Here is a 70,816-nt window from a genome sequence, read left to right as displayed (position 1 = left end):
CCAATCCTTATACATCTTATTTATTTTTCTCCCATTATAGTATTGACCAAGGCTTCCAGTTCTATGTTGAACAGTAATTGGTGAGAGTATCTAGTCTTATCCTCAATCTTCAAGGAAATGTATCTTAAGTTTCTCCATTTAGTATAAAATATGTTGTAAGGCTTTGGTATGTAACCTTCACCAAGTTAAATTTGCCTTCTGGCGTGCCTGGCTGGCTTAGTCAGTAGAGCATGCAACTCTTAATCTCAGGGTCATGAGTTCAAGCCCCATGTTGGGCATATTGCTTATTTATGAAAAAAAAATTTCCTTCTATTCCTAGTTTGCTAAGAGTTTCATCATAAGTGGGAATGTAACATACTTATTCTACATTAATTGAGATAATCCTGTAAGTATTCTCAGTGTGGTAAATTACATCCATAGATTTTTCTGAGGTTGAACGAATTCTCTTTGCATTCTTGGAATAAACTCCATTTGATTGTGATGTACTTTTTGACATACTACTGTTGGATGCAGTTAGCTAATATTTTATTTGGGATCTGTGCATTCATAATTGAAATGAGCCTATAATTTTCTTTTCTTTTTTTGTCCTTACCTAGTTTTAGAATCAAGGTTTGAAGATTGTCCTAGACTAATAAAATGAGCTAGGCAGCTTTCTCTCCTTTTCTATTTTCTGGAATAACTTGTATAAAAAGGGAAGTAAGTATTCCTTGTGAGTCTGGCACAATATACCTGTAAACTTATCTGGTCCTGGATTTGGGGGGGGGCGGGGGGGGGGGAGAAGGGATGTCCTTGCATACCATTTCAATTTCATTAATACTTAATGGTCTATTCAAGTTCTTTACTTCTTGCTATTCCATTTTTGTCATTTTATATTTTTCTAGGAATAAAGTTTTACCTAGATTTTCCAATTATTTCTATCTAGTTCCTAATAGGTTTCAGGCTTGACTACCTAGTACCTTCATGGACAGGGGAGCACTAAAGGAGCATCATGTCTGTCATTTGGGACCAGAGGGAGATTGGCTACCTTTGCACTTCCAGCAAAGCAATGGCTATGTGTAATTCTTTGTTGCTTTGGATATTTGTGATTGTATATGAATGTGCGCACTTTTATAAATGTGTGTGTTTATACATGATGTTCTAATGTGTTTCTATTTATACGAAAATAAACTAAAAGAGAACAATTTTTCAAAGGGAAATTAGCTGGATGATCCTCTGTGTAGTTATTTTTCTGTCTATATGTGTCCCTGAGCTGTAAGAGGGTAATTCCCTGGGTCTCTCAGTGTCTCTGTGTATGTCTGCCTCTCCACCAGTGTTGATTCATTCTGTGTGTTTTTCCATGTCTCAGAGTCTCTGCAACTATAAGGGTTCATGATTCTGTGTGTATCTTTATGTCTCTGCACCCATCTGTGTTTCTAAGAGTGGGGAGAATTCTGTATGCATCTCTGTGTTTCACTGTAGAAATATATGCATGGAGTGCACATGCTACGTGGCAAGTTCAGACTCTCCAAGTCTGGAAGAAACATTACAACAGGAAATGCTCTGGATTCCAGCTTCCGGATGGAATTTCACTCAGAAAAATACCCCTTCCTGGTCCTCCCAATAACTGCAACATTCTTTGTCTTTTTTCAAGAGGCTGAGTTGAAGGGGTTTATGCTAACCTTGACCTCAGAGGCCTTGTCTTTCAGGAGGACTTGGCAGAGCCATGAAATTCCACACCCTGCCACTTGCCTCCTGCCAGGCCTACTTCTTCCTCCTAAACCCTTTTATAGGTCCACATTATCTACCAGACCAATTCTGATCCAAATTGTCCAGAGAGGCCAGGGGAAGACACAGAGAGATGAGGACAAAGAAACAGAATAAGATTTTTAAAAGTAAATAGATAAATAAAGATTAGATTTTGGAAGAGATGAACAGATACAGAAATGATAACAGGAGATAAAGACAAAGAGACAGAGACAAAGAAACAGGGGCTGAAAGCTGGGAGCAAATACTCAGAAATGGGGATAAATAAATAAGGATGGGGACAGACAGATATACAGAGAGATGGAGTGGGAAGGGTGAAGAAAGAGGGACTGACAGGAATGAGGCATGAATGTAGGGAGTGAGAGAGAGACATGAGGTTAGAGAGGCAGCTATATAAAAGATGAGGACAGATGGGGTGCCTGGGTGGCTCAGTTGGTTGAGCATCTGACTTCAGCTCAGGTCATGATCTCACAGCTCGTGAGTTCGAGTCCCCCGTCGGGCTCTGTGCTGACCGCTCAGAGCCTGGAGCCTGCTTCGGATTCTGTGTCTCCCTCTCTCTCTGCCCCTAAGCCACTCGCATTCTGTCTCTGTCTCTCTCAAAAATAAATAAACATTAAAAAAATTGTTTTAAGATGAGGACAGAGAGGGACACAGAGATGATAACAGCCAGGTATATAGGAAGGGGGTGACTGGATGAGATAAACAAAGATAGAAACAGATAGTGTTAAAGATGAGGAGACAGGCTGATGATGTAGAAGCTGAAATTTTTGAGCATTTGTTATGTCTGAAGCATGGCCCTTTGAACTGTACATGTGTTAGTTCATTTAATGCTCACAGTAATGCTGTGCATGTACTGTTATCAACCCTATTTTGCAGATGAGGACACTGAGGCACAGCAAGTCAGCAGTACAACTAAGATTTGAATTCAAACAATCTAGCACCAGTGACTGTACTCTTGGCTACTCTATCAGTGACAAAGAGAGACAGAGGAACGGGGAGCTGGGGACAAGATAGCAAACAGATGAAACCCATGTAGGGACAGAGAGATGAAGACGAGAGACAGGCACATGAGGAGAGTAACCCAATAAAAGAGATGCTAAGAGACAGAAAAGGAAAAGATTAGGAGAGAATAAAATAGGGAAACAAGGGCAAAAAGACCAACAAAGAGAGATAGAAACAAAGAGTATAAATGTTGCAGGGAAAAAATGGAACAGAAAAGTGAGAATAGAGAAAGATAGGTTGGGAAGAGAGACAGATGAATGCAGCAATATAAACAGAAAGATGACGACTGGGAAACATCCAGAGAGAAGTAGGGACAGAGCAGTGGAGACAGAAAGGCAGAGAGTAAAGAGGCCAAGGAGCCAAAGGAAACTGAAAGAGAAATAGAAAAGACAGAAATTCTGGAACACACAGAAATTCAGAAACAGATGAGGTATGGCAATGTGGTAGTATATGTATGAGGACAGAGACTCAGACCAAGATGAATTAGATAGGAACAGGATGGAAACAAGGCAACCCCCAACATACACAATATAGAGAGAGTAGAGCAAGGAGAGGAGAGAGATGGAGCGAGACTAGGTGAGACAGGAAAAAGAAACCACCAGAGAGATGTAACCAGAAAAACAAGAGAAAGCAAAATGTAGACAGAGATGGGGGGGTGGTGTCTGAGAGGTGGTTAACAGTGATGGTGAACTTGAGGAGGGGGAGACAGTAAAAAATAAGAAAGACAAAGACAAAATAAACTCATCTTGATCCAACAACTTGCAAGTCTCTTGGATATATCAAGGCTGGCACTGGGCTGTATGGTGCAAACTAGACTATGAGCTTAAGAAGGCAAGGCCTTGGCCTTCATTATTCACTACTGTATCCTCTATCTACAATATATTCCCAATCATGTGGAGGACTACTGTTTGTTAAATATTAGGTCCTGGGAACTGTGTATGCATTGCATGGATTTTGCCATTGAATCTTTACAACTCTGATGTGGTAGGTATTATTATCATCATTCCCAGTTTACAGATGGAGAAACTGAGACTCAGAGTGATGAGTAACTTGCCCAAGGTCACACAGAGGAACTAGGATGAAGCCCCAGCCTGTACCAATGGCAAAAGTATTTCTTGAACCAAGGATTAAGGTGAATCTTTTCCTGACCATGAACTTGAGGTGCAAACAAATTCTAGTCTGTCTGGCTCCAAGGTCTACACATTTGACCATTATACCACACTGCTTCAGTGAAGCCTTACTGACACTGATGGAAGCCTGTTGAGCCAAGGTTAGCATGTCTGACTCCTTACCCTCTCGAGCTCCCTCCATCCAGTGAAAAAGGTTGGCCTGGCTAGCTCAGAGAGACTGGAAAAAAAGTCCTATGAGTGTCACTAATAAACTGTGGCAGACCCCAGCCTGAGATAATCAGAGAATGCTTCCTGGAGGAGGGGATAGTTCAAAGAGGCCAGAGGCAGATATATACAGAAGTCAGTAAAGGTTCAGGATCCCTTATTTGCACAGGTCCCTTCTAAGGCTCTGTTTAACCATCAGTGAAAAATCAAAGAGTAATGAGGATTTGTTACTTTGCAAGAAAATTGAAATGCCCTAACATCTTACAGCTTATATATGAAAGAAACTAAACAGAAGTTTTCCCAAGCTTGACAAGTCCTAAAAATGTACATTATTGTGAAGCTGAAACTTTTCTAAAACACAAATTTCTATCAACCACACTATGAAGAAAGCCTAATATTTTTTATTATTTCTGTAAGAAATGACCCTACCTCATGCTTCAGTGACAAAATAGAAGCCATCAGACATCAGGAATGGTTACTGGGCCCTCATCTTCTCACCATCGAATCTCTAAACCTCCCATTAACTGTGTTCAGCTCTGTCTCATTCCTACCAGTTACAATGAGGGGCCTGAAGACCCTCCTCTTCTTGGAGGCTCAGTGCCCCAGATCCCAATCCCTCCTTTCTCTTTCTCTTCTGCATCTTTGTCCTCTCCCCCTCTACTGGATCATTCCCAGCAACAAACGAGCATAGTCTAGTATCTCCCATCTTTAAGAAATCATGCTTTCAGGGCGTCGGGGGGGCTCAGTTGTTTAAGCATCCAACTCTGGATTAAGCTCAGGCCATGATCTCATGGCTCATGGGTTCAAGCCCCACATCAGGCTCTGCTTGGGTTTCTCTCTCTCCCTCTCTCTCTGCCCTTCCCCTGCTTGTGCTCTCTCTCTCTCTCTCCCTCTCTCTCTCTCTCTGTCTTTCTCTCTCTCTCTTTCAAAATAAACTGATAAACTTAAAAAAATAATTCTTTAATCCTCCTTCTACCATCATCTTATCTCTCTGGTCTCTATTCCCCTTCACAGCCAAGCTTCTCAGTGGAATTGCCTACACACCCAGGTCCACTTCAATAGGGGTGAGAAAGGTGTTCTGTTCCCTCAGATTTCATGGAGGGTCCTGTAATAATTTACACTCTCAACAGCACTCTACACAATTATTCCTGTTTGTTAAATGAATTTTATTTATTTTTCATGATATACTTTATATACTTTAGAATATACATATATGAACTGTTTGAATAAATAATAAATATCTGTGTACCCATCACCTAGCTTCAAAACCAGATCATTTACAAATGACAAAACCCCTTAAATGAATTTTATTTATTTTTCATGATATACTTTATATACTTTAGAATATACATATATGAACTGTTTGAATAAATAATAAATATCTGTGTACCCATCACCTAGCTTCAAAACCAGATCATTTACAAATGACAAAACCCCCTGGGTAACACTCCCCAGTCACATCTCTTTCCCCTCCCTGAGGTAACCACTGTGCTGAATTTTCATTTTTCATTCTTTGCTTTTTTTGTGTAGTTTTATAACATATGACTGTATCCAAATACTGTGTAATTTTTCATGTTTTTCCACTTTATATAAACATATTCTCCTATAACTTTTTTTGAATCAGCATTAGGTTTTCTGAGTTTCATCATGTTGATACATGTAGCTAGAGTTCATTCATTTTTTCTTTATACTATTACATCGTATAAATATGTCTGAATTTATTCACCCATACTCTTGTTTCCATTTCTTGCTGTTAGAAACAGTCTTCAGTGGGGCACCTGGGTGGCTCAGTCGGTTGACCGTCCGACTTCGGCTCAGGTCATGATCTCCTGATCTGTGAGTTCGAACACTGCGTCGGGCCCTGTGCAGACAGCTTGGAGCCTGGAGCCTGCTTTGGATTCTGTGTCTCCCTCTCTCTCTGCCCCTCCCTTGCTCATGCTCTGTCTCTCTCACTCTCAAAAATGAATAAATGTTAAAAAAAATTTTTAAAAAGAAACAGTCTTCGGTGAATATTCTTGTAGTGTCTCCCAGTGCACATGTACAAGGATTTCTCTAGGGGAGCAATCCTCAAACTATTTTTTTCAACTCAGAACTTCCTTTATATTCTTAAAAATCACTGTAAGACCCCCAAAGAGTTTTCATAAATGTGGGTTATATCAATTGATACTTGTTGCATTAGAAATTAAAACTGCAAAAGCTTAAGTATTTACTTTTAAAGTAACAATAATTACATCATATTTAAATAAATATTTTATGAAAAATAAGTATTTTCCAAAACAAAGAATAATTCAGTGAGAAGAGAGGCATTTTTTTAAATTTTTGCAAATCTCTTTACTGTATTGCTTAATAGAAGGCAGCTGGATTCTCATATCTGCTTCTGTGTTCAATCTGTTTGATATCTAGAAAACTCCATTTTACATTCTTGAGAGAATGGGGGTAAAAGAAGCAAATAACACCTTACTAGTATTATTGTTTTGGCTCCCTGCCCCCCGCTTCTGCCCCCAGTTTAATCCAGACCACACTGTGAGAACCACTGCTCTAGGATATGTACCTTAAAAGGCTGGATCATAGAGTATGTGCATCATTCAGCTTTACTAGAAAATGTCCAACTTTTTCTAGAGTAGTTGTATCAATTTACACTCCTACCAATGGTGTATCCATTCCCTCTTCATTCATTCTGGTGTTCACCCCTACCACTGCACCAAAACTACTATCAAGGTCACTACCAGTATCCATGTTGCCATATCCAATGGGCCCTTTTCAATCCTTATCTCAGTTGACTTCTCAGTACTCTTTTTAAAAATCTCCAACACAACCCTAGTTATGTCCCTATCTCTTTTACCTCTTTCTCAGTATCTTTGCCACCTCCTGCTCCTTCACCCAATTTCTATCATTGGAGTTCCTTGGAGCTCAGTCAAGGATCCTCTTTCTTTCTCTTTGCTCTGTTTCAGACTGACCTCTTCTTTCATGACTTTTAATGCCATCTCTATACTCACAACCCTCATTTATATCTGAAATCCAGACCTCTTCCCTGGGATGTATATACCATTACCTCCTTTAGCTTCTCCACTTGATTATCTTAAGGAAGTATAGAATTGAACCCTTGATCTTCCCTCTGAAAACCTGTTCTTTCTGTCTTCTTCATCACAGTGAATGACCTAGCCCATGTCAGATCCCTAGGATGCATTTTTGATGCCTCCCTCTCCCTCCCACCCCAAGCCACCACACCAACCCCTTTCAGTTCTAAATATCTCTCAAATCTGTCTACATCTCTCCATCTCCACAGCCACCACTTTAGTCTACTTACCATTATCTCTGACTGCAGTACACTTCTAATCTTGCCCACTTCCAATCCAATCCACAGAAGCCAAAGCACTTTTTTTTTTAATTATACCATGTCAATCCCAAATTAAAAACCTTTCAATGTAGTGTATTTCAGCATTTGGGAGATGTGAATTATCTACAAAAGAGATACTATTTTATCATGATCCATTTAATATGACACAAACTGAAACAAAATTTCATGAAACACACTTACCCTCCTACACAATTCTATCATACATTGATATTTTCTATTCTTTTCTCAAATTGATTTCAGTACCTTCTGCAATTTGACATACATTTAAAAGTACTGCTTCAATACCTTTCCACTGCTCATAGAAATAAGATCCTTTCTCCTTCCCATGTCCTATAAAGCCCTACATAATTTGGCTCCTGCCTACTTCTTTGAGTACATATCCCACTCCTCTTACTCTCAGCTCACTATGCTCCAGCCACACTGGCCTTCCTGCAGTTCCTAAGTATACCCATTTCCCCTTCTGCCTAGGGCCTTCCCACTTGCTCTGTCCTCTGTATGAAACACTTTTGCCTCCACTCATCATCTGCTAACTCCCACCCCTTCACATCTCAGCTTAAATATCAGGTCTTGCCTGACCCCCTCAGACTAAATTGTCCCCACCCATTTTTCTCCTTCCTATCACCCTGTTCTATTTCTTTATATAAGCTTATCACAATTTGTAATTATGTGTGTGTTTATGTGTTATAATTATGTGTTTGTTTACCTCCTGTCCTTTCCAGCACCAGACCATAAACTCATGGCCTTGTTCATGTTTGTCTCATTCACTACTGCATAGCTAGTGCCTCACAAGGTGCCTGGCCCATGGTGTATGCTCCAAAAGATATTCATCAAATAAGCAGCGATCTGAAGAACAAATGAAGTGGAATTGGGGAAATGTGGAGAGTTTCACACAGAGGCAACAGCATATGCAAAGACTCAGAGGCTAGAGACACTAAGGAATGGTCTAAGCCTTTTAAACTTAGACCCAAGAATGAAGTCTGAGAGGCTGGCAGTGGCCAAACAAATCATCAAGGGCCCAGCTTAATCTTCCCTGTTGAAGAAGGTAGGTTTCCTTTTGAGCCAGTGGGGACTCATCAAAGGGTTCTAAGCATGAGAGTGATATGAGTTGATTTACTTTTTCAAGAGATCATACTGCCTACAGTGTAGAGAAGGGATTCCAGGGAACAAAACTGAAACAGGGAGACTGTGAGAGTATTTCAGGTTAGATGTGGTGCTGGCTGACACTAGGGTCGTATCAGGAGAAGTGAAGAGACTACATAAATAAATTTGGGAGATATTCGGGAGGTAAAAATGACAAGATCTGGTGATTGCATGGGGGTGGAGGAGAGAGAAGAGTCAGGGGTGTAACTCAGTCTTCTGCTTTGACTGGGGTCATTCACAAAAGTGATGTACAAAGAAGGACAAACAGGTTGGGAGGAGGATGACTTGAGGTGATGAAAAGGTTTTAGGTATTTCTGGAGTAGTCAGGTAGAGCTGTCTAATAACCAGTTGAATGCATGGGTCAGGAGAACTTTCTGGACCTCAAGAGGTGTCACTTTGGGAGTCATCAGCAAAGAGATGATAATTGAAGCCATGAGAGTGAATGTAATAATTGAAGAAAATAACACAGATAGAGAAGACGAGAGCTCAGGCCAAATCCCTAAGGAACACCAACATTTAAGGGTTGGACAAAGAGGAGCCTGGAAAGTAAAGGAATTTAACCAAGGCAGCAGGAGAAAAATGAGAGTGTGGTATCATGGAAGTGGCTTAAGGAGGAGGGAGTGGTCACAAGTGCCAAATACTAAGAAGAAGTCAAGTAGGATAGCCTTTGAAAAAATTCTATTAGATTTTGTGACATAGGCAGACTTTGATGAGAGCAGTATTAGGCAAGTAGTGGAGGCAGATTGGAGTGGGTTGAAAGATAAGTGGGAAGTGGGAAAACTGAGACAGTTAAGTGTAGGCAACTCTTCTGAGGAGTTTATAGAGAGGAGAAGAGAGGGTGATGGTTGGAGAGGGAGACCTTTCAGTAATTGTTTACTTGTTTTCAGATGGAAGAGACCTGAGTATGGTTAGATGATGAAGGGAAGGAGCACGGACTCTGTAGGTTTGGTAGCAAGAAGTCAAGAACTTCCTTTCAGTGACCTCTGTTTATTCTGTAAAGTAGGAGGTGGAGGTCATCTGCTAAGGCTTAAGAGCAGATAGAGAAGTTGGTGGTTTGAGGAGAAGAGAGGTTTGAAAGGGCTGCTGTGGAGGTGGGAGAGAGAGCAGCCTCGGAACACAGTAGGGTTGTGGGTCAGTACTGAGGGCGTGGTAGAAGCTGAAGACCATGAGTTTATAGTGGCACAAATCTGTGAGCCTGAATACTTTTCTCCAGCAGTGTTTAGCGGCCTTTGCACAGGCATGGAAAAGGCGGACAGTTGGGCTGATCCAAGGTTGGGATGTTGCCAAGCGGATGCAATAATCCTGAGAACTGAAGCTATCGGCGGGAGAGTGGCGAAGTAAAGGACCATAAGGTCTAGTTTGAGCGGAGAGAAGTGTATCAAAGACAAGTCCTCTATGAGCCAAGCACTAGGGAGACTCTGGAACCTGTGGAAAGGTTTCTGGAAAAGAGATTGAAGGATGAGCAGAGAGAAGATGACCTGAGAGAGGGACAGAAAGGCAGATTTGGGGCTTGAGCTCAGAGACTTGCCTATGTGGGACTGAAGGTTGGGGTATAGGGAATGAAGGCTGAGGGAAATTTTTAAGGGGGAGAAGGAGGGCCTTTGAGGGCGGTCACCGAGAGAAGTGAGGCGGGTTGGAGTGAGGGGGCGTGCCCAAGAGCAAATCCCGGGCGAGGGGGCGGGGCCCGGGTAACTGGGTCCCAGCGCCGCTGTGGCTGCGGCTGCCTCAGCCACGGCTCCCGCCTCCCCACCCCCCTTCTCCGGCTCCTTCCTGCCGGCCGCCGCGGAGACCTAGGCCGAAGCTGTTACCCTGCCCCCGCGGCTGAAGCTTCGTCCGGAGGGATTGGCTGAGGGCGAGCCCCGCAGCCTAAGCGCGCGACGCACACGCGCGCCCCCCGCCACCGCCGTCCTCTCCTCCCTCCCTCCCCTGTCCTGCCCTCCCTTCCCTTCCCCTCCGCCCCCCAGCCTCCGCTGCGGCGGGAGGAAGAACCCTTTCCGACCAGTCAGAAGAGCCCAGATCGATTCCCATTCGGGGAGAAAGAGACCCCGCACTCTAAACAGACCGACTGCTCGCCCCGGGGCCACGGAAGTGGCTCGCCTCTAACAAGAGAGCCCGCGCCAAGCGCAGCCCACCGACCCTCACCCAGCTGCAGCCGCCTAGACAAGCGCTCCTCAGCGGGCCCCCGGCCTCGCCGAGCCCAATCCCCGCGCGGGGCCCGGGCCGGAGATGCCTGGCACGGCAGCAGCGGTGGCTGCTGCTGCTGCTGGTACTGCCACTGCTGCCAAGGCTGCTGGCCCGGGCCGGGGCCGGGGGCTTAAGTCTCCGCAGTGGGGCTGAGCCCGCAGCCCCGCCCCCCGAGCCTGAGGCCGCCGCTTCGCCGGGCGCCCGGCCTCCTCCGCCTGCGCCTCCGCCCCAGGAGCTGGAGCCAAGCGGGGAGCCCGGGCCCCGCGCCCAGGCCCGGACCATGCATGGCCACCGAGCCCCGGGGGGTGCCGGGCCTTCGGAGCCCGAACATCCAACCACGAACCTCCCCGGCGCCGCTCCTCTGGTCACTGCCGACACGGACCCTGGAGCCTCTGAGCCCGGACTGCCGGTGCTTAGGGGCGCAGGCTCGGCTCTCGGCGGCCCCCTGGATCCCCAGTTTGCCGGACCATCGGACGCCAGCCTGGGCGCTGTTCCAGGCCCCCGCGTCTTACCCTGCGGCCCCAGTCCACAGCACCACAGGGCCCTACGCTTCTCCTACCACCTAGAGGGTTCACAGCCCCGGCCTGGTGAGTGATCGAGAGAGCATGGGAGCCCGGGCCACGGGCCTGGTACTGGAAGTGGGTTCTTGTTCTCGGGCCCTCTAAGCCCCACCTCGGGGCCGACCCGCTCACCCTGGCCCTTCGAGTCTTCTCAACCCCCACCCCCTTCCCTCGCTCCTCTTCCGTCCAGTCCTTTCAACCTCTGCCCGCGGTCTTCTCTCTCTGTCCCCTTGCCCCCTCAACCCTTCCCACCCCCTTATTTCTATCCGCTGAGACTAATGGGAGAGGGAGCACTCCCAAGAAAAACGGGCAGGATTGCAAGGGAGTAAGAGGAATTTGGTTGGGGGAACAGTGTTTGTTTGGGGGAATAGGAGAGGAGTCTCCCATTTGCCAAGCGCTTACATTGTGCCAAGCACTGGGCTGCGTGCTTTACATGGATTCTCATTTCATCTTCAGGAGCCTCCTGTGAAGTAAGTATCATTTTGTAGGGTAGGAAACTGAAGCCCAGAGAAGTTGAGTAACTTGCCCAAGGTCCCACAGCTAGTATGGAGCCAGGATTCAAAACCAGATATATTTGAGTACAAAGTCTGTGGTCTTTCTCTTTCCCCAAACTGAGGTTGGAGACCATGAAAGTAAATGCCAAGCCTTCTGCTTATGTGATTTTCTCCTGTACTGTTCAGCTCAGCAGCTCTGGAGTATGAGTGGAAAAAAAAAGAGGGATGGTGGATTGATCCAAGGTTGGGGTTTTGCCAAGGTGTGTGTGGTGGGAGGACAAGGGAAGGAGGGAGTAGAAGGTGCTGATGAGAGAGAGAGGTGAAAAAGGTGGGCCTTGGGGGTCAACCTGGAGGGGAGGGCTGGAAGGGCTGCTAGGTAAGGAGACAGCAGAAGGGGTGGGAGCAGAAGCCGGTTGTAGCAGAGCTGTAGAGCTGCGGGGCTTCAAGGATGGTTGTGAAGAGAAACCAGGATGCTTGAACTTGGATTTGCAGAGGTGGAGCAGCTCTAGGTGAGGCTGGGGCCATAGGCTGTTGCCTGGAGAGGCCTCTGAACTGCACAGACCTGAGTGTCCAAGGAGTCCAGCATGGCTTCCCCCATCTGGGGACATCCCCATGTGGACCTGAGCCCAGGAGCCACAGAGAAAAAGCAGTGTTATTTCTAGTCTGCCTTCCACTGGGCAACACTGACAGAGCTGCTGAGCCTCTGGGACCCCCCAGGGCTCATATCCCAGGCTCCATAGGTCTCTGGGACTATGGCCCAGCACAATTAGCAGTAGTGAAGCATAAAGCACTGGAAAGACGTGCCCCTTACTGTGTTGTGACCTTGGGCTAGTTATGGAACCTCTGAGAGTTTCCAGGGGCTTCCTCTTCGTGGGCTGGAGATATCCAACTGATAAGAGGCCTTTAACACCCTGTCCTGCATGTTGCTCCTGCTGGCTTTCCAAACACCCCTTGACAGATGCTGTATGGAGCAGGCTACTCACCCACTTTACTGTAGCACCTCCTTTCAGATCTCGAAACATGCCAGAAGGACTCCCACCTCAGGGTCTTTGCATCTTCTTTTCCCTCTGCCTGGCAGCTCTTCCCCCTGCTCTCCATCTGGCTTGTTCCTCATCTTTCAGGTCTCAGCTCAGATGTCACCTCCTCCAAGAGACCTTCCCTGACCACTTTGTGTGTGTGTGTGGGGGGGGGGGGGAACACTTGTGAGTCTCCATCACAGTTGCCTGTGTGCTTCCATCATTGCACTTAGTACAGTATGAAATTATCTTATTGTGTCTACTTGTTTATTGCCCATCTTCCTCCACTAGAATGTGAGTTCTGTGAGGGCAAGGGGATTGTATCTGTTTTGTTCACTGTTGTATCCCCAGTGACTAGTGCAGTGCCTAACACACAGTAGGTGCTTAATAAATCCTTGTTGAACAAATGCCTGAACAGACATGAAGGGAGTGCATAATAAGCCCTCAGTAACTATAGGCTTAGAGAAGGACAACTGAATTCCTGCCCTCTAGATGCTCTTGGTCTGGGAGTCAGTAGCTGGGCAGTGTCTAGACCCTTGGTCAATAACCTCTGATTGATACATGGTGGTGATTCTGAGTTGCCTTCCCACTCCACCAATCCTTACTAATTACCAATCACAATACCCATCCTGAACTATTCCCCTCCTGCCCAAAAGAGCAAAAAAGTTTCCAGGATCCTTTTTCCCAGTGAAGTCCCTGCCTGTGTAGGTGTCTTTTTTTTATATACTACATGATAAAAAGTGTCAGGGAAAGACCTGACTTCCCATCCAACCATTCCTAGCTGACTCACTGTGTGACACTGAGTGAGTTCCCTTATCTGAGCCTCAATTTCCTCATCTAGAGAATGCCATGAGGAGTCTATGAGATACTGGTGAGAAGCTTGCAGAATAAAATAAAATTTAAAAAAAGAGAGAAAAACCTTCTGAAGAGGAGGCGGAGATATTACTCAGGCCCTGGCAAAGCAGGCGCTGGGCCATGTGATTCACAGCAGCATGGGGTGTGAGAGGCCCGCCTCCCCCACTGCCCAGCCTGCCCAGGGGTAGGCACAAGTGACTTGCTTCTCTCTCTACAGGACTCGCCTATAATTGGCCCAAGAAGCGCAGGGTTGGTGGTTGCAGTGTGTGTGTGTGTGTGTGTGTGTGTGTGTGTGTGTGAGAGAGAGAGAGAGAGAGAGAGAGAGAGAGAGAGAGAAAGAGAGAGAGAGAGAGAGAGAGAGAGAAAGAGAGAGAAAGAGAGAGTCCTCTCAATTAAAGGGTTGAAACATTTTAGTCCACATGTTAAGATTTCTGTGTGCCTGCCGACTTCCTCCCTCAGACTGCTGAGGCCTTTATTGAATCACTATCCTTAGGGGCCAGTGGACAATAGGGGGAGGGTGGTGCTTTTTAAAATAATACAACTGACTCTTGAACAATGTGGGGGTTAGGGGCACCAAGCCCCATACCCCTACTTGCACAGCCAAACATCTATGTATAACTTTTGACTCCCCAAAAACATAACTATTAATAGCCTACTTTTGACCAGAATCCTTACCAATAACATAAACAGTCAATTCCCACATCTTTTTGTATATGTATTATATACTGTATGCTTAAAGTAAGCTAGAGGAAAGAAAAAGTTATTAAGAAAATCATAAAGAAGAAGAAATACATTTATGGGACTGTATTGTATTTATAAAAAAAAATCCATGTGTAAGTGAACCTGTGCAGTTCATACCGTGCTGTTCAAGAGTCAACTATAGTCACGTCTTATCCATGTGAAAAACCTTCAATTACTTCAAAGTGCTTTCTCTTTTAGTTACCCTGATTATTGGTAGGGAAAGGGGCGATCGTTTTTATACCCATTTTCCAGGTTGATAAAACCTAAGGCCTAATTGGGTTACTGAGATAACCCAGTGAGATACCAGAGAGGGTTTTGAGAGAGTTTCCAGCTGTAGGTGTGCTCATAGAGATTTGGGGGAAACCCTACCCTATTCTAGATTTGAAGCCTGGACTATCCTTCCAGATGCTATGTGGGGAGTAGCTTGGGGCCTGTGTCTCAGTCAAAACAGTTGCACCTGATATAAGAGTCTTTTCATGGGTAGTAAAGAACTAAGCCAATTGAGAGGAGCAGAAAGAAGGCTGGCTTCTTCTAATTTGGAGCCTAGGGCATCATTAGAGACTCCAAGAGTTAGAATTGGAGCTGGAAAGGGCCCTAGACACCATCTGGTTCTGGGTTTCCCAAACTGGGTGAAAATCAGAATCCCTTATTGACTTTGAAAAAATACCTGATTCCCAGACTCCACCTCAGAGCCCCAGAATCTTGGGGTTGCAATCCAGAAATCTATTTAAAATTCCCCAGGTGATTCTGATGCACAGTCTAGAGTGGGAACTGATTTTTAGTAGAGGTAGTAGAGGCTCAGAGAGGCAGTTTACTCATGGTCCTACAGTGAGTCAGCCTGATTAAGGCCTGGAGAATGCATTGGCCTCCCCTCTAAGGCCCTCTCCTCAGGACCCTATGTGGGCCTACCTCCCTCTCTCCCAACCCCAAAGGAAGGCATGGGATCTAAGCTAAAGGGAGTCAGCCTCTCACTCACATACACACAAATACCAGCTGCCTCAGTTTACCATCTATGCTTAGCTCTCATGAATGGCTGCCATCTGGCACTTCAAGCTGGAAAGCAGTTGCAGTTTTGGGACTCTAGGCAGAGGAAACAGGCATCAGAAGTACCCATCACAGGGCCTGGCCCAAAGGAAGAGCTCTAGGGAGTGTCAGCAAGGTTTGTAGAGCTAAGAGGAACATGAAGGGCAGTTAAGGTAAGAATTTCAGTAGGAGCAAAGGCACTGAGACATGGGGCATCCTGGGAACTGGGACTGGTGTTGAGAGGAGTAAGGGATATGCCTGGGAAAGGGACTTTATCCTAGGGCAAAGGGGAACCATTGAAGGGTTTATTAAGCAGAGGAATGATGTGCTCAGATGTAGGTGTTTGAGAGATCCCCATAGCTACTTGTGGAGAGTGGATGGTAGGGGCACAAGAATGGGAGCAGAGATGATAGGCAGTCATCCCAGTGACAGCCAATTATAGTTTGGTTTAGAGTGGTGGCAGGTAAAGACAATAAGATCAGAGAGATATTTAGGTGCTAACATGAACAGGCCTTGGTGGTGGCTTGGATGTAGAGGCCAAGGAAGAAAGAAAAGTCCAGGATGAGTTTGTGTGTTCTTGTCTGAAACCAACTACAGTGGCCCAATGGGTGGTGGGGAGGCCATCTACATGCAAGAGAAGGAGCAGGTTTGACGGAAGATACTGAGTTTGAAAGGCTTTGGGGGACATCCAGGTGGAAGTGGCCAGCAGACATTTGGATGGAGGGTTGGAAAGCTCAGAAGAGAGAGGTCTTGGCAATATATGTTTGGGAATTCCCACCACCAATGCATACCATGGATCACAAAGCAGCTCATGGGGAAAAGTGTGTGGGGTTCTGGGGCCAGTCCCATCCCTGAAGACATAGATAGTGATCCACTATCTATGATCCACACCCAGTTGGATCATTCATTACCTGACCAAATGTTGCCTTAGAAATGCCTTGGGGAGGGGGAGCAGTTTTTAAAGCACATTTGCATAAAGCTGAGGCCCATTTCACATATACCCAGGGTATTTGCTGTTGCAAAGAACTCAGGGAATACTCCTTAAAAGCAAATGAAACATTCGTAAATTCTTGTGGCTCCCTCCATGTTCTCCATTTTGAAGGCATCCTGTGAGGCCATAGAAGGAGGTCGCTTATGGAAACAAGAGGGGACTCACGACAGGAGGGGTGGTGGGCTCTGCTGGGGATTTTTGAAGAGCAGCAGTTTAGGATTCCAGGGGAATGTCTGGGAAAAGACCCAGATTTGGTTCAGTCAGCTGAGGCCTTCCAAACAAACACAACAAAATATAAAGACTCTGGATAGCTGGGAAAAGGACTTCCCTGACAGGACTAAAAGAATTGCAGTTCCCAGGTTGCAGATGGTTGGCACGCCCTTCCTTGGCCCTTTCAGGTGCCTCTGTCCCTGTGGGAGGGCCCAGCTGGAGCTACCTGCTTCCTCAAGGGAGAGTGGCAGCTGTGTCCCAGACAGATTCCAACCAGGACTTTCTGGGGGCCAGTTAGCTAAATGCCTTAGGCAGATGTGGAGCTGGCCAGATCCTGGCTGGGTGGGGCTAGGACCTGTCTGGAATGAGGGCAGGAAGCACTGTCTGCCATTGGCCAGCCATGCAGAGTTATGTTTCCCCCTCTGGAGAATGCAGATATGTTGGAGCAGTGAGTCCAGCCTCTCTGGGCTCTAATACCCAGTTCCTTGGGCCTGGAAGGCATCACATCTTCAAAAGGTGCCTCAAAACACACACACACAGCTGGAGACAAGGATGCAGGGCAGTAGCTGAAGGAGTCTCAGCTCTCCTTTAGTTCACTGTGCCCGTAGCCTTCCTTACCCCTCCCAGGGCCTTAGTTTCCCCATTTATAACACTGGGACCTGGTCATCACATTTGTCTGGCAAATAATATGGCATCAATAAATACGTGGTAATAAATACTTGGCAGATAAGGTAAAGTAAAAGGGGAGGAAGAAGGGCATTTCTTTATTCAACAAATGTCTATTGAGGACCTACTATGTGCTTGGCCCTGTGCAAGGTGCTTGGTGTACAACAAGATAGGCACAATCCTTGTGCTCATAGAGCTTCTTTCTAGCAGGGAAGATCTACATAACAAGTAATTCCAAGCATAGATGCAGCCGAACATATAAGGAGGGGGGTAAGCAGGGAAAAGAGGGCACTTGAGTTGAGACTCCAAGGATAAATAGGAGTCCAGAGGTAAGGCAAAGCTGAAAAGCTGGAAAAGCCGTTCAGGCCATGGGAACAACATGTGCCAAAGCCCCAGGCGGAAGAGAGCACTTTCGAGGAACAGACAAGAGGCCATTGTGGCTGGAGGGTGGGGGTAGGGAAGTGTTCTTGAGCTGGGCCTTACTTGTCCCCAAGCTCTGGAGGTTGGAGTTCATCTGGGAGGCAAAGGGAACCCTTTACAAGGCTGCAGGAATTGAAGCAGACTGTTTTCATAAGATGGTTGTGGTGTGGAGAATACCTTGTAGAGAGGGTGGAGGGAAACCAGTTAGGAAGTTAGAGAGTGGGAAAAAGCTTATGGACTCTAAAGCTAAGAAAGTTGAGTCTGCTAAGGCTTAGGGTCTGCCTGCTTGTGTGAGTTAAGGGAAAGGGAGGAGACCAGGAGAAAGCCTAGCCTCTGGCTTGGGGAACTTTGTGGATGGATGTAACACTGTTGGGATGGGGAAGGCAGGAGGAGGAACCACTAGGGCCTGGGTGTGGTTTGGGATGCACTGAGTCTGAGGAGCCTGAAGACAGGAGATGGGGCATCGAGGTGGCAGTACCCAGCAGGCATCAGCTGTGCCCACCTGGGCCCCAGAATTAAGGTCAGGAGGGTGAGGGGCATAGGTGTGTGGCTGAGGCCCAGAGGGAATGGAAGGCTCTTCCCGGTGCTGGCAACTGTTAGCCCTCTGTGGCGCTTTCCTGTAGCCCATGCATGGAAAGGGTTAAGTCACAGAGGGAAGGCGGTGGGAAAGGCGGGACTGGCAGGGTTGGCCCCTGGGAGCTGCAGCTGGCAAAGAAACCCTTCCGTTTGGGCCTGTTAGGTGCGCAGCAGCTGCCCACACCACTACCTTTGCCTTCACCTTCACCTTCCCTGCTCACCCACTTCCCCAGCTCCTTCCCAGTTTCCCTAGGCGGGGCCTCCCAGACTAATGCATTCCAGGTGTTGACACAGCCCCAGGGGCGGCAGGAAGTGGGGCAGGGAAGGTTTAGGTCTTTCTTACTGTGTGCATCGCCTAGGGGCTCCAGGCTCCAGGCCTTACTGACTGCTCTGTTCTCTGGAGAATTCCTTCAGGGATCTCTGTTTGGGTCCTGAATCCCTGGTACAGTCAGGCAGTGGTGAGAGCCCCCCAGACGCAGCTCTGCCACTTCCTAGCTTTGTGTGACCTTGGGTGAGTCACTTCACCTCTCTGTGCCTCAATTTTCTCATCTGTAAAATGGGGTTATTATGCCCACCTCTGAGTGTTGTCATAAGAATTAAACGCCACAGGTAAAGAAAACCCGCAGCTCTCAGTATGACACATTATAGCCATGTTCAACAAATGGCCCTGGCCCTGGCCCACCCTTTTTGTTTCTGCCCCCTTGCCTCTCTGAGCCTGCATCCCTCACTGTCTCTGTCTCCCTTCTGACTTGCTTTGGTTTTACAGTTTCCCTCTCTAGCTGTCCAGCTCTCTGTAATTTTCCTGTCTTGTTCTTCCTTGTCTTTGTCCCAGTGTCTCTTTCTGTCTCTCTCTGCCTTTTTCTCTCATAATCTTTCTGTGTTACTAACTCTCAAATTTGACCAGGCTTCTGGTGAGAGTGGAAGGGAAATGGGTGGATGTTGGGTCCCTGGGGTCACACACAGCAGGGGTCAGAGGGGCCATTCCCTAGTGGCTCTGTCCTCACAGGAAGGGAAATCCAGCCAGCGTGGCAGCCCCAGAGCTGGGTAATTACTGCCCCCAGTGCTCCCAGCTGCAGCTCCACTCCCTTCCCTTCCTGTCCTCTGAAGTCTCCAGCCCCCCCTGGGGGTGGAGCAACCATCCCCATCCTTCTCTGGCCTCAGGTCCAGAGACACTGGGAGAAGGCCAGGCCCTTACAGCAATCCAGCAACTGCAAGAGGGATGGGCTGCCTGTGCTCCCATGTGACTGTGTGTTGTGTGGTGTGTGTGTGTGTGTGTGTGTGTGTGTGCATGCCATGCATGCATGCACATGTGCCTGGCTGCCTGGCTGTCTTTATCCCCAAGGGTCTGTTTTGTGTATATCTTAATGTTCTTATTTCTGTATGTCTATGTATACGTTTGAGTGTGTCTGTATATATCTGTGTGTCTATGTGTGTCTTTGGGTCTGTATTTGTTGTATGTTCCTATTTGCTTGCTTGTGTGTCACCTTGTTTCTGTCAGCCCCTGGGAGTTTCTAGATGTTTCTGCGTGTGAGTTTCTGTTTGTAGATCTCGTCTGTGTGTGTGTGTGTGTGTGTGTGTGTTTCTGTGCCAATGTCTGTCTCTGTATAGCCCCTATGAGTCTATATCTTGGTTGTGGTTGTGGTTGGTATGTGTCTGGCAGTGGAGGGGGGTGGTGACTGCTAGTCTTTTGGCCCTTCCTGCTGCTTGCTCCTGTTCCGGAATGTTTTTACTAACCCAGGACTGTTCATTGTGCCCTCAAACATACTCTTCACCTCCCTACCCCTAGTATTCACACCATTGCTCACTTTTCTTCCTTTGCCTGTAGGACTGTGCCCATTCCACCTAAAACCTACACCCCTTTCTGGATGGTTGAACTTGAAAACCACCTCCTTTAGAAAGTCATCCCCACTCATCCCTTCAAATGTGATTTCTTTCCCAATTCAGCAAACAATGGCTGAGGATGTGCTCTGTGACTCTGGACGCAGACATGCTTGGGATCCAGTCCCAGTTCTCACTGTGTATCCTCAGACAAGTTATTTTGCTTCTCTGCATCTCAGTTTTTGTGCCTATAAAATGGAGCTAATAGTACACAGGGTTGTTAGAAGGATCCCTTACAGGAAAGCATCAACACAATGCCTAGCCCAGAGTAGGTGCTTAACAAACACTTGAATCCCCATACTTTATATCTTCCACTAAAAAGTGAATACCTTGAGTTCCAGAGAGTTCTGAAAGTTCTTGCAATCCCCTGCTCTCTTCTCCAGGCACCTTGCACAGGGCAAAGTGTGAACTGGACCAGGCAGAACAAAAGGCAGAATCCAGTTCAGGGTACTGCCAACAAGTATTGCATGAGCTAGCTCCCTGAGCCTGGTGAGGCCCAGAAGAGATTGGGCCCTAGCAGAGGGTGTAATAAGGGACCTTCAAGGCTGCCACCCAAGAGCCAGAGCATGTCAGGGCAGGAGGTAAACAGCAGAAGTGTAAGGGGCCTTAAGGACCATCTACTTCAGATATCAGAAAGTGGTGCCCCACAAGTTGAATTTGACTTACAAATTTTGCTTGGCCTACTCACTGTTTTCAAGACTAGGGGGTTTCACATAAAAGTTTAGATTTCTGGTTCTCTTGAAATATTGGAAGATCTGAAAGTACAGGGCCCTGTTACTGCAAAGTGACAATTAGATAGAAGGGAGGAACTACTGTCCCTACTTCAGGGGATGCATGTGCTCTCCAGTTTACTCCGGTCCTTATCATTCCATAATGTCTTATACTGTTCTATTTTACAGAAAGGCGTTCACTTTCCATGAGGGTCCACACTTTACAGAAACATCCTTCATTTTACAAAAGGGGCCTCACTTTATAAGAGACTTCCTCCATGTTACAGAAGAGTCTTCTGTTTGGCAAAGAGTCCTTCATTTACAGACAGGTCATCCATTTTACAAAAAGGTCTATAGAACTCTCCTCGCATTTTAGAATATCCCTCCATTTTGAAGAAGTCTCCTCCACTATGGAGAAGTTGCTTACCTTTACAGAAGGGGCATTCTTTATATCAAAGCGACCTCCCTTTTATAGAAAGTTTCTCTACTTTGCAGGAAGAAAACTCCTTATTTGCCAGAATGGCTCCCACTTTCCAAAAGTGCCTTCACTCTGCAGAAGGTGCCTCTGTTTTTCTGCAGAGTCCTTATGTTCAGAAGACCAGTTCACTTCAGGAAAGGAACCTTCAGAACTACCCACAGGGTTCTTGTAGATAGCTCCCAGTGCCCTTCTCACACTTGACGGAACTTTGTGTTTGAACTTTCATGGAGATCATCTGCCGGACCAAGCAAGGCCTGGGTCAGTCTGGCCAAAAAGGTGTAGGGCAGCTGGACTGGACCTCACATTCAAGGCCAAGGTGGAAGGAAATGGGGCAGCTATGCCTTTATCCCCTGCTTTTTTCTCAAAGTGAGGGACTCCCCCTTCCCCACCAACAGAGCTGGCATTCCAAAAGGCACTTTCTTATTTGCTGTTGTTCTTTCTTCTCCACTCCCTCTGGTCCCTTTCTCCACCCCACCCCACCCCACCCTACCCCACCCCACTGCCAGGAATTCCAACTGTCCCTGGGGCCTACCTCTTAGCCTGGAGAGGCTGAGATCTAGGGGCTGTAGGGAGAAGCATGCAGTAAAGGTCAGGAGGCCTGAGTGCTGGGGCCAGCTTCTGTCCACTCTAGCATCTCACCAGGTCCTCAAAATGAGGAACACACACATATTCTCCCCCATTTTGCAGATGGGGAAATTGGGGTCCAGAGCTGTAAAGCAACTCCCCAGGTCACCATGGAGTTAATAGCTGAGGTCCAGTCTGAGGCCCTATTAGCTGACTTGAGATTGAGCCAAGGCTACAGCTAGGAGGTGGGAAAGGGGGTGTTGCTGTCCAGGGAAGGGGCATGCTAGCAGCGGAAATTACCAGAAAGAGGTGAGGGAGAAGCAGGGTCATTCCAGTGGAAGTGGGCAAATGGAGGAGCTCTTATCTGCAAACAGCTAGAGAGTAGACTTGTTCTGCCAGGAGCCCCAAAGCATGTGCTCAGGGCACCTGCCAAGTAGGGGCATGCAGCAACCAAAAACAATTTTTGGAATGATTTTTATTTCTTTTTTCTTTTCTTTTTTTTTTTAGCAAACAAAATTGTTTATTTAATTCAATATCTTTTTAATGCCGGCATATATGTTTTACATTATAAGTGTTTTACATTATTTATTTATTTATTTATTTATTTTTAAATTCTATTTATTTTTAATTAACATTCAAATTAGCACATAGTGCAACAATGATTTCAGGAGTAGATTCCTTAACCAATTTAGCCCCTTACCAATTTAGCCCATTCCCCCTTCCACACCCCCTCCAATAACCCTCTGTTTGTTCTCCATATTTATGAGTCTCTTATACTTTGTCCCCCCTCCCTGTTTTTATAGTATTTTTGTTCCCTTTCCTTATGTTCATCTGTTTTGTCTCTTATAGTCTTCATATGGGTGAAGTCATATGATATTTATCTTTCTCTAATTTCACTTAGCATAATACCCTCCAGTTCCATGCACGTAGTTGCAAATGGCAAGATTTCATTCTTTTTGATTGCTGAGTAATACTCCATTGTGTATATGTACCACATCTTCTTTAACCATTCATCCATCGATGGACATTTGGGCTCTTTCCATACTTTGGCTATTGTTGATAGAGCTACTATACACATTGGGGTGCATGTGTCCCTTTGAAGCAGCATACCTGTATCCCTTGGATAAATGCCTAGTAGTGCAATTGCTGGGTTGTAGGGTAGTTCTATTTTTAATTTTTTGAGGAACCTCCATACTGTTTTCCAGAGTGTCTGCACCAGCTTGCATTCCCACCAACAATGATTTTGTTATTTCGATGACAATAAATTGTCATGGAAAAATTCAAAACTCTATTATACTTCTTAACACTTATTTTACAGTTTTGTATGATTTGTATTTTCAATTGAATTTGAATTGAATTTGAATTGGGGGATGGGGTACCATTGTCTTTTCTTTGCCATGCCACCTCTCCTAGGAATCCTGCCCTGATCTGAGGAGCTGTCAAGGAGAGCGGGGCTGGATTCTGTGTCCATCTCTGGCTGGGTTTGCTCATGTTTCTTGGTGTATCAACAGCTTTGTGTTGGGTTGCAGCCTGTGGCCTGTGGTTTTATGTATCTGTGTGCATAGTTTTGTGTCTTTGTGGATGTGTAGTTCTGTTGGCTTTCAAGTTTAACTCACATTGCTGTGTGAGTGGGGGCAATATGCTCTTTCCCTCTTTGTTTCATGGACTCCCCCAAACCAGGGGCTGTGATTACTATCCAATTATCCAGATAAGTAAACTAGGTTCAGATAGATAGAGAGGCTTGCCCATGGTCACGCAACTAGTAAGTGGGGATGTTGGGATTTAACCAGGGTCTGTCTGTATGACTTCTAAACCAGCTCTTCCTAATTAAGGTGCCACAACACCTCCACCCACACAGTCTAGTCAGTGCACGCTGTCATGCCACCCCTCTTTGGAATAGTCACATACCATGGGTTTTAAATGATTGACCTTGTTTTTTAATAAATAAGACCAGATTAAAGGTTATCCCAGAAATAATGTCGCTGTCATGAGCATTCAGGTGCCTATTGCAGGGAAATTGGGTAGAGCCCACAACTTGCCTGAGGCTTAAATGGACAAGAGACTAGGGGGCCCTGGTTGCCAGGTGCCACCTCAGAGGCCTTGCTCTGCCTCATTCACTCTAAGCCTTCCTTGACTAAGGTTGCTAAAATTTGCTCAAATAAAGTATGGGTAGATCTGAATTTCAGATATACAACAAATAAGTTTTTAGTATAGCATAATACATTTTTAGTATAAGTATTCATGAGACATGCTTATACTAAGAAATTATTCATTGTTCATCTGAAATTCAAATTTAACTGGGCATTGTGTATTTTATCTGGTCGCCCTGTCCCTGGCCTCTCCCTCCCCTGAGCTTCCCCAGTCCTAACATGCTGACCCCCCTTGTACTTCCTAAGCTCTACCTTAGCTTTTCCTGAATGAGACTCTCTTGTCTTTGAGATTGGGAGCTCCCTGAGGGTTAAGATCAAGATTACCTTTTGGCCTGCTGAGGGCCTGTTGGGACTGCACACCCCCACAGCAGAGCTGGGACAGTGCCCTGAACTCCTGGGGTGCCCAGGGTGTGCTTCTGGTCAGTGACAAGAGATGCCAGAATGGCAGCAATGATTGTGTGTGAGCACAATGCACCAAGCACATTGCATGTGGACATGTGAACAACTCTGCAGCTCTCACTAGGTCCTCGAGGGCTGTGCATTGTCAATATGTCTACTGGGTACATTTTCACAAAGTATTATAAGGTTTGGTGGTATGACTTTCTGCAGGGGGTGGAGTGGGGAGGCTTTGTGGCCTCTGCTCTAATGGGCACTCAGGACTCTGGTAAACCCAGTGGTAGAGGAGGCAGTTCTGGTGGAGGACTTTGTCAGATGTGTAGGTGTAAGTGTGTGTGTGTGAGAGAGAGACAATGCTGTGGATTGTCAACTATAAAAAATGGGCTGGAGAAAACCAATGCAGGATCTAGGCAGGTGGGGATGGGATGGGGCAGTGGGAAGGGCTTTGGTATCCAGGAAAGGAGAAGGCATCCCTTGGGAGCTCCCCGGGGCAGAGATGGGATTTTTCATATCCCTCAGCACTGCATCTACTTGGGCTCAGAGCAGGGCTCAGAAATATTCAGGGAACTGAACTAAGCCTAGAGAAGCCAGAGAGTTCAATAGGGTTGTGAAGTGCCATGGAGGCCTAGCTGAGAAGTTCCTATTTTCCCCATGGGCAGTGGGAAGTCACAGAAGGTTCTTGTGCAGGTAAGTGGCATGACCTGAGCTGGAGGTCCATCTACCCACTTGGAGGGAGCAAGATGGGACAAGGGGACCATTGAGGGAAAACATAGGAGGAGACAGGGAAATGTAGGCAGAGGGACAGGAATGAGGAGCACTGAAATGGGAGAGGGAGGGATCTTGAACCTTCTTCCTTCAGTGGAGCTTCAGCTGGTTCTTGGCTGGGCCTTGGCTCCTGAACTGGAACCCCACTGTCATCTCCCTACAGGTGGGTGTAGAGATATTGTGCTCACTAGCCACACTGCAGCTCACAACTTTCTGAAGCACTGGGGTATACCCCTGCCCCTCCTACTTCCCCTCTTTTCCAGCTTCCCTTGGAGAGCAAGATTAAGAAAGGAGTCCAACTCAGGACCAGTCTGCTGAAACTCTGCCATTGACTTGCTATGTGACCTTGGACAAGTTGTTGCCTGTCTCTCTGCCTTCATCTACTTAGAAACTGAGCTCACAGTCCCTGTCTCTCTCTCCTAGGAATCCAGAGTGTCCCAGAATATTTGAATTTTATCCAGCCTCCCATTCTGCAGGGCTGCTTACAAGGAGGCAGAAAGAAAGGAGAGGCAGGTCCATTGGTGGGCTCCCAGGTGAGGTGGATGAGAAGGGATTAGAGAATGGGCCAGAGCATGGCCACAAAGAATGGTATAGTTACCCTACCACCAGGACAAGCAGTGGAGCAAAGAGAGAGAAGCCCAGCCAGAGGGCCCCCAGCTGCTCTGTACAGACTGGGTAGGGAGAGCTCACTTATGGAGGCCTGCCTGCTTTCAGGTGTGGAGACAGGGCCAGATGGAGCCCTGAGGAGGCAAACAAGGGGCACCTGAAACCCTGGAACCTATGTGTGTCTTTGAGGGGGGATGTCTCTGCACAATGGGGTGCCTGGCTTTGCTTGCTAGATCTCTGGCCCTTTCAGCTACCCTGTCTCTCACTTTCTCTGGCCATTTGTCTCTCGAACTGTGTTTCCTCATGTGCCGTCCTCCAAGTGATTCATCCTCTTCAACCACACGCCCAGGGGGGTTGCCAGGGCAGGACCAGGCCAGGATGTGCTGAACAGGGCAGGGTACACTGCCCAGCTGAGCTGAGAGGAGCACCTCCTCCCTCCCTGTCAGGGCCCTGCCTGTTCAAGTGAGAAAGGAAGTGAGGACACTGCACCCAAGGCAAGGTACTGGGTGGAAGAGTGGGGCTTGGCCAGGGGCCTGGGGCACCATGTTCCTTCAGGATTGTGAGGTGACAATGGCTGGAGTCCCCTGGGGCCTACCTTGCTAGCCTGTGGCCAGAGTAGGGCCCAGGGCCCAGGGAAGCTGCTGGAACACTATAGTTTGGGCTATTCCTTCCCTCCAGGACTGGGATACCCAAAATTCCTGTGGCTCCTTTTGCCCATGTAACCCTGTAGGTTGTCTCTGAATGTTATAGCTGTATGTTTTTGCAGCAGGGGGTACGTGTAACACCATGACCACTTAGACCAGTAGGCAAATTTCAGGTGTTTATATATGCCTGAGCCCCTAAGACTCAAGGACACCATGGACATGTTTGTTTCATGAGTATGACATAGTAAATTAGGGCACATGTCTGTGATTGTGTATCTGTGTTTCTGGGTACATGGTGGTGTGTGACTTTGTGATGTTATCCCATTGTGTGAGGCAGTATCTAACATGGTATAATAACCCTGCATGGCTATAGTCTTGATGACTGTGTGAACCTGTGACACCATATTATGGCATGTGTCACACTCTGTGGCCCTGCAATTGTGAGACACAGTATAAATTACACTGTATATCTTTGTGACTCAGTGTAACCATATTTGAGGAGTATATATGATGGTAAGTGGTTGGGAAATTATTGTATGAAACTGTATAAAATGAGAGGCTTGCCACTGTGTGATTTTCTTTGTGACCGTGCATGACTGTGTTTGCTGGGTGTACATGATATTGTGGCGTTGTGTGATAATATGTGAGGTTGTGACTGTGGGTCTTTGTGACTGTGTGTGACCAGGCTTTCAGACCCAACAGTTGTATGAAACAGTCTCAATAACACCGTGTGTCTCTGTAATTGAGTAGACCTTTTTGTGACTGGTGATTTGTGAGACTATATAACACAGGATAAGAGACCCTGTGGCTGTGAGAGGCTATGTCGCTGTGGCACAGCAAAACCAACACTGTGTGTGGGTGGGAGCTCTTGACTGCCACTCACTCTCTTGTCCTCACACCTGTTTGCCAGCACCCTTTCCTACACTGTGGCCTTTCATGGCTTTCTCTGTCCACAGGATGGTCACCTGGCTTCTCAGCCTGCCACAGGGGCTTGCCCTCTATGCTCTGCCCAGCCCCCCACTCCACCCCCACACTGAATTCTCTGTCATATGAGACCCTCTATAACTCCCTGACTAGCCAGGCCCACCTGAGCCCCATACTCCTTCCCTTGGGACATGTCATCCTGGACGGTCCCTCATTGTCTCCCAGGTGGAATCTTCTCTCCCAAAAGTAACCATCATCTTCCCTAGGGCCAAAGACAGAGGTGGATTTAGGGAGTCCACAGTGAGGGAAGAGGGAAAGTACAAAAAAGACCTCCCTTTTTCTGAATTTGTTGCCCACTGTTTTAAAGCTGTTCCTGTGACCTGAATGCTGGGTTCTGTGTGTGTGGTTGTTCATGTGTGTGGAAGCAGAAGAGGGTAGTACAGATTAGTGAGAGGCTGGGATTTTAAGAAGCAAAACTTTTGCTCATGAAATACAATTTTGTCATAGCATGCTCAGATGTATAAAATTGTAGACAAGGAAATCCAGATATTCTCAGGACCTTAAGAAAAAGGGTGAAGAACAGTTTAGCTCAGCATACTTACTGTGGCTATATAAACAAGGGCTGAAAACACATACACAAATTGTAGGGTGCTTGTACCCACCCCTAGCCTGGTTAAACTCCCTAGTAATAATGCCTGCTAACATACAAGGAATCAATGTACGGATCACAAAGAACTCTTGTCTATTGATGAAAACAGCCAGCCACAGCCCTGGGCCTGGATCCCCATCTGAGGGCTGTGGTAGGGGCTTCCCAGAAAGACAGTGTGCCCAGGAAAGGGGCTCAGGGAAACCCAATACCCCAATACCTGCTAAGACATACAAGTCCCCGGCTCCTTTGGGATAACATCAATCGCTTCACACCCAGGTTCTCCTTTTCTGCAGGGCTGCACCAAGGAAACCGTATCCTGGTTAAAAGTTTGTCCCTTGACCCTGGGCAGAGCCTTGAACCTCATCCAGAAGGTCCCCAGCGGCTTCGCTCAGACCCTGGCCCCCCTACTGAAACTCCCACTCAGCGTCCCTCACCACTGAAGCGGACACCAGGCCCAAAGCCGCAAGGTAAGTGGTTCCAGAGAGGGGCAGAGAAATGGCCCGGGGGAGGAGATAATGGAAGGGAAAGGTTGGCCAGTGTCAGAGGAAAGGGCTTGTTAGAAGGATAGGAAGCATCATGGTCTAGGAGCCAAGGGCTGTAGCCTGGGGCTAATGCATACATACTGGCATCTTGCCTCAGGCCTGCTCTGTACCTACCTTGGGCAAAGGTGCAGACTAGGAGTTTGTGGAGGGCCTTGTGGCCTGACTATGACAGCCACCTCCAAACTCAGCTCATTGGGATCTCCCCTCTCTCTTTTCCCTGTCAATTTCTCCAGTCCCCCCAAAGCCCAGCTACCTGCAGATGCCCCGGATGCCCCCCCCACCTGAGCCCATTCCCCCTCCACCATCACGCCCTCTGCCTGCAGACCCCCGAGTGGCAAAGGGCCTGGCCCCTAGGGTGGAGGCCAGTCCAAGTTCTGCGGCGGTATCCTCACTGATTGAAAAATTTGAAAGGTGAGTCTGATCCCTAGAGGACCCTGTGGGGGTGAGGGTGGGCCTGGGACAAGAAGGACAGCTTTAAGACAGGACTCTCAGCCAAGCTCATACCCTGCCTCCATGTGTGTCCACCACCCACCTCAGAGAGCCTGTGATTGTCGCCTCGGATAGGCCAGCCCCTGGCCCCAGCCCAGGTCCCACAGAGCCAGCCATGTTGCCACAGCCACTCCCACAGCCACCAGTGCCCCAGCTTCCTGAGAGCGAGGCCTCCCGCTGCCTGTTCCTGCTGGCTCCTGGGCCCCGGGATGGCGAGAAGGTGCCCAACCGGGACAGCGGCATTGACAGCATCAGCTCACCATCCAACAGTGAGGAGACCTGCTTCGTCAGTGATGATGGGCCCCCGAGCCATAGTCTGTGTCCTGGGCCCTCTGCCCTAGCCAGTGTCCCTGTTGCTTTGGCTGACCCCCACCGGCCCGGCTCCCAGGAGGTTGATAGTGACCTGGAAGAGGAGGACGACGAGGAGGAGGATGAGAAGGACAGAGAAATCCCAGTGCCCCCAATGGAGAGACAGGAGTCTGTGGAGGTACTGACCCATGCTCAACAAATGGCAGGACTGTGTGGAAAAACCAGGAGCCTGGCTTTTACACTTGGTTCTTCCCCAGCTCATTATTTCTTAAAACAGCATTGTTTCCACTTAGAATGTTCGGCTTCCCTGGTTTCCTGGTACTAAATATCAGTAGCAAACCCATATTTCACCCCCCACTCCTTCACTGTAACTACCAACATGACCATGCACAGTTCCAAATGACTACCAAGAAAATTGTTCTACCTTTATCAGAGAACTACTAGCTGGACCTCAGTTTTTCCATCTTGAAGATGAGCATCCTGGTTGAGGATCCTTAAAGTCCTGTTCCAGCTGGAAAATCCTAAGACTCAGTAGCTATGTGACATTGGGCAAATCTCCACTCCCCTACCACAAGCCTCAGTTTCCTTATTTGTAAAATGGAAAGTCTCTCATATCCAGAGACTTCCTGGAAGCTGGCCTCCAGAGGGGCACAAGAGCTAGAGCCCCTCCTGTCCAAACGACCTGGAGCTGTGGCAATGAAGGCTCTTGGCAGCAGGAAATTGTTTCTGTGCCCCCGCAGCCTAAGGCTGCTTTCAGAGGCATCCTTGCACTTAAGTTAGGTTGTAGCCAGAACAACTTCTTCACCAGAAGCCAGCGCAAATATAGGGCCTGAGGCCAGGGACTCAGCAAATATGTGTCCAATGGATTGGAAACTGGGCCAACAGGCAATGAGTTTTATACATTCTGGTACTTTCATGTTTTCTTCACATTCCAGGGACTCAGCAAGCCTTTGCTGACAGTGAACTGAGTGAGTGAATAAATAACATGTATAGACTACTTAATTTGTGGTCTTCTATGTTTTACTTATATTAAATCATTAAATTATCTCAATTGCAAATGAACTTAAGTCCTATTACTATCAGTGTATGTAGATGAGAAGACTTAGATACTGAGCAGTTACACAACTTATGCAAGCTAATGAATGACAGAGGTAGGATCTGAACCCAGGAAGTCTGACTTCCTGGCCCACATAATTAACCACTGCACTATTCTAAATGGATAAAGAGAGCAGATGACTGGGTGCATGAGTGGCCGAGTGAGAGAGTGCGTATCACCAGAATTGAGGAGTGGCCTTTATGGTACACTGGGGAGTCAGGGATGAAGTTGGGAGGCTATGGTTCTAGAGATGCAGGTTGGGATTATCCCAGGGTAGCACTGGGCTTAGAGTAGCATTTGAGCTCTTCAGAGAATTCTGAGGGTGAAGGTTAGGGCACGGGATGATAAATGAGTGGTTGCCTCTTCTCCTTTCCAGTTGACCGTGCAGCAGAAGGTGTTCCACATTGCCAATGAGCTCCTGCAAACTGAGAAGGCCTACGTTTCCAGGCTCCATCTCCTGGATCAGGTGAATGGCCCCTCAGGGATCCCAGGGCCCCAGGACCTGGTAGGTGGGTACCAAGGAGGAAGCAATAGGGCCTGAGCTCAACCCTACCATTACCAATCTAGAGTTGGTAAGACCCCTTTCTGACCTTCACCCCCACCCTGTCTCTGAAGTCAATTTTTATTATGACTCCAAACTTAATCTTTGTACCAACCCTCATTGCTAACTTTTGGTGGGTACATCAGCCCTGACTGCAACTCTGACCTAGATCCTGAATTTACCCCAGCTGTAAACCAGACCCTGAACTTCATTCTAATTCTGGCTGTATTCCTGACCCCAAATCCACTAGTATCCCTAAGGGTAGGAACTTTTGCTTGCTTTACTCACTATGTTATACCAGCCACTACAACAGTGCCTGGCACACAGTAGGAATTCACAAATATATGTTAAATGAATGGATCTGACCCTGAACCTAATTCTTGACCCTGCTCCTGACTTCTCATTGTCCCAGTGCCTACTTCCAGGTCCTAACCTTGATAACCGGAAATCCAACCCCACATATAAGCCTAGCTCCATTCCCTCTCTCCTCAGTCTCAAAACCAATGCAGATCCCAAAGCTCCACAGAGTTTCCCACAAACACTGCCCTCACCTACAAACTGCCCCTTCCCCAGCCAAGCCTCAGGCCCAGCTGCGCTGAACACTCCTGCCTGCCCCACAGGTGTTCTGTGCCCGGCTACTGGAAGAAGCTCGGAACCGCAGTTCCTTCCCTGCTGATGTTGTCCATGGCATCTTCTCTAACATCTGCTCCATCTATTGCTTCCACCAGCAGTTCCTGCTGCCTGAGCTAGAGAAGCGCATGGAGGAATGGTGAGGGGCCCCAGATCTAGGCTGTCTGCCCTCCTTTCCTCCTGCCTGTCCTCTCCTCTTACCACCTTTCACAAAGAGAATAAGACCAAAGTTCTTCCCTCTATTCCCTCCCAATCTAATATGAAACATAGACCAGGACTCAGAAAATTGTAACAGCACAGCCCTTAAGAGTATGAGGTTAGGAGCCACATTGCCTGGGTTCAAATTGCAGCTCTGCCACTTGCTAGCTCTGTGATATTAAGCAAGTTTCTTAAATTATTGTGGTTCAGTTTCCTCATCTATGTAATGAGGATAATAATAGCCTTATAGGGTTGTTTTAAGGATTTAAATGAGTTGACACGTGTCGAGAGCTTAGAACAGAATCCTGTATATAATAAGCGCTCAACATGAGCTGTTGTTTTTTATCAGACCTAAGATAGAGCTGAGAATGGGAGGCTGTAGGAATCCAGACAAATGGACCAAACCTAGTGTGGGGTTAGAGAAGGATTCAAGGAAGAGGTGATTCCTGAGCTGAGTCCTGAGATAGAAGGGCAGAGTTTATAGGCAGTCTCCCAGCCACCAGGCTCTCCTCTTTCAATCCATCCTTTAGAGTCTACCTGCCATAATGGTCTTCCTGAACAATCAGACCATGTTACTTCCTTTTAAAAATCATCTCCATGTTCCCCACACCCACAGGATAAAGTGTGTCCCCCTCACCAGACTGTACCATGGAGGTCTGGAAGGAAGCCAGTTCCTACATCTCCCCAACTGACTTTTACCCCTGAGGGATAGACCAGACCTGGTTCTTGTGTATTCCCCAGGAGACTGTGACCAGTGAGGGCTAAGACCAGGTCCCTCAGCAGACTGTGACTCCTGAAGAGTATGACTAGGCCTGTTCACTTTGCCTCACCTATCAGACAGTGGCCCTGTCAGGGCTTGGCTAAGTATGACTCATTTGTGTCTTCAGAATCACCCAGCATAAGGCTGGGCACAGAATCAGTAATAAGTGTATGAAGTGACCCTTGCAGTGAGGTCCGGGCAGGTATTCCAGAATATATTATTCCTGGTACTTGCAAAGGGCAGAATTGAGGTAGGTGGTAGCCCAGGCCATTGTCTCAGGTCAAGCTGAGCCTTTTGGCCTAACTGGCCTATAACATAAGCAGCAATTCCAGAGGAGCAGACTGGCTAAGAAGTAGATTTCCAGGAATGAGATGACAGTAGCTTGCCTGTGGCTAGCGACCTAGAACCCTGGGAGAATTCTGGGGAACAAGGATCAGCAGGACCATGTCAGCCCCTGCTTCCACCCCAGGGACCGCTACCCGCGCATCGGAGACATCCTACAGAAGCTGGCACCCTTCCTCAAGATGTATGGCGAGTATGTGAAGAACTTTGACCGGGCTGTGGAGCTGGTCAACACCTGGACAGAGCGCTCCACCCAGTTTAAAGTAATCATCCACGAGGTACAGGTAAGCAGTGAAGCTGGATAGGGCAGACTGGGGAGGAAAGGTCTGCAGGGACCCAGTGACAGGTCTGTTGCCAGGCCTGAGTCCCTCTGCTTCTGCCTGTCACAGAAGGAGGAAGCCTGTGGCAACCTGACATTGCAGCACCACATGCTGGAACCTGTGCAGCGCATTCCCCGCTATGAGCTGCTTCTCAAGGACTATCTGTTAAAGCTGCCCCATGGCTCCCCGGACAGCAAGGACGCCCAAAGTGAGTGCACATATCTGGGCCCTGCCCCCTACCCCATCCCCCAAAACTTAACTCACAGGGTCAGCCTTCCATTGCCACATAATTGAGATCCCAGAACAGGTTCTCTGAACTGAAAGGCCCACATCGAGGCTCTGGAGTAAGACCGCAGGATGAACCTGCAGGTCAAGATCTTTCCCTAAGTACCCAGACAGAACATTCAGGAGTCCCCCAGTCTAAAGTCCCCAACTGGAGCCCCAAAGTTTGAAAAGCATGCCCAGAATGATCCCCTAGAGGAAGCCATCTGTTTTCTAGGCCAAGACCCCAAGGCTGACCCCTAGACTCATGCTGAAATGAAGTTGTGCCAAGTCGAAAATGAAACTGAGTCTGAACCCCCAGGGACTGAGCTACAAGGCCAGGAGCCCAGACTGATCCCTCAAGCCAAGCCCTCTTTACTGAATCTCCACAGCTGAGCTCCCCACGAAGAGATTTGTCTCACCAAGCCCCTGACTTTCCATCCTCTACATTTAGAGCTCTACTCTGTCACCAGCCGCTACCTACAATGAACCTCCCAAAAGAACCTCCCAAGTCTGATCAGAGCCCTACAGAATCACCTCTTCAGAACTGAGCACCCCAGACTGAACCCTATATTTTCTACCTCCAAGATTTGGATCTCTAGGCTGAGATACTCCCTCTTCAGACTGAGTCCTCACACACTGAACTACTAGAAAAGTATTTCATTCTGATTCCTCCAGTATGAGGCCCACCCCCCCCCAGGGTCATACCTCTAAGAGTGATCCCCAGAATCTCCCCAACTTTCTCTCCCCAGACTATTATTTCCTTTCTTTCCTTCATTAATGTAGCAGCTACTTACTGAACACCTTGGTTCTGTGCATGTCATGGGCACAGGGGATACAGAAGTGAACAAGACAGACAGCAAATAGACAATAAACAGAAGTGACAAATAAACAAGAGGACATTAGAAGGTGCTACATGTAATTCAGAGATTAAGAGGGTGATATGATAGGGACTTTGGGGCTTACTTTAGTTTGGGTGGCTTCTCTGAATAGAAGATATTTGAGTCATACCTGAATGACAATAAGAAGGGAGCCATGTGTGGATTGTGGAGGAGCATATTCCAGGCAGAAGCAACAGCAGGTGCCGAGTTCCTAGGGGCAAGAGGGCAGTAGCTTGCATATGTCTGGACAAGCAAGAGGGCCAGTGTGACCTGAACATGACAAGTGAGGGTAGAATGGTAGAAGTAGGGTTGGAGACTTTACAGGCCAGGATAAGGAGGTGGATTTTATTCTGAGTGTGGTGATTAGCCATGAGAAGATTTTGATCAGTATCACTTGGGAAGCAAGAGAGGGAGCTGAGAGACCAATAGAAAGCCTTTGTAATAATCTAAGTGAGAAAAGTGCTTGGATGAGGATAGTAACAGTGAAAGCAGTGAGAAATGGTTGGATTCAGGATGTTATATTTGGAAGCAGGACCAAAAGAACTAGGGTGTAATGGGTGTGAGGCTTGGGAGAAAGAGTCAAAAATTACTTGCAGATTTTTGGTTAGTGGTGATGGTTCTCGAGATGAGCTTAGGAGGTCGATTTTGGGCATGTTCAAAGTGAGCTGCCAGTTAGGCAGTTAGATGAGTCTCAAATCCCAGGAAGAGAGATTTGGATGTCACTGGCTCATAGACAGTATTCAAAGCTTTGAGGTTGGCCACAATCACCAAGAGAGTGAATGTAAACGGTGAAGAAATGGGGGCCAAGGACAAAGCTGAGGGAGGTGGAATCAGCAAAGGACTTAAGAAGGAGCAGCCCTAAAGGTAGGAGTAAAGTTAGGAAAGTGTGGGGTCCTGGAAACCCCAAGAGTCAGGAGCAGACAGTTTTGTCCACTGCTGTGCCTGCTTCCCAAACTGAGCCCCCTCCATCCCACCAGACAGGACACTTTGCTACCAAGCCTGGACCTCTAGAAACAGCTAGAACCCTAGGAAGTTTGACAGCCAAATGCTACAAACATCTGCAGACTAAGTGCCTCAATCCTCTCCCCAAATGAGAGCCCCTCTGAAGTGCCAGGAATGGGATATATAACCTGAACCTCTAGAAAAAGCCTTCTAGACTGATTCCCTGGGAGTAGTTCCATGGACTGACATCTCTAACCTGAGCTCTCAGGCTGAATCCAGTATGAGGTCCCAGTTATATAACCCCACCCTGGTTTCCCCAAACTAAGTTCTGGGCCTCCAGAATGTTCTCCACACCTTGAGCTCTGAGAGCAAGTTCCCAGTCAGAGCTCTCAACCTGAGATCCCACAGGGAGATTCCCCCTGTGGGAAGAACTTCCCAGTCTGATCTTCATGGGCCACCATTCTATAAACAGGTATTGCCAAACTTAGCACCCTATATTAATCCCCTATTTACTGTCCCTCAGACTGAGACACCCTATATTTATCCCCGATTTACTGTCCCTCTGTCCTGAGCCCAAAAGACAGACTCTTTTGTCAGAGACTGATCCATGCCACAGACTAAGACCACCAAGCCCTCAGACTGCATTTCTATAGTTCCCCAGTGTGAACTCCAGAGGGAACCCCGAGCTTAATAGCTGCCCAGTCTCAGCTCTAAACAGAAACTCCAGATTGTGTTCTCCCTAACCCAAATCCCCCAGACTGAAGACCCCTATTTTCTATCCCCTTCACTGAGCCCTTAGATTAATGCTAGATTTTCCCCCAAATTATGTGACCCATGCTCCAAGTCTGATCTTCCCCAGTCTCAATTCCCAGACTGACTCCTCCCAGACAGCCCCCCATTTTCTACATCCCAGCCTTGGATTCACAGATTGAGATTTCCACGCTGAGTCCTTCAGAATGAAGTCTCCAGACTGGGCCCCCTACTGAGACCCAAGAAGGACACCTCACTGGCACACTGAATCTCCATACTTTATAACCTTCCAGGGGGATCCCCAGAAGAAGCCTCCTGTCTCATTTCTCCACTCAGAGCCCATGAATTCTACAGAATCACATATCCACATTGAGCTTCCAGGACTGAGTTCTGAGACTTTATTTCCACACTGGATCCCTAGCATGACATTTCCAAACTGAAATTCCCCAAATGAGCTCCCTGGACTGAACCCCCAAATGAGTTGCCAGTGTAATCTTCCTAAACTGGGCACCAGATAGACCTCTTTTTACCAACTATGTGTCTCTGGGCAAGCTGCTCAGTCTCAATTTTCTCATGTATAGAAAGAGGATGATAATGATACCTCCCTCATAGAGTTGTTTTGAGGATAAATGAGATAATCCAGGTAAAGCTGTTAGCACAGTGCCTAGCACATGGCAAAGTCTCAATAAATGTTAGCAGTTTTTATTACTGAATGCCCTGACTGATGCCTTCCATACTGAATGCCCATAAAGTCAGCCCCAGATCAAGTTCACCTAACTTAGGTTCCTGTTTTGTACCAATTTCAACCCTATATGAGCCCCCAGAATGAACCTCAGAGCTTGAGCCCAACTGAGCTCCCCAAACTGAGCCCAAAGATGAACCCACACACACTGAAAGAACTTCCCAGTCCAGTTTTCTGGAGCCACTCAAAATGAGAATCTCTGAAAGCCAGTCTAAGATATGCTAAGTTACCTGGGCCAAGATCTTAAGCTAACCTCCTAACTTTTTACCCCTCAGACTAAAATCCCCAGGTAGAGCCCCAGAAAGTGCCTCAAGGTCTAAGCCCCAAGGAATCATATCTCTGGTTCCCTAGACTGACTCCCCCACTTTCTGCTTCCCAGACTGAACTCTGGAATCTGGACCCTAGACTGGGTTTCTCAAACCAGGCCAACTGAAACTGCTGGCCTGGGCTGCCTACCCTGAGCCCAAGACTGAACTCCAAACCCAGACTGCCAAAGCCCCACCATAGCTTCCAGACCAAGCCCCTACACTGAGCTCCCCAAACTGCACTCCCTAGACTTGGACCCCCCCAAATGAAATCCTAGGCTGACATCCCCACACTGAACCCCCAGACAGAGCCTACACACACTGGACCCCTGGAAATGTCAGTTTGGACTCCATATAAGACATCTCCAGACCGAGTTCCTGATACCAAAGCCTCTAGTCTTAGCCCAATGGCCTGCGCAGGTCTAAGCTTGTATGCCCACAGCTTGCCAGAGTCTTATTTTCCCTTCTCTGGGTACCTCCTACTTCTTCCACCCGACATGCTCCCTGCCCTGGGGTGGGGGAGATGCAGAATGTGTGGGAGAAAGGGCAGATGGCAGAGCAGCTCCAGCTCTGATGTCAACTCAGCTGCTTCCCAGGTAGACAACCTAAGGCCACCACCTCTTCTCTCTGTTTCCTCATTTTGGACAAACAGGGCACAATCACACCTATCTTACAGAGTTGTTGTGGGGATTGAAAGGAGCTAATTTATGCAAAGCATCTGTTGGGAAGGCCTGGAGAGAGTGGAAGGACTCTGGCCCCATCCTTGGAAGCTCCTAGTCTACTAAGGGATGAAGATTTGTAAATGCATTATGAATATGCAGTGTGACTAGTAGGACAGAGGGGAGCAAAGAGGAATGTGGGAAGCCAGACAGGGTCCCAACCCAGCCTGGGAACTCAGAGCGGGTTTACTGGAGGAGGCAAGCTGAATCCAGAAGACTGAGTGGCAAGACAGGACATGTTTAGGGAGGTGCAAGTGGAGAAAGTTGGAGAGGTCAGCAGAAGTCAGATCTCCAGGGCTTTCAATGCCAGGCTAAATAGCTGGGTCTTTACCCTGCAAATATAGGGGAGCCATTGACAGATTTAAGCAGAAGAGTGACAACAAGCTGTATGTCAGAAAGACCCTCTGGCAGCCAGGGTGGAAGAGGGGTTGGAGATGAGAGACTCCTGAAAGGCCTGACAAGGGCTACGGATCTTGAGCACCAAGACTTGGTCATGGAGGGAGAGCTTCCTAGAAAACCAAGACTTGGTTTGCCTCTTCAGATGCACGTGTACTCCTCCATCACAGGTATATTTTAGTGGGAAAATCCAGCACCATACAGACAAGAGTGGAGTGCAATACAGCTATAGCAGGCCCTCAAGCACTAGTAGGATTCGTTACTGTATGGGGATGTGTAGGGACTTATTCCAAGTTTTTTTTTTTTCCTGATGATTCCTGGTCACTGTAGGAAATATGGAAATTATAGGAAAGACAAAAAAGGTAGGGAAAAAGATCACCTGTGATAAAAGCCCCCAGGGAATAAGCATGATGAACATTTTGAAATATATTCTTCCTGGTGTTTTTTATACACATATATTTTTTTTTTTTCTGAAATTTATTGACAAATTGGTTTCCATACAACACCCAGTGCTCATCCCAAAAGGTGCCCTCCTCAATACCCATCACCCACCCTCTCCTCCCTCCCACCCCCCATCAACCCTCAGTTTGTTCTCAGTTTTTAACAGTCTCTTATGCTTTGGCTCTCTCCCATTCTAACCTCTTTTTTTTTTTTTTTCCTTCCCCTCCCCCATGGGTTCCTGTTAAGTTTCTCAGGATCCACATAAGAGTGAGACCATATGGTATCTGTCTTTCTCTGTATGGCTTATTTCACTTAGCATCACACTCTCCAGTTCCATCCACGTTGCTACAAAAGGCCATATTTCATTTTTTCTCATTGCCATGTAATATTCCATTGTGTATATAAACCACAATTTCTTTATCCATTCATCAGTTGATGGACATTTAGGCTCTTTCCATAATTTGGCTATTGTTGAGAGTGCTGCTATGAACATTGGGGTACAAGTGGCCCTATGCATCAGTGCTCCTGTATCCCTTGGATAAATTCCTAGCAGTGCTATTGCTGGGTCATAGGGTAGGTCTATTTTTAATTTTCTGAGGAACCTCCACACTGCTTTCCAGAGCGGCTGCACCAATTTGCATTCCCACCAACAGTGCAAGAGGGTTCCCGTTTCTCCACATCCTCTCCAGCATCTATAGTCTCCTGATTTGTTCATTTTGGCCACTCTGACTGGCGTGAGGTGATACCTGAATGTGGTTTTGATTTGTATTTCCCTGATAAGGAGCGACGCTGAACATCTTTTCATGTGTCTGTTGGCCATCCGGATGTCTTCTTTAGAGAAGTGTCTATTCATGTTTTCTGCCCATTTCTTCACTGGGTTATTTGTTTTTTGGGTGTGGAGTTTGGTGAGCTCTTTATAGATTTTGGATACTAGCCCTTTGTCCGATATGTCATTTGCAAATATCTTTTCCCATTCCGTTGGTTGCCTTTTAGTTTTGTTGGTTGTTTCCTTTGCTGTGCAGAAGCTTTTTATCTTCATAAGGTCCCAGTAATTCACTTTTGCTTTTAATTCCCTTGCCTTTGGGGATGTGTCGAGTAAGAGATTGCTACGGCTGAGGTCAGAGAGGTTTTTCCTGCTTTCTCCTCTAAGGTTTTGATGGTTTCCTGTCTCACATTTAGGTCCTTTATCCATTTTGAGTTTATTTTTGTGAATGGTGTGATAAAGTGGTCTAGTTTCAACCTTCTGCATGTTGCTGTCCAGTTCTCCCAGCACCATTTGTTAAAGAGGCTGTCTTTTTTCCATTGGATGTTCTTTCCTGCTTTGTCAAAGATGAGTTGGCCATACGTTTGTGGGTCTAGTTCTGGGGTTTCTATTCTATTCCATTGGTCTATGTGTCTGTTTTGGTGCCAATACCATGCTGTCTTGATGATGACAGCTTTGTAGTAGAGGCTAAAGTCTGGGATTGTGATGCCTCCTGCTTTGGTCTTCTTCTTCAAAATTCCTTTGGCTATTCGGGGCCTTTTGTGGTTCCATATGAATTTTAGGATTGCTTGTTCTAGTTTCGAGAAGAATGCTGGTGCAATTTTGATTGGGATTGCATTGAATGTGTATATAGCTTTGGGTAGTATTGACATTTTGACAATATTTATTTTTCCAATCCATGAGCAGGGAATGTCTTTCCATTTCTTTAAATCTTCTTCAATTTCCTTCAGAAGCTTTCTATAGTTTTCAGCATACAGATCCTTTACATCTTTGGTTAGATTTATTCCTAGGTATTTTATGCTTCTTGGTGCAATTGTGAATGGGATCAGTTTCTTTATTTGTCTTTCTGTTGCTTCATTGTTAGTGTATAAGAATGCAACTGATTTCTGTACATTGATTTTGTAGCCTGCAACTTTGCTGAATTCCTGTATCAGTTCTAGCAGACTTTTGGTGGAGTCTATCGGATTTTCCATGTATAATATCATGTCATCTGCAAAAAGCGAAAGCTTGACTTCATCTTTGCCAATTTTGATGCCTTTGATTTCCTTTTGTTGTCTGATTGCTGATGCTAGAACTTCCAGCACTATGTTAAACAGCAGCGGTGAGAGTGGGCATCCTTGTCGTGTTCCTGATCTCAGGGAAAAAGCTTTCAGTTTTTCCCCGTTGAGGATGATGTTAGCTGTGGGCTTTTCATAAATGGCTTTTATGATCTTTAAGTATGTTCCTTCTATCCCGTATACACATATATTTTGCAAAATCAAGATCACACAGTATATACAAGTTGTTATCCTTTTCTTAAAATATCCTGAGCATTTGACAAATTATAAGCATTATTTGTAAAGGTTGTTTAGTATTCCACTATATGAATGCACATTAATTTATTTAACTGAACCCCTACAGTTGGACATTTTTCTTTCCGGTTGACACTGTTGTAAAAATCACTGCAATGAAAGTGTATTTGTACATAGAACATGTATTTTTTATTGAATTTTTATTTTAATTCTAGTATAGTTAACATACAGTGTTATATTAATTTCAGGTGTACAATATAGTGATTCAGCAATTTTATACATCACTCAAAACAAGTACTCATCAAAACAAGTGCACTCCTTAATCCTGATTACCTATATAACCCATCCCTCACCCTAAAGTAACCATCAGTTTGTTCTATATCATTAGAAGTCTGTTTCTTGATTTGTCTCTCTCTTATTTTTTCCCTCTGCTTATTTGTTTTGTTACTTAAATTCCACATATGAGTGAAATCATAAGATATTTGTCTTTCTCTGATTCACTTATTTCATTTAGTATTACACCCTCTACCTCCATCTATGTCATTGCAAATGGCAAGATTTCATTCTTTTTTATGGATGAATAATATTCCATTATATATAAATACCACATCTTTATCCATTCATTTATTAATGGACACTTGGGCCACCTTCATAATTTGGCTATTGTAAATAATGCTGCTATAAACATTGGCATGCATGTATCCCTTTGAATTGGTGTTTTTGTATTTTTTGGGTAAGCACCTAGTAGTGCACTTCTGGATCATAGGGTAGTTCTATTTTTAACTTTTTGAGGAACCTCCATATTGTTTTCCACAATAGCTGCACCAGTTTGCATTTCCACCAACAGTGCACAAGGGTTATTTTTTCCTACCTCCTCACCAATTTCTTGTGTTTTGATTTTAGTCATTCTGGAAAAGTGTGAGGTGGTATCTCATTGTGGTTTTAATTTGCATTTCCTTGATGATCAGTGATTTCAGCATCTTCTCATATGTTTATTGGCCATCTTTATGTCTTCTTTGGAGAAATGTCTGTTCATGTCTTCTGCCCATTTTTTAATTAGATCATTTGGTTTTGAGGTATTGAGTTGTATCAGTTCTTTATATATTTTAGATACTAACCCTTTTACAAAGATGTAATTTGCAAATATCTTCTTTCATTCAGTAAATTGTATTTTAGTTTTGTTGATTGTTTCCTTTGCTGTGTAGAAGCTTTTTGTTTTGATGTAGTCCCAATAGTTTATTTTTGTTTTTGCTTCCCTTACCTCAGGAGACATATCTAGTAAGAAGTTGCTATGGCCAATGTCAGAGAAATTACTTCCTATGCTCTCTTCCAGGATTTTTATGGTTTCAGGTCTCCCATTAAGTCTTTACTCCATTTTGAACTTATTCTTGTGTATGGTGTAAGAAAATTGTCCAGTTTCATTCTTTTGCATGTGGCTGTTCAGTTTTCCCAACCCCATTTGTTGAAGAGACTGTCTTTTTCCGATTGCATATTCTTTCCTACTTTGGTCAAAGATTAACTGACCATTTAATTGTGGATTTATTTTGGGTTTTCTATTCTGTTCCATTGATCTATGTGTCTATTTTTGTGCCAGTACCATATTGTTTTGATTACTACAGGTTGGTCATATAATTTGAAGTCTGGAATTGTGATACCTCCATTTTGTTTTTCTTTTTCAAGATTGCTTTAGCTATTTGGGGTCTTTTGTGGTGCCATACATATTTAGAATTGTTTGTTCTAACTCTGAGAAATGCTGGTGGTATTTTGATAGGGATTGCATTAAATGTACAGATTGCTTTGGGTAGTATAGCCATTTAAACAATATTTGTTCTTCCAATTCATGAGCATGGAATGTCTTTCCATTTATTTGTGTTGTGTTCACTTTCTTTCATCAGTGTATAAAATACTATAAAAGTTTTCAGAGTACAGGTCTTTAACTTCTTTGGTTAAGTTTATTCTTAGGTACTTTATTACTTTTGGTGCAATTGTAAATGGAATTGTTTTCTTAATTTCTCTGCTTCTTCATTATTAGTATATAGAAATGCAAGAGATTTCTATACATTGATTTTGTATCCTGTGGCTTTATTGATTTGTCAGTTCTAGTACTTTTTTGGTGGAGTCTTTAGCATTTTCTAGATGTAGTATCATGTTATCTGCAAATGGTGAAAAGTTTATTGCTTTCTTACCAATTTGAATGCCTTTTATTTCTTTCTGTTGTATGATTGGTGTGGCTAGGACTTCAGTACTATGTTGAGTAGACGTGAAGAGAGTGGGCATCCTTGTCTTGTTCCTGACCTTAGGGGAAACACTCTCAGTTTTTCCTTATGGAGTATGATGTTTACTGTGGGTTTTTCATAGATGGTCTTCATTATGTTGAGTAATGTTCCCTCTAAACCTACTTTGTTGAGGGTTTTTATCAAGAATGAATATTGGGGGCACCTGGGTGGCTCAGTCAATTAAACGTCTAACCTCGGCTCAGGTCATGATCTAACGGTTTGTGAGTTCGAGCCCCATGTTGGGCTCTGTGCTGACAGCCCAGAGCCTGGTGCCTGCTTCAGATTCTGTATCTCCCTTTCTCTTCCCCTCCCCCACTCGAGCGTGCACACCCTCTCTCAAAAATAAACATTAAATTTTTTTTAAAAGAATGGATGTTGTACTTTGTCAAATGTTTTTCTTCTGCATCTATTGAAGTGATCAGATGTTTTTTATCCTGTTTCCTGTTACTGTAATGTACCACGTTGATTGATTTGCAAATATTGATCCACCCTTGCATCCCAGAAATAAATCCACTTGACTGTGGTGAATGATTCTTTTAATGTATTTTTGGATTCATTTTGCTAGTATTTTGTTGAGGAGTTTTGCATCTATGTTCAACAGAGACATTGGCCTGTAGTTCTGTTTTTTTGTGGTGTCTTTATCTGGTTTTGGTACCAGGGTAATGCTGGCCTCATAGAATGAATTTGTAAGTTTTCCTTCCTCTTCAATTTTTTTTGGAATAGTTTAAGAATAGATATTAGCTCTTCTTTAAATGTTTGGTAAAATTTGCCTATGAAGCCATTATGGTCCTGCACTTTTGTTTGTTGGGAGCTTTTTGATTACCAATTCAATTTCCTTGCTAATAATCAGTCTGTTCATATCTTCTATATCTTCCTCCTTCATTTTTGGTAAGTTATATGTTTCTGGGAATTTATCCATTTCTTCTAGGTTGTCCAAATTGTTGACATATAGTTTTTCATTATATCCTCTTATAATTGTTTGTATTTCTGTGGTGTTGGTTGTTATTTCTTCTCTCTCATTTGTGATTTTGTTTGAGTCCTTTCCCCCTTCTTTTTGCAGAGTCTGGCTAGGGGGTTATCAGTTTTGTTGATTAGAATGTGTATTTTCTTGGTAGAGATTCCTATAATCTGAATTATTGAGACAAAGAGTAGGCTCATCACTTTCTTTCTTTATATGACTTTTTCCTGGTTATAAAAGTAATATATGTTCTTTGTCAAAAATATGGAAAAACAGAAAAATCTAAAGAACACAATAAAACCACCCATAGTCCCACCATCCAGAGACAATTTGTTTAACATGGATATGTTTCTTTCCAGTTACATATGTAATTATTATTGTCGTTATTTTTTTTTTAATTTTTTTTTCAACATTTATTTATTTTTGGGACAGAGAGAGACAGAGCATGAACGGGGGAGGGGCAGAGAGAGAGGGAGACACAGAATCGGAAACAGGCTCCAGGCTCTGAGCCATCAGCCCAGAGCCCGACGCGGGGCTCGAACTCGCGGACCGCAAGATCGTGACCTGGCTGAAGTCGGACGCTTAACCAACTGCACCACCCAGGCGCCCCTATTGTTGTTATTTTTAATGGCAAAAATAATCCTGTTAAGCTTTCATTTTATTCACTGCCAGTTATTCCATGCACTGTGATTCTGCTATTGTGGCATTTTCTGATTTTAAGTGATGTTGCTATAGACCTCTTTGAGGCTGGTGCTTTCTGGGATGGGAAGGATGTGGTCAGGCCAGGAGGAGGTATTCAGGGAGCAAAGAAACCCCCAAGAGCCTCTTCTCTGCTAGTCTCCCATTTGACCTCCCACTCTGCCCACAGAATCTCTGGAGCTGATAGCCACAGCAGCAGAGCACTCTAACGCTGCCATCCGCAAAATGGTGAGTGGCCCTTCTAGCCCCTGTCCTTCCTTGGCCACCCACCTGTGGTATCTCTGTCCGGGGGACTTGTGACTTGTGGACATGTAAGGGAAGGCCAGCACTCCAACCCTGCCTTTTGCTTACTGTCTCCTGCCAGGAGCGAATGCACAAGCTGCTGAAGGTATATGAGCTGCTAGGGGGTGAGGAAGACATTGTCAGCCCCACCAAAGAGCTCATAAAAGAAGGCCATATCCTTAAGCTGTCGGCAAAGAATGGGACCACTCAAGACCGATACCTCATACTAGTAAGTGCCAGGTGTGGGCTTGCACACATTGACTTGGTACTCACTCAAGTCTGTACTTCCTGGAGCCATTCTGTCCTCTATTTTTCATTGTATCTTCACTATCTACCCTTGGAATTTTTTACAGGTGATGTAACTAAGACTTAGAAGTGACTTGCCCAAGGTCACCCAACTAGGAAGTGACTCCCATGCCTAGGCTCTTTCCTTGTGACCCTTGTGCCCAATCTGGGCTGTGCTTTCTCCATCTATTGCCTTTAGTCCCCAGCAATAAAGCTTCAGGAGTCCTATAAGGGTAGGGAGCTGGGCCACACCTCTCCTGGGTCCCCCACACTTACATCCCAAAACTTTTCCTTCCTAGTTCAACGACCGCCTCCTTTACTGCGTGCCCAGGCTGCGGCTCCTTGGCCAGAAGTTTAGCGTGCGGGCACGCATTGATGTAGATGGCATGGAGGTGAGCACCAGGAGGTGGGAGATGGTGACCTGGAGTGGGGCCTTGGTGCTGGGAGGAATGAAGTCATTCTGACTTTGACCCTGAGTCTTTGTGTGCATGTGTGCAGAGGGTAAGGGCCCTGTGGAGCTTAGTACTCACAAAGCCTCTTTCTCCCTCCATTCAGCTAAAGGAAAGCTCCAACCTCAATCTGCCTCGGACCTTCCTGGTGTCAGGAAAGCAGCGCTCCCTGGAGCTCCAGGCTAGGTACTTGCCCTTACCTATACCTTCCCTCCAGCCCCCTCTTTCCCTTCAGATATGAAGCAATGTACCCTAATGCCAGGCTACCCACCTCCCAACTCCAACCAAGGAAGAGACTGTTTCAGAGGAAGGATGGGCACCTTTCCCCCAAGATGCAGGCTTGCTCTTTTGGTGGGTTTTGTTAGAGGAGAGGGAACAATGAGATATTAATCCAAATAGGAATAATAACAACACAGTTTATTATAGATTCAGATATTTAAGAGAAATAACAACCAAATGCAATGCTTGGTCCATAGTAGGAGCCTAATTTGAGAAAAACCCTAAAAGACATTTGCAAGACAATAGGGAAAATCTAAATGTAAACTGAACAATAGCTGTTGAGTAATTATTACTTTTTCAGGTGTGATAATGGTATAGTGGTTATATAGGAGAATGGCCTTGATTTTTGGTGATGCATGCTGAGGATTTAGTATCATGATATCTATAATTTATTTTTAAATGATTTATCAACCCCAAATACATACATATATGCATATACACACATATACACATACATATATAACTATATGTGAATATATATATATATGAAGTAAATATAGCAAAAGATTTTCTAAATTTGCATTTATATAGTAGGCATACATTTAGTGAACTTGTGCTATCCTTTTTTGTATGCTTGAAATTTTCTAAAATAAAACTTTTTAAAATAACATCTAAAAATAATGCCCAGCCATTTAACAAAGGGGATTTCATATCCGTCCTCTACTTGATTATAATAATAGCTCACATTTAGTGAAGACTTGCTCTTATGCTATGCAGTATTTTAATTTTAACTTAGACAATTTATGTTTAAATTGACTAGCTGAATCCTTAAAACAACCCTTGAAGTAGCTACTGTTGCCATCAACCCCATTTCACAGATGAGCAAACCGAGGCACAGAAGAGTTATGTACCTTTCCCAAGATCTCATAGCTACAAAGGAACAGAGCTGGAAATAGAGTTCATGCTGCCTTCTGAGGGCCCAAGTGATAGACTATCGAGGTCAAGGTCAGGGCCAGAGAATGGATGCATATGGATAGAAGACCTGTTTCTGACAGGCTGCAAGGAAGTGAGAAATGAGAGTCAGAACCCTTATTGCTGGGACTGCATGGAGTCAGGAAAGAGAGATGAGTATGGCTAGAGGGCATCCTCCTGGAAGATGAGACATGGGTGTTGGCTTTGAAGTTCTGGGAGACTGAGAGAGCATCCAGAAGCCTGAGGCCAGGAAGCTGGCCAATCACATTGGTACAACCAGCAGAGGGCTCAGCATAGCCTGAGTGACAAGCCACATGACTCAGACATGTCTTCTGCTGGGAGGTTGGGAGGGAGGTTGCTTCAGAGATGCTGGGGCCAGAAAGGAGCACTAAGCAGTGTAGGGTTCCTAGGTGGCAAAAGGCAGGCATGGAGGGTTTGCTTTGTAATTGCTTGTACTACCCCTAAAGAATTTTTTTTTTTTTTTTTAATGAGGGACGCTTGGATGGCTCAGTTAAGTGTCTGACTCTTGGTTTTAGCTGAGGTCATGAACTCAGTTTCGTGAGTTCGATCCCCACATTGGGCTCTGTGCTGGCAGTGTGGAGCCTGCTTGGGATTCTCTCTCTGCCCCTCCCCAGCTTGCATTCTCTATCTCTCTCAAAATAAAAAAAATGAACTTAAAAAAATTTTTAATGAAAATTTCAAATATCCAGAAAAGTAGAAATACAACAAACACCCATATGCCTACCATTTAGACAACTGGTGCTCAAACATGAAAACACAGGAATCAGCTGAGGAGCTTTTAAAAAATACTGATGCCTGAGGGGTGCTTTGCTGACTTAATAAAGCATGTGACTCTTGATCTTGGGGTTATAGGTTTGACCCTCATATTGGATATAGAGATTACTTAAAAATAACATCTTAAAAAAATACTGATGTCTGAGACCCACCCTCAAGTCTGATTTAATTTGGGGGTAGCCCCTGAACATGAGAAGTTTTAAAAACTCCCTTGGTGGTTTAATGAGTGCACCTGGGTTTGGAACCACTGACTTAAGAGTCAACAACTATTGACATTTTGCCATATAAATCCTTTGCTGAACCATTTTAAAGTAAATTACAGACATGATATACTTCACCACAGGCCTTTCCTCTATTTGCACGTATGTGTGTATGTGTATGTGTACACACACAAACACACAATGCTTTCTTTCTATATTTTATTATGAAAATATTCCAAAATACAAAAAAGTTTAAAGAATTATACAGTGAACAACTGTAAACCCACCATATAGATTCTACAAGTGTTAACATTGTGCTACATATATTTTATCACTAATCTATCCTCTTTATTTTTAATTTTTTTAAGCTTTATTTATTTTTGAGAGAGAGACAGACAGAGTATGAACGGGGGAGGAACAGAGAGAGAGAGACACACACACACAGAATCCGAAGCAGGCTCCAGGCTCTGAGCTGTCAGCACAGAGCCCGACACGGGGCTCGAACCCATGAACTGCGAGATCATGACCTGAGCCAAAGTCAGATGCTTAACCCACTGAGCCACCCAGGCGCCCCACTAATCTATCCTCTTATCCATCCACCAATCCATCTGATTTTTTTTACATGCATTTCAAATGAAGTTACAGATATCACTACACCTCACCCCTGAAGACTTTGGTGTGCATATTATTTTTTTTTTATGTTCATTTTTGAGAGAGAGACAGAGCATGAGCGGGTGGGGGGGGGGAGGGTTGCAGAGAGAGGGAGAGACAGAATCCAAAGCAGGGTCCAGGCTCTGAGCTATCAGCACAGAGCCCGACATGGGGCTCGAACTCATGAACTGTGAGATCATGACCTGAGCTGAAGTCAGACACTTAACCGACTGAGCCACCCAGGCCTGCCTGGCATGCATATCATTAACTAGAGTCCAATATTTGTTTAATGTCCTTTCCTTCTCTTGAGGACAGATTTTCATACAGTGAAATGCACAGGTCTTAAGTGCATGCCATCAGTGTGTTGTGACAAATGTAAACACTCATGTCATGTTTTTAAATAAACATGGAATGCTATGTGTATTTTACATATGTTGTTTTCACTTAACATATTATAAACAGCTTTCTACACCACTTATGTTGTCTGACAGTAATGATGTACCATCATTTATTTTATCTGATCCCCTGTTGTTGGACACTTAGGCTGCTTCCAATTTTTCACAATAAATAGCATTGCAATGGACATTCTTGTAGCTAAATATTAACTCATATCCTTAATTTTTCATGAAGTGGTTTTAAAGATGTAGCCAGACTTTCATATTAGAAAAGTACTTTTGATGTCTGGAGTGTACATGTGGAAGGGGATTAGAAGACGCCAGGCAGGACACAGCCAAGAAACCAGGTCCTATGCCTAGTGAGCAGTTTATGGGACTGCACCACAGCAGCAGCCTTGGAGACTATAGGACAGACAGGAAAAGTGGGAATGGAAGGTGAAAGAAAGGGGTAACTCACACTGATTGAGCAGCTAGTGGACCAAGGATTGTGCTGGGCACTTTACATGTCACCTCAGTTACTGCTGAGAACCCAGACTGATAATTATCTCCACATAAAATGGAAAAGAAAATGGATTAAAGAAAAACAAATTGCCTTCCTTTCTCACACTTGTCATTCCAGCAACAGGGAGCTATTTATGCTTTCTTATATGTTCCATACTGTTACACACACCTCACCCTTAATCCTCTGAGGCCCAGCACCTCCTTGAAGAAACCTTCCTTAACAGCCCCCACCCAAATTGCAGGCTGGGGCAGGTCTCTTCTTCTGGGCTTCTTAGCCCTATTTTCACTCTGTCACAGTACTGATCCCCCTGTACCGTCCCTATCTCCCCTCCTAGACCATGAGCTCCTTGAGGGTATGGTCCTCTCTAAGCCCCAGGTTCCTAGCACAGAGTCTGGAAAGTATTAGTTAACTGTTGAACAAATAAACTCAGGCTATATGACTCGCCTAAGGTCACACAAAAAGTTAAGGACCAGAGGTTCAAACCCAGGTCTGCCTGACGCCAAAATAACTTGCTTGTTACCACTCCAGTTGGTTTTGGTTGGCCTGCCTAACCCAACATTTTTCTTTTCTCCCCCCAAGGACTGAGGAGGAGAAGAAAGACTGGGTCCAGGTAACATCCAAGAAAGCTTTGTGGTAGGGGGCTGGAGGAATATTAATAGGTCTCCTTGGGGTTGGAGGATTCTCCCCTAAAACTCATGTCAGACCAGAATGGGCCTAGACACCTGCTTTCCAACAAATTTTACCATCCCAGTTTTACAGATAGGCAAACTGAGATCCAAAGGTTAAATGTAAACTCACAAATTGTTCCTTTAGAAAGCTGGCTCCGCTGAGGGTATAACCCCAAGGAGTTAAGCCCTGTAAAATCTTAAGCCAAGACAGTGGCCGGGAAGACCTTCTGAGGTTTTTCAACCACTGATCGCCTCCCCCATTTCATAAATATAAGAACAGAGACTTGGATTTGGGTTGAGGCTTGCTCAAGGTCATGTGCCTAGCAAGGGGTAGAGGTAGACCTAGAAGCCAACTTTTCTGATTTCAGGCTGTCATAGGAAGGTGAGGGTGGAAATGCGTGGGTTGTGAGGTGACCTGACCTCTTATTTTTTACACCCTCCTTCACAGGCCATCAACTCCACTCTTTTGAAGCATGAACAGACGCTGGAGACCTTCAAACTGTTGAACTCAACAAACAGGGAAGATGAAGACACACCCCCTAACTCTCCAGTAAGAGTCCCCACCCCTTCCCCTGCACTGGGACCCCTTCCAGGCCTCCAAGTTCCCACTTTATCTTTAAATGATCCTTGCCCCTTCCCAGAGAGTAAAGACCAGAGAGGCAGTACATGACCTCGGAAGTACAATCTTCTGTTGGTATGGCCACAGAGAAATTGTTGGGAAAACCTAGGCCCAGAAAGTAAAAATGACTTGTCTTCAGTAGCACAGTAAGGTAGGGGCAAAGCAAGGATTCATAGGCAGGTCTTCTGAATGTATCTGCTGCCTCCAATGATGATCCAAGCCTTGGGGCAGTGGGCAGGGGCTGGCTGGACTGGGCTGGGGAGTAGTCGTGTCTGACCTGGGACCTGGCCTTCTCTCCAGAACGTGGATCTTGGGAAGCGGGCACCTACACCCATCCGGGAAAAGGAAGTCACCATGTGCATGCGCTGCCAGGAGCCCTTCAATTCCATCACCAAACGCAGGCACCACTGCAAGGCCTGCGGGCATGTGAGTTTTGGCAGACAGGGGCAGAGCTAGGGAGGGGACAGGCTGACAGTCCAAAGGCCCACTTTTGAGTGGGTTACCTTCCAAGTTAGGGGAGGCTATGAGTCCACTGTGGGAGTTGGTACACTGAAGGGAAAGACCTGCGGGAACCAGGCTGTTTTTGCCCACTTGCCACCCCAGGTGGTTTGTGGGAAGTGCTCCGAGTTCCGGGCCCGTCTCATCTATGACAACAACCGCTCCAACCGTGTGTGCACTGACTGCTACGTGGCCTTGCATGGGGTTCCTGGGAGCAGCCCAGCCTGCAGCCAGCATACACCCCAGCGCCGGAGGTCCATCCTGGAGGTAAGAGCCAGGTCCCTGACTAACACCCCCACACTGGACCACATGGGCTCCAGTCACCCGCCCAGTGTGACTGATGCCTAGGCATCTCTGAAATGCCAGGGTGCCTTGTGCATCCACTAAGCAAGTGACACAGGCTTGGAGTGAGTAAAATGAGTGCAAGAATGAATGAAAAACTAACTTTTATTTAAGTGCTTTAAATATTTAATCCTCACAGCAACCAATCTATCCATGCTATTACTGTCCATGTGTTGCAAATGAGGAAACCGAGGCCCAGGGAGTTATTTGCCCAAGTTACACAGCCAGTGAGTGGCAGAGCTAGGATGGTTTTTCAATGAACAAATTACCTTTTCTTATTATAAAGTAGAATATGTGCACTGAAGAAAATTAGACAATATAAACAAAATAATAAAAACACCGTATTCCTTCTACCCACTGGATTACCATTGTTAATAGTTATGCTGTAGCATGCACATACACACATTTTTGGTTTTGTTTTTTAACCAAATTGAGGTATTTAACACTTAAAGAATGCTTACTCTATGCTAGGCACTATTCCAAGCACTTTGCATTAACTCAATCCTTACAACATGCCTATATGCTCTCCTTCCAAGTCGATACATTTTCATCTAGAGCTGGGATCCTGAGCCAGACTGCCTTACCCAGCTCCCCAGTCCCCTTCACCACAATGCTAAGTTGCCTCTTGTTAAATGTGAGGAATGAATGTATGATGAAAGATGAAAAAAAAAGGTGAGGTGAAAATGCGTAAATGACTTGAGAAATAAATGAACCGAGGGAAGAAGGAATGCCTGACTGGCATTTAGTGCCCCTGCTGAGAGTTGTACACCCCTCCCTCCCTCCCTCCCACCAACTGTTAAAAGGCAGCAGCCATGGTGGGAGTTCAGCAGACAAGGCCTGGCTTTCCATCTCGATTCTAACTCACTGGGGGTGGGGGGCACTGGGCAAAACACTCCTGCCATCTGAGCTTCAGCTTTATCAGTCCCCATGCTGAGGGGGTGTCAAAGCCATGAGGAGCCAGTCCAGGCCTTCTATCAACACTGATGTCCCCCATGTCTCTGGCCACAGAAACAGGCCTCAGTGGCTGCGGAGAACAGCGTCATCTGCAGCTTCCTACACTACATGGAGAAAGGTGGGAAAGGCTGGCACAAGGCATGGTTCGTGGTCCCTGAGAACGAACCCTTGGTGCTGTACATCTATGGAGCCCCTCAGGTGTGCATCCTATTCCTTCAGGTCCTTTCAGCCACCTGGCAAAACCAGGATGCTTCTCTTCCCCTTCAGTCCTTGACCTCTCCTTGGCCTTGGGGGATTGGGTGAGCCTAAGGGAAAATCAGAACCCCTACCCTTGTGAGAAAAAGACCAACTAGAGACAAGGAGCGATTGTGGGCCAACATGTGTAGGGAAAAGTGGGGTGAGTGGCGAGGCTAGCTTCCTGGAGGAAGTCAGAGTGGAGGCTAGGCACTTCTAGGTCCAGTTTGGAATGGGGAAGAACATGCAGATGGAGGCAATAGTCTAGATGAAGGCCTGCAAACATTATCTGGTATATGCTAAAGAGACTACCCCAGCTGGTTTTGGTTGTGGGGGGAAACAGGTATTTGATCCAGCCTGCATGCTAGCCTCAGTTGACATTTTTCTGTTGCTGTCATTGGAGCCATGGAAGGTTCCTGAGCAGGGGAAGGAAAAGAGGGGTTCAGCAGATACAAAACTAGTGAGAAGCCCAGCCCCAAGGTGATCTCAGCTCTGTCCTGTTCCCTAGGATGTGAAAGCCCAGCGCAGCTTGCCCCTCATTGGCTTTGAGGTGGGGCCTCCTGAGGCAGGGGAGCGGCCTGACCGAAGGCACGTCTTCAAGATCACCCAGAGCCACCTGAGCTGGTACTTCAGCCCCGAGACAGAGGAGCTTCAGCGGCGCTGGATGGCAGTGCTTGGTCGGGCAGGCCGTGGGGACACGTTCTGCCCAGGGCCCACACTGTCTGAGGACAAGGAGATGGAGGAGGCACCGGTGGCAGCTTCAGGAGCCACTGCTGAACCCTCTGAAGCTCCCCAGACCCGAGACAAGACCTAGAGGGTTTGGAGGGAACTGGGGCCCCCTCCCCCACACTCTAACTGCCCATGTCCAGTTGGGGGCCCCAGGCCCCCCCCTCCCAGCTCAGTCAATACTTGAACTCCCATCATGGGCACTTTCAATCCCCAGTGCTGGGTCTTGGGTTTTTTAATTCTTTTCACAAAACATGGGCTTTTAAAAAATAATTCCTACAGTGATGTTAATTTTTTTTAAATCCCTGTCCCCAGGGAGGGTGGGAGCTGTTGCTAGACCCCCTTGAATTAGGCCGTTTTTCCCTCATCCCCTCAACACCCTACAGATCCTGCCTCCACCCAATTCCCCCCAAAGCACTGGAGGCAGGAGATCTGGATTCAAGTGCCAGCTCTGCCACTGACCCCACGGCCCTGGCCCACCCGTGCCCCCTCAGCTAGTATCTTCACACATATGTTACATGGGGTGGTGACAAGACCCCTCCTGCCTTTCCCATGGCTTACAGCTTCTACCCGGCCCCAAGGCTACCCAGTATTTTATCGTCCAGACCCATGGCAGGGCCACAGGGCAGGACGGGAATGGGGGGAGAACAATGGATACTCTTTGTTTTGTTTTTTTAAAAAAATACAGTTTATTTCGGGCTTACGGAAACTTTCAGAGTGCTGCTGTGCTCCATTTGTCCAACTGTTTGTTCAAAGTAACAGGCTGCTAGGGTGGGCCCAGAAACCTCTCCCTTGCTGAGCTTTGAGGCCCAGCTCCTATAAGGCTGATTCCAAGGCTATTCACAGGTCAAGCCACAGATTAAACAATAAGGTACTATTTATTGAGGTTTTAAGCCTCATCTCTGGACTTGGAGAAGAGTATGGAAAGAGGCTGGAGGAGACAGAAAACAAAGCCCAGGTCCCCCAAACTCACCACCTACCCCAAATCTTAGACTTCCTGAAGGAACCCAGGGCTGGAGGCTGGGCTGCAGGAAGGGAGTGTTCCTGGGAGGTTCCAATTTCTGGGCAGGGGTACAGAATTGTTCTGTGTTATGGGGGTGGGGAACAGAGGGAAAAGAGGGAGAAGTACCATAGCTATTTTCGTTCACGTCTTCACCTCATCTCGCTTCTGGTCTGCACATTTATCTCACCACTCCTGACCCAGCAGGAGTACTGGTCCTCTCCTTCACAAATCCACCTGGCTATTGTCAACCAGTATTTAGTTTCTCCTCCAGTAACACCCACACCCACTCATCCCTCCCTCTTCATACTGACTGTACCCAGGAATGTGCTAGCAAACCAGGCCTCATCGTGCAGCCAGTAACTTAAGGCCCAAGGGAGTGTGATGAACCAGGTCCCACTACCTCAAGAGCAAGGACCCTAAAGCTCTTCTTCCACTAGAGGAAACTGGACAGGGGAACTGGGAGAGGGTGGAGATGGGGCAACCAGTCCAGAAGTCCACAACCCTCCCCCAAACCCCTACAAACAAGTGTCAAAACAACTAGCAAGCAAGGGCCCAAACCATTTCCAGCCCTACTCATTTCTTTCTCCGGACAATGGTCCAGCCATCCTCCACTATATCCTCTTCTTTAATAGTCTGGGAGTCTGGACCAGAGGATTCAGGCTGGAGGCAAACCCCATCTGTAGCTGCCCCATCATTCATAGCTGTGACCTGGAGGAGAAATATAGGAGAGAGCTAAATACACCTCCTGGCTGTGGCCACTGGAGACCCAGGCTCTCCCAGCTTTGCCAGGATTGGCTGTGTGACCTTAGGAAAGTTCCCTGGCCTCTCTGGATAATACAACCCCACCCCCATCATTTTCCTGTGAAACTAACTGATTTCCCAGAAAACTAAAGACATCACATCTCCCAACCCAAAGGGCACCCCCTTCACCTCCATCTCCTCCACGCTGTCCGCGTCATCCTCATCCGTCTCTCTGGCTGTTGTAACTGCAGTGGCTCTGACCTTGCACTTTCTTTGGGTGATGTGGGAGGCCATCTCCTTCAGAGCAGCCCCATCACCCCTCTGGAAGTGGTGGAACATGGTCTGTAGCTGCTGGCTCACCTACCAAGAAAACATTCAATCAGCTTGGATTTTTAAAGAACCTACAATACAACCAGCCCATGTTTGCAACAGGAGTAGGGAGGGGCTTGGAATTTTCCAGAAAAGAACAGGGCATTCTTCCCCCAGGAGTTCACTAATGAAGGAACCATATATGAAGGGCTCAGGTAAGGGCCTGAATAATGGAAGGAAGGCTTTCTAGCAAGGAAGATACTAGAACTGGGTTTGAAAGATGGGAGAGGTAAAAGGGAAGTCCATCCCAGCAGGAATTAATGGGCAGTAATGCAGGGGTGGAAATATACCTGGCCTGACTTGCCCTTGGGATGGGGGTGAAGAACAGACCTGGATGAGAATGATGTATGGAGAGAAATAAAAGAGAAGGGGCAGTGTTTGGAAAGACCTGAAAGACTAGACTTTTTCCTTTAGGCAAAAGGGAGTCACAGAAGGTTCTTCTTCAGGACTCCAGAAAGTATTGGTTAGAGCCAAGAGTCTTGGCCTAAAAACAGGGAGAAGAAAGACCAGGTAGGAAAATGGTAGTTGTGTCCATGATATGCTCACCTGGGGCAGACTCCCATCCTCCACAACGGTATCAAATTCGTTCGTCATGAGCTCCCCGAGGAAGTCTTCCACCTCATCTAGCTCCAAGTCAGCTGAGTAGGAAAGGAAAGACCAGCCAACTGAATCAATCACTCCTGCCCACTACTATTCAATACCTACTTCTTAGGTCCATATCTGATTGGTGGGTAAAGGTCCAAACAGTGAGACTTTTATTCACTGAAGTGCTCTGTACTCCAAGTTTTAACATGATTTAAAACAACCACCAGGGGCGCCTGGGTGGCTCAGTTGGTCCAACTTCGGCTCAGGTCATGATATCATGGTCTGTTGAGTTTGAGCCCCTCGTTGGGCTCTGTGCTGACAGCTCAGAGCCTGGAGCCTGCTTTGGATTCTGTGTCTCCCTCTCCCTCTGCTCCTCCCCTGCTCATGCTCTATCTCTCTCTGTCTCTTAAAAATAAACACTAAAAAAATTTAAAAACAAACACTAAATATAAATACCTAATTTCCAAACTCCTGCGTCCTACCAAACAGCATCCCAACCACACTGACCCTCTTTCATCTGACCTATTTTAACAGGCCTCCTCTCTGTGATCTTAAGCAAGTTACTTGTCTCTGTACCTCTGTCTTCTCATCTACAAAGTGGGGCAAATAGTGGCCTTCTTAGAGGTGTGTTATGAGGAGTCACCTAAATAATGCCTAGCATATGGGAGACCGATAATACATGTTAATTTCCATCACTCAAGGGCTGAAGTTTTCAAAATATAGAGAGCCTTCACAACTGTGGTTCCACTGACAGTGAGGGCCACAGACCAAGGGGATAGTAAGAGGAAATGGATGGTAAGTACTTCCAATGATGAAATCATCACAGCCTTCACATCAACATCCTACTGTGTGATTTTGGCTAATCCCTCCCCTCTAGGCTTCAGTTACCTTTGGAGCCCATGTTCTTCTTTTTCGGAATTAGAGAAGTATTCAATAGTCTTCCACAAAGCTCCTCACTCTCTCTTTCCTCTGGCAGAGTTCATTCACTCCCTTGACTTTTCCTACCACTCTAATCTAATATCCCCCAAAGCTTTCTCTCTACTTGTTTTACAGATGCCTCAGGCCCTCCATATCCAAAGCCAGACTCATCACCTTACCCTCCAAACCTACTTCTCATCCTCCAAGGTTCCTCTATTCCATGAAAGGCACCTAATCCACCCAGCGACTCAAACCAGAAACCTGCCTCCTTTTCTCTCCCTCTCCACACTCAAACAATCTCCAAGGCCCTAATCCACCCCTTCTTTTCCATTACTATTGCCCCTGCCCTGGCTCAGACCTCATCATTTTCTAGACAGAAATAACCTTCTCATCAGTCTTTCCCTCTCTAGTCCATGCTCCACCTGATTATTTTCTGAACTTTCCAGCCAACAAATCCTATTACTCACCCTAGAAACTTCCCACGAATTTTTATCACCTACTTCAGTGTTTCATATCCTGCTTCTGAGAAGTGACTGTCCTGCTGGTTTTTTTTTTTATATAAATTTTTTTTTCAACGTTTATTTTTGGGACAGAGAGAGACAGAGCATGAACGGGGGAGGGGCAGAGAGAGAGGGAGTCACAGAATCGGAAACAGGCTCCAGGCTCCGAGCCATCAGCCCAGAGCCCGACGCGGGGCTCGAACTCACGGACCGCGAGATCGTGACCTGGCTGAAGTCGGACGCTTAACTGACGGCGCCACCCAGGCGCCCCTGTCCTGCTGGTTTTTAAAGAAAGCTACCCATAGAAAGCTAACGGGGAAATAAGGTAAACAAGCTTTTTTTTGTGGTTCTTATCTTTATCCAAGCCTTTATTACGTTAATGATTATTGTAACTCCTAAAGAGGAGCTGAAGAAAAGAGCTTTTCTCACATAATTTGACTGGAAAAGCTTTTTCTTCACTGAACATGTAATGGAACTATTCTTCCATAGCATGCATTCTGGCAAACACTGGCCTAACACACAAAACCAAAGGAATGTAGGGTCTTCCATGTCTTATCCTTTCCCTGGGGCCGCCCAACCCCCTTGCTTCATTCTCTACCACTCCTCCCCTTCTTATACCCACAAGTGCACACACACTCTTACTCTAATACTGAGCTCCCTGCCACTTCCCAAATATATAATCTTCTCATACCACAGACTTATTTGTGTGTTGCTCTCTTTGCCTCCCCCACCTAGTTAAACTCCGGTTCATCCCTTTAAGACTCAGCCCAATCACTACCTCCCCTAACAATCTCCAAAAAAAGCCTCCTCCTCAGTCTCATGCTACCCAAGCACCCTGAGCTCCTCTTTATTAGAACATCACCCTGTGTATAAATGCCTGTTTACTTAAATGGATCCATTACTAGATGGTAAACTTTCTTGAGAGGACTCTGCCTGATGTCATCTCCAAGATGAAAAACCTGAATAAAGAATTTTGTAAAAATCCTAATGTGCAAAAGGCCCTCTACAGAGTCCCTTATTTTTACATGACCTTCAATTCAAGACCCATCAAAGGTAGATATTTGCTGTCCAAATAACCAAATATACCTACTGAGCACTTGAAATGTGGGTAGGCCAAGTTGAGATGTGCTAAAAGTGTAAAATACCTACCAGATTTTGAAAACTTAATACTAAAAGGGGATGTAAAATACCTCATTAATAATGTTTTATACTGATGACACGTTGAAATATTTCGGATATATAGAATTCAGTAACATTAACTTCATCTGCTTCTTTTCACTTTGTTACAGTGGCTGCCGGAAAATCTTAAATGACATGTGATTCACACTGTATTTTTATTGGATAGCGCTGGGGTGGATACTTTTATACCCATTTTAGGAATTAGGAAACTGAGTCTCAAGTAAAACAACTTGTCCAGAGTGATACCACGGGTCAACAGCACAGCCCGTAAGGCATCTCAAGTCAAGATTCTGTCTCCAAAGCCTGTATTCAATCCACCTCGACCTTTGGTACCATCCCACAACTGTTCAAGAGGAAGTGCTGCGGCCTCTCCAGGACCCGCCTCCTCCTCCCCACGCCCCCCACAAACAGGTCGCAGCGGCTCACATTCACTCACCGTTGCGGAAGAAGTACTCCTCCACTGCACCCCCCAGCCACTCGGCCTTCTCCTGGCTGTGCACGCCCCCGAAGCCATTCTCCACGGCGATCTGCGAACACAGGCCCAAGCTCACTATGTCAACCTGGAAGCCGGCCTAGGGTGGCGTAGGGCTGGCCGCTTATGCGGCCCAGTGGAGCCTCAGGCGCACTGTCCAGCCAACTCTTGTTCTGCCCCAGACCCTAAACTTTATCCCAGCCACGGCCCCACATACCTGCAAAGCCGGCCAGGCCTCCAGCGCCGCGCGGACGCCAGCCCCGAAAAGTGCTCGAGAATCTTCCCCCGCTCCGGCCATCATCAGGCTTCAGACCACGTGATACCCAGAAGGCCCAATCGCTGCGCAGTAGGGCCCAGGCCGAAGGAGCTGAAAGCCGAGTCGGAGAACGCAGATTTGCCTTTCGCTGACTTGGCAGCAAGACCAGAGCAATAGAAAAGGCTTTCAGAATAATGGATGACACCACTGCAGTTACTCATGTGTAATAAATCATAGGAAGCCAGGAGTGGAGGACGAGAAGGGCCATGGGTTCTTGAAAGACGTGGGGAACTTTTTAAAGATACGGATCGCAGGCCTTGGTACAGAGGAATCAACCTCAGAGAGCATAGCCTTGAAATCTGTGTAAAACAAAACAAAACAAAACAAAAAAAACACTCAACAACAGCAGAATATGCATTTTTCAGAAGTGCACATGGAAGATTCTCGAGGACACACCATATGCTAAGTCATAAAGCAGGCCTCAATAGACTTAAAAGGATTGAAATCATGCAAAGTTTGTCCTCCCACCACAATGGAGTGAAATTAGAAACAAGTAACGAAGAAATTTGTGAAATACACAAATAGGTGGAGATTAACACACTTCTAAATAACAAATGGGTCAAAGAAAAAAATTATGAGGGAAATTAGAAAACATCTTGAAATGAATGAAAACAAGAACACAGCACACCAAAATTTATTAAATGCACCTAAAGCAATGCTTAAAGGGAATTTTATAGCTATAGACACCAATATTATAAAAGAAGGATCTAGGGGCCTGGGTGACTCAGTCAGTTAAGCAAGCAGCTCTTGATTTGATTCAGGTCATGATCTCATGGTTCATGAGTTCAAGAGCCCCACATCAGGCTCTGCACTGAAAGCATGGAGACTGCTTGGGATTCTCTCCCTCCCTCTCTCTCTGCCTCCCCTGTGCTCACTTTCTCTCTCTCTCTCTCTCTCTCTCTCTCTCTCTCTCTCAAAATTAATAAGTAAACTTTATTTTTTTTTTTATGAAATTTATTGACAAATTGGTTTCCATACAACACCCAGTGCTCATCCCAAAAGGTGCCCTCCTCAATACCCATCACCCACCTCTCCTCCCTCCCACCCCCCATCAACCCTCAGTTTGTTCTCAGTTTTTAACAGTCTCTTATGCTTTGGCTCTCTCCCATTCTAACCTCTTTTTTTTTTTTCCTTCCCCTCCCCCATGGGTTCCTGTTAAGTTTCTCAGGATCCACATAAGAGTGAAACCATATGGTATCTGTCTTTCTCTGTATGGCTTATTTCACTTAGCATCACACTCTCCAGTTCCATCCACGTTGCTACAAAAGGCCATATTTCATTTTTTCTCATTGCCACGTAATATTCCATTGTGTATATTAACCACAATTTCTTTATCCATTCATCAGTTGATGGACATTTAGGCTCTTTCCATAATTTGGCTATTGTTGAGAGTGCTGCTATGAACATTGGGGTACAAGTGGCCCTATGCATCAGTACTCCTGTATCCCTTGGATAAATTCCTAGCAGTGCTATTGCTGGGTCATAGGGTAGGTCTATTTTTAATTTTCTGAGGAACCTCCACACTGCTTTCCAGAGCGGCTGCACCAATTTGCATTCCCACCAACAGTGCAAGAGGGTTCCCGTTTCTCCACATCCTCTCCAGCATCTATAGTCTCCTGATTTGTTCATTTTGGCCACTCTGACTGGCGTGAGGTGATACCTGAGTGTGGTTTTGATTTGTATTTCCCTGATAAGGAGCGACGCTGAACATCTTTTCATGTGCCTGTTGGCCATCCGGATGTCTTCTTTAGAGAAGTGTCTATTCATGTTTTCTGCCCATTTCTTCACTGGGTTATTTGTTTTTCGGGCGTGGAGTTTGGTGAGCTCTTGATAGATTTTGGATACTAGCCCTTTGTCCGATATGTCATTTGCGAATATCTTTTCCCATTCCGTTGGTTGCCTTTTAGTTTTGTTGGTTGTTTCCTTTGCTGTGCAGAAGCTTTTTTATCTTCATAAGGTCCCAGTAATTCACTTTTGCTTTTAATTCCCTTGCCTTTGGGGATGTGTCGAGTAAGAGATTGCTACGGCTGAGGTCAGAGAGGTCTTTTCCTGCTTTCTCCTCTAAGGTTTTGATGGTTTCCTGTCTCACATTTAGGCCCTTTATCCATTTTGAGTTTATTTTTGTGAATGGTGTGAGAAAGTGGTCTAGTTTCAACCTTCTGCATGTTGCTGTCCAGTTCTCCCAGCACCATTTGTTAAAGAGGCTGTCTTTTTTCCATTGGATGTTCTTTCCTGCTTTGTCAAAGATGAGTTGGCCATACGTTTGTGGGTCTAATTCTGGGGTTTCTATTCTATTCCATTGGTCTATGTGTCTGTTTTTGTGCCAATTAAGTAAGCTTTAAAAAAAAGATCTCAATGGGGCACCTGGGTGGCTCAGTTGGTTAAGTGTCCAACTCCTGATTTCAGCTGAGATAATGATCTACAGTTAGTGGGATCCAGCCGCACATCGGGCTCTGTGCTGCTGGCGCGGAGACTGCTTGAGATTCTCTCTCTCTCCCCCTCTGGCTGCCCATCCCCTGCTCATGCTCTCTCTCTCTCTCTCAAAATAAATAAATAAAACTTTAAAAAATTCAAGTTAATAACCTAACTTTTCATCTTAGGAAACTGGAAAAAGAAGTAATCCCAAAGCAAGCAGAAGGAAGGAAATAACAAAGACTGGATGGAAGACACATGGAATCGAAAATAGAAAAACAATAGAGAAAATCAGTGAAACAAAAGTCAGTCATTTGAAAAGATCAACAAAATTGACAAATGTTTAGGTAGATTGACTAAAGAGAGACAGCTGACAGCTGACAGCTGACAGCTTGGAGCCTGGAGCCTGCTTTGGATTCTGTGTCTCCCTCTCTCTCTGCTCCTCCTCCACTTGCACTCTGTCTCTCTCTGTCTCTCAAAAATAAATAAACATCTAAAATTTTTTTAAAAATAAGAGTAAATTAGGGCAAAGAGGGAGACAAAGATGCACAGAGAGATGACTGTGTGAACACAGAAGGTAGATATCTGCAAGCCAAAGACAAAGGCCTCAGAAGAAACCAAATCTGCTGACATCTTGAACTAGAATTTTGAGAAAATAAATTTTTGTTGTTAAAGCCATCAGTCTCTGGTATTTCATTATGGCGGCCCAAGCAAACTAATACAGTTGCACAATGCTGTAAATATACTAAAAAGCCATTGAATTTTACACTTTAAATGGGTGAAACTTATGATATATAAATAATATCTCAATAAAGCTGTTTTTAGAGAAGTAGTATAGGGGCACCTGGGTGGCTCAATCAGTTGAGCATCCAATTCTTGGTTTCAGCTCATGTCATGCTCTCACAGTTTCATGAGTTCGAGCCCCACATCAGGCTCTGCGCTGACAGCGTGGAGCCTTCTTGGGATTCTCTCTCTCTCCCTCTCTCTCTCTCTGCCCCTCCTCCACTCACACTATCTCTGTCTCTCTCAAAATAAATAAACTTAAAAAAAGAAAGTAGTATAGATGATTCCCTCTCACAGTAAGGGTTGCAAACTTTGGACTAGACCATGTAAACAAACAGCAATGACACTTCTGTGCCTGGCCCTGTGCTGACTGCTACTGAGTCATGGGGTTTGATCAGATGCCTAAGGAGTTTACAGTCTGTCGTGCAAGATTGACCAAGGACCCCAGATAATGATCAGTACTCTGGGTTAATCTAGGTTTTGAAGGGCCTGTAGCAGATAGAATTTCACAAACTCTTTAAGAGAAATAGTACAAATTAGGTATGAAAGCATTGCTTTGTATTATAAAAGAAACCACAAATTTTGCAAATTACACTATTTTTTAGAGAGATGAGGGAGGAGAGAGAGAGAGAAAGAGAGAGAGAAAGAAAGAAAGAGAGAGAGAGAATCCCAAGCAGGCTCCACACTCCCACAACCCTGGGATCATGACCTGAGCCAAAATCAAGAGCTGGATGCTCAACTGATTGAATCATCCAGGTGCTCCCAAATCGCAAAAAAAAAAAACTTTAAAACTGACAAATACCATAAACACCCTCAAATCCAAAAAGATAAAAAAAAAGTTTAATAATTGTCTGATTCACCTCTACACTAATTGTCTTTCACTACAGGCTCCTTGATATCCTCTTCTAAATAAATATGATTTATTTTATAATAACATTTTCTAGAGAAAAAACAAAAAATTCAGTTGAATTCAATGTCATTCAGTTGATGAAAAAAATTTGTTATTGGTAGTTTGGAAAAGTTTCAACTTCGCAACTTATTAGTAATGTAAATTTTCAGATTGTTGTCAGATAGAAACCTCTATCTAGTTTCTTTTACATGTGAGCTGTAAAATTTCAGGATATTTTAACTGTTCTTGTGTAGTGATAAATCTTCAAATCTCCTCAAATTGACAATGCTCATTAACCAGAGACTCAGAAGTGACCTGTCGAAGTATGGGATGCTGAGGCTTAAGTTTTGTTAGTTCTATGATAAATCCATCTCTGCAATGTTAGAGAAGGGAGCACAGAGGCTCATGAGAGTCCAGCAGAGGGGGCCCCTGATCCAGCTTCAGGGATCAAGATGTCAGAGATGATGCTTGAGCTAATTCTTAAGAGTTTAAATGGAATTTTGTCAGGTGGTGCGGTATTTGTGTGCATGAGATTGTGGAATGTGTTACCAAAGGAGGAGGAGGAGGAGGAGGAGGAAGAAGAAGAAGAAGAAGAAAGAGGAGGAGGAGGAGGGGGAGGAGGAGAAGAAGAAGGAGACTTTCATGCTGAGGAAAGAATGTATATACAAAGACACAGAGGCAGGAAACAACATGGTGTGTAATGATAACCACGAGCATTCCCAAACTGATAACTTCAGGAGGTGAAAGCTCCTATGGAGCTACAGAAACTCATTCCAACAGACTCAACAACTTAAACTGAGTTCAAAGAAGCCCAAATGAAGATACTGAGATTAAGCACCTCTGCATGAGTTTCCAGGGTCTAAGGCCTCAACTGTACATGGAGAGAGTAGTTAAGATTCTGGTCATCACTTCCTGTGTATTGTGGGGTTTTTTCCCACACCACCAAGCAATTCTCTGACATCAGCTGTGTGTCCTCCAATTCAACTCACTTCTTATACTACCTACCTGGAAATACCCTCTGATCCCACAGGTTAAGGGTTCAGTCTTACAAAACTGCCCCCGCCATGTCCTATGCCAATCACAAGTCCAGATTGTCACCAGTACTTCTGACCAAATGGCTTTATACAGGAGGGTACAACCCCCTCCTCAGGTTCAATTACTTTGCTAGAGCAGCTCACAGAACTCAGAGGAACATTTTACTTACTAGATTATCAGTTTAGGGACACCTGGCTGTCTCAGTCCAAAGAGCATGCAACTCTTGATCTCGGGGTCATGAGTTGGAGCCCCACACTGGGTGTAAATATTACTTAAAAGTAAATAAATAAATAACCTTTACAAAAAATTTAGATTTGGGCACCTGGGTGGCTCAGTCGGTTAAAGGTCCAATTTCAGCTCAGGTCATGGTCCCACAGTTCGTGAGTTTGAGCCCCACATCAGGTGAGCTCAAGCCCCACTTCAAGTGAACGCGAGCCCCACTTCAAGATTCTCTCTCCCTCTCTCTCCTTCTCTCTCTGCCCCTCGTGGAATTTTCTCTCTCTGCCCCTTGTTCACTCACGCACGCTCTCTCTCTCTCTTTCTCTCTCTCAAAAATAATAAAATAGGGGAGCCTGGGTGGCTCAGTCAGTTGATCATCCAACTTCAGCTCAGGTCATGATCTCACGGTTTGTGAGTTCCAGCCCCACATTGGGTTCTGTGCTGACAGCTCAGACCCTGGAGCCTGCTTTGGATTCTGTGTCTCCCGATCTCTCTGTCCCTCCCCCGCTCTCTGCTCTCCCAAAAATAAATAAATATTTTTAAAAATAATAATAATAAAATAAAATAATAAAATAAAATATTTTTTTTAAGTTTAGATTATCAGTTTGTTATAAAAGGATATAATTCAGGAACAGCCAGATGGAAGAGTTGCATAGTGCAAGGTGTGTGGGAAGGAGCAAGGAGCTTCTATGCTCTCTGTGAATCTCCATGTGATCATCAACCCAGAAGCTCTCCAACAGGATTTTTAATGGAGGCTTCATTACATAAGCATGATTGATTAGATCGTTGGAAATTGGTGATTTTTTGTTGTTTAGTTTTTATTTCATAATCATAAACTTAACTCTGCAATCCAGCTAGACTTGGAGGGGAGTAAGGCGAATATGGAACCCATAGAGCACAAAGGTTATAGGATATTTCGAGCAGATGGGCGTGAAAGTGTGCTCTCCTGAGCTATAAAAGGAATGGTTTGGTAGTTAAGATAAAACACAGGTCAAATTTATTAGATTTGTCCACAGTCAGCAATGGTGATCTTCTTGCTGGTCTTGCCATTCCTGGACCCCAAGTGCTCCATGGCTCTAGAATATTCATGCCCTCTTTCACCTTGCCAAAGACCACATGCTTGCCATCCAGCCAGTCAGTCTTGGCCATGCAGATGAAAACTAGGAACCGTTCATGTTGGGTCCAACATTTGCCATGGACAAGGTGCCAGGACCTGTATGATTCAGGATGAAATTCTCATCATCAAATTTCTCCCCATAGATAGACTTGCCACCAGTGTCATTATGGTATGTGAAGTTGCTACCCTGGCACATAAATCCTGGAATAATCCTGTAAAAGCAGGAAGCTTTATAACCAAATATTTTCTCCCCAGTGCTCAGAGCATGAAAGTATTCTGCTGTCTTTGGAAATTTGTCTACAAACAGCTCCCATCTGTTAAAACAGCTTTATGTCACGTCTTGGTTTCCAGGTCCCTTACCCTGAAGGAGACAGGGCCCAAGGGCACACCATCCATGACAATGTCAAAGAACATGGTGGGGTTGACAATGGATGGGTGGTGTAGGTATCTCTGGGGAAGCAGCAGCGTCTGCAATACCGTTGGTGATTGAACACAACCTCCAGCCCCTCTCCCCTCCCAGGAGGTCAAGGGGTGGATTGAAAGTCAGAACCTTCCAATCGCAGGTTTGGCTCTAGAGACAACCAGCCCCCATCCTTTGTTACCTAGGGGCTTTTCAAAAGTCACCTCACTAACATATCAAAAGATACCTTTTACCATTCTAATCACTTAGGAAATTACAAAGATTTTAGGAGTTCTGTGCCAGGAACAGGGTCAAGGACCAAATATATATTTCTTATAAAAAATGACAATATCACAGTAGGTCTTCTAGAAATCCCCACATTTGGAACTCCAGTCTGGAGTCCAACAAACCAAGACCTCTAAATGAACCCTGAGATTTAGCCTTGAGACTGAAGTCCAAAATTGAGTATAATAAGTGACAGATCACTTTTTCTGTGCTTGGAGCCCATCTGACAATCTGGTGAAGTCAATATATCCTTTCCCAGATTAATGTTTTTAAATGCATAAAATAAAATCTAAGATTATAAAGGAAACCAATTATATTAAAATATAGTTATCAAAACATTAAAAAAACTAATTGTAATATACATATTTCTTTATTAATACATTAAATACTATCCTCTACTAGCAGGTTAGCAGATTGAATGACTACTGTGATTTCAAATTAATGATGATTGTAAACAATATTTTAAGAGATCTGCCATGAAAAATATCTGTCTATTGGTGACAAAGTCGCAGGTACTACTAATACCACTGTGCTTGGGTGCCTACATTTATTATTTTTTTAATTTAAATTCAAATAGTTAACATCCAGTGTAGTATTGGTTTCAGAAGTAGAACCCAGTGATTCATAGCTTACATATAACACTCAGTGCTCATCCTAACAAGTGTCCTCCTTAATCCCAACATCCCCCCAGCAACCCTCCATTTGTTCTCTGTATTTAAGATTCTCTTATGGTTTGCCTCTCTCTCTGTTTTTCTTATTTTTCCTTCCTTTCCCCTATGTCATCTGTTGTGTTTCTTAAATTCCACATATGAGTGAAATCATGATATTTGTCTTTCTCTGACTTATTTCGCTTAGCATAACACACTCTAGTTCCATCCACACTGCTGTAAATGGCAAGATTTCATTCCTTTTGATCGCTGAGTAATATTCCATTGTGTATGTATGTGTATATATATATGTATATATATTGCATTTTCTTTGTCCATTCATCAGTTGATGGACATTTGGGCTCTTTCCCAATAATTTGACTATTTTCAATAGTGCTGCTGTAAACATTGGGGTGAATGTGCCCTTTTGAATCGGCATTTTTGCATCTTTTGGATAAATACCTAGTAGTGCAATTCCAGAGTCATAGGATAGTTCTAGTTTTAATTTTTTGAGGAAACTCCATACTGTTTTCCAGAGTGGCTGCACCATGCATTCCACCAACAGTGCAAAAGGGTTCCCCTTTCTCTGCATTCTTGACAACATCTGTTTCCTGAGCTGTTAATTTTAGCCATTCTGACAGACTCATGAAAAGATGCTCAACATCACTCGTCATCAGAGAAATACAAATCAAATCAAAACCACAATACCTTACATTTATTATTGAAATAAATGCCTAATTTCATTGGAAGTTACTGAAAATAAGATGTATTTTTTCACATCTAAATACACACTCAATGGCCAAAATGAACAAATCAGGAGACTATAGACGCTGGAGAGGATGTGGAGAAACGGGAACCCTCTTGCACTGTTGGGAATGCAAATTGGTGCAGCCGCTCTGGAAAACAGTGTGAAGGTTCCTCAGAAAATTAAAAATAGACCTACCCTATGACCCAGCAATAGCACTGCTAGGAATTTATCCAAGGGATACAGGAGTACTGATGCATAGGAGCACTTGTATCCCAATGTTTATAGCAGCACTCTCAACAATAGCCAAATTATGGAAAGAGCCTAAATGTCCATCAACTGATGAATGGATAAAGAAATTGTGGTTTATATACACAATGGAATACTACGTGGCAATGAGAAAGAATGAAATATGGCCCTTTGTAGCAACATGGATGGAACTGGAGAGTGTGATGCTAAGTGAAATAAGCCATACAGAGAAAGACAGACACCATATGGTTTCACTCTTATGTGGATCCTGAGAAACTTAACAGAAACCCATGGGGGAGGGGAAGGAAAAAAAAAAGAGGTTAGAGTGGAAGAGAGCCAAAGCATGAGACTCTTAAAAACTGAGAACAAACTGAGGGCTGATGGGGGGTGGGAGGGAGGGGAGGGTGGGTGATGGGTATTGAGGAGGGCACCTTTTGGGATGAGCACTGGGGGTTGTATGGAAACCAATTTGACAATAAACTTCATATATTGAAAAAAAATTGCCCAATTAAAAAATAAATAAATAAATAAATACACACTCAAATTCTATGCATGACACTTGGCCTACTCCTAGTCTAGACCCTATTCTAGAGCGAACATTTCAGACTAGTTTAAGCTTTCAGATGAAGAGGACCAGATTGACATGTTGAAGACTGAACTCCCAAAACCTAAGCCTAAACTCAATCCCCAACATGAGACCTCAAACTGAACTCCAAGATTAAAACACAGATTGATCCACCAAACTGAACATCTAGTGTCTAAATGCAGCAGGTACTTCCAGATGGAAATTTTCAGACTAGAATCCAGCCTGGAATTCCAAGAGAGAGCCCACTGGGCAGAGATTCCCAGGTGAGGTCATCACATTGAAATCCTCTAGGCTTGACTCCTCAGGTTAAAATATCCCAGACTAAATTCCCAAAATGTTATCCTTCCAGAGCAAGCCAGGCCCAGCTACCCAGACTGAACCTTGAGCCAGGCAATTACTTGGTGAGAGGCTCGGTCATACATTAGACCAAAAATCAGGGTTTCATATTGAATCCTGAAGTGTTTCAAGAGTGAACTGTCAATGCTGAAACCCTCAAAAGTCATGTCCCCATAGTGAACCTCTAGGCAGAGTCATGGGACCAAGACTCCAAATTTAACTCCTTAAAGGAGGATAGGGACAATATCTTGGAAGTAGTCCAAAGCTGAGTTCCTTGAAGGATCCCTCACATGCTGAGGCCACAAATACATCTCCTCAACTGTAAGTACAAACTGAGCCCATATTCTGAAACAGGTTCCTTCAGAATGAAAACCTGAATGTCTGAGCTCCCAATTAACATGCCCAAAATGAGCCCTAGAGGGAATCCCCAGAGAGAACCACCAGTATGCATCTTATAGGCTTTTTAGACTTCCAGGAGGATAACCAAGCAAGTGCCCCAGCTGCTGTGTTCTAAAGTCTATTACTATGTTTCTGCAAAGACCATGCTTCCCACAAGCTACTCCCAGCCTGAGTATGGCAGAGATACTTTGATGACTTTGGTTCAGGAATCCTAGACAGCCTTGCCAAACCTTCCTTGCATTGCACAGCAGTCTAGAACACTTCTGCTCAACCTTCCCTCCTTCTATCCTTATTTGGATCAGACTACATTGTGTTCTGATGGCTCTGTCAACCTTCCATGGTACCTACCCCATTTTCTCTCATGGGTGTCTCCCCTGATAAAATCTTGCTCACTTAATTCCATCTTGGTGTCTGCCTCTCAGGACTAACACAGGCTCCTGGGCATGAGACTATGTGGTCCAGACTGAGCTGCCAACACCTGAGATCCTCAACTTCCATTTTCAGAATGAGCCTACAGATTGAGATCAGGAGCCATGGTGTTCGCAGATGAGCTAACAAGGTCTCAGCCTCAAACTAATACACTGAGAAGAAACGCTAGTAAAAATAAGATAAAGGGGGCCAGTCAGATGCCCAAGGCTGGATATTCCCCTTGCATACTTTTGCTTCTGTAATCTTGTTTGCCTCCTGTGTCCACCAACTGCCCTGATAGCACCACTGATAAGGGCCTCCTCCCCTTTTCTTTTGTCTCTCAACCCCCTACCATCCCAGCCATAAAAGGAGGCTGATGCCAAGGTTTGGGGCTCAGCCTTTGGAGGTGACTACACTGGGTTAGCACCAGTGCACAATAAACAGTCTTTTCTGATTCACCAAGTGCATGTGGCTTGTCTCTTCC

The 70,816-nt window shown here is 45.5% G+C and overlaps 2 protein-coding genes and 1 pseudogene across 3 annotated transcripts; 1 reads left to right on the top strand and 2 right to left on the bottom strand.

Annotated features, from left to right (window-relative positions):
• Window positions 1-10,366: 10,366 nt before the first annotated feature.
• FGD1 (FYVE, RhoGEF and PH domain containing 1) lies at window positions 10,367-54,448 on the top strand. 2 transcript variants are annotated; one of them, XM_047844447.1, is made up of 18 exons: window positions 10,367-11,348; window positions 28,371-28,544; window positions 28,853-29,030; window positions 29,157-29,595; window positions 30,890-30,979; window positions 31,675-31,823; window positions 33,112-33,268; window positions 33,374-33,512; window positions 45,118-45,176; window positions 45,313-45,459; window positions 45,815-45,907; window positions 46,071-46,150; window positions 50,278-50,308; window positions 50,815-50,916; window positions 51,286-51,411; window positions 51,589-51,750; window positions 52,834-52,977; window positions 53,522-54,448. In XM_047844447.1, the coding sequence occupies exons 1-18, from the start codon at window positions 11,042-11,044 to the stop codon at window positions 53,825-53,827; spliced, it is 2,883 nt and encodes a 960-aa protein (XP_047700403.1). In that variant the 5' UTR covers window positions 10,367-11,041; the 3' UTR covers window positions 53,828-54,448. The 2 variants fall into 2 exon arrangements, with proteins under 2 accessions (XP_047700403.1, XP_047700404.1); XM_047844448.1 differs by lacking the exon at window positions 52,834-52,977.
• Window positions 54,449-54,598: 150 nt separating this feature from the next.
• TSR2 (TSR2 ribosome maturation factor) lies at window positions 54,599-59,810 on the bottom strand. The gene is made up of 5 exons (XM_047844449.1): window positions 59,724-59,810; window positions 59,471-59,561; window positions 56,399-56,490; window positions 55,673-55,843; window positions 54,599-55,450 (listed from the first exon to the last, which is right to left on the bottom strand). The coding sequence occupies exons 1-5, from the start codon at window positions 59,805-59,807 to the stop codon at window positions 55,316-55,318; spliced, it is 573 nt and encodes a 190-aa protein (XP_047700405.1). The 5' UTR covers window positions 59,808-59,810; the 3' UTR covers window positions 54,599-55,315.
• A 6,350-nt stretch (window positions 59,811-66,160) lies between these two features.
• Window positions 66,161-66,703, bottom strand: LOC125157396 (peptidyl-prolyl cis-trans isomerase A-like; annotated as a pseudogene).
• Between the last annotated feature and the right edge of the window lie 4,113 nt (window positions 66,704-70,816).

The sequence above is a fragment of the Prionailurus viverrinus genome, chromosome X (assembly GCF_022837055.1).
Source record: "Prionailurus viverrinus isolate Anna chromosome X, UM_Priviv_1.0, whole genome shotgun sequence".
Lineage (NCBI taxonomy): Eukaryota > Metazoa > Chordata > Mammalia > Carnivora > Felidae > Prionailurus > Prionailurus viverrinus.
Note: the sequence above shows the minus strand (reverse complement) of the source record. Positions and strands in the feature narration are given on the sequence as shown.

Bases quoted from the DNA above. Each gene is read 5' to 3' on its own strand.
- FGD1 (XM_047844447.1), top strand. From the start codon at position 11,042: ATGCATGGCCACCGAGCCCCGGGGGGTGCCGGGCCTTCGGAGCCCGAA. The intron at 31,824-33,111 runs GTGAGGGGCCCC...CTTCCACCCCAG, and splicing joins GAGAAGCGCATGGAGGAATG to GGACCGCTACCCGCGCATCG. The intron at 52,978-53,521 runs GTGTGCATCCTA...CCTGTTCCCTAG, and splicing joins ACATCTATGGAGCCCCTCAG to GATGTGAAAGCCCAGCGCAG.
- TSR2 (XM_047844449.1), bottom strand. From the start codon at position 59,807: ATGATGGCCGGAGCGGGGGAAGATTCTCGAGCACTTTTCGGGGCTGGC. The intron at 56,491-59,470 runs GTGAGTGAATGT...TTTCCTACTCAG, and splicing joins GGAGTACTTCTTCCGCAACG to CTGACTTGGAGCTAGATGAG. The intron at 55,844-56,398 runs GTGAGCATATCA...TTTTCTTGGTAG, and splicing joins AGGATGGGAGTCTGCCCCAG to GTGAGCCAGCAGCTACAGAC.